Source organism: Coptis chinensis, chromosome 7 (genome assembly GCF_015680905.1).
Source record: "Coptis chinensis isolate HL-2020 chromosome 7, ASM1568090v1, whole genome shotgun sequence".
NCBI classification, from domain to species: Eukaryota; Viridiplantae; Streptophyta; class Magnoliopsida; order Ranunculales; family Ranunculaceae; genus Coptis; species Coptis chinensis.
The window spans coordinates 12,887,396-12,950,000 of NC_141462.1; the positions used below are offsets into that span (position 1 = coordinate 12,887,396).

At 37.3% G+C, this 62,605-nt stretch overlaps 6 protein-coding genes and 1 non-coding gene across 7 annotated transcripts; 3 read left to right on the forward strand and 4 right to left on the reverse strand.

The window, feature by feature from the left end:
* Positions 1-5,034: 5,034 nt before the first annotated feature.
* LOC147486097 (pentatricopeptide repeat-containing protein At5g43790-like) lies at positions 5,035-6,267 on the forward strand. The gene is made up of 3 exons (XM_086573646.1): positions 5,035-5,291; positions 5,491-5,633; positions 5,750-6,267. The coding sequence occupies exons 1-3, from the start codon at positions 5,035-5,037 to the stop codon at positions 6,265-6,267; spliced, it is 918 nt and encodes a 305-aa protein (XP_086429772.1).
* A 2,777-nt stretch (positions 6,268-9,044) lies between these two features.
* Positions 9,045-12,171, reverse strand: LOC147486098 (dnaJ protein homolog). Its single transcript, XM_086570392.1, has 5 exons — positions 11,768-12,171; positions 11,115-11,428; positions 10,733-11,009; positions 10,428-10,626; positions 9,045-9,652 (listed from the first exon to the last, which is right to left on the reverse strand). Exons 1-5 carry the CDS (start codon positions 11,918-11,920, stop codon positions 9,330-9,332), a joined length of 1,266 nt encoding a protein of 421 aa, XP_086426518.1. The 5' UTR covers positions 11,921-12,171; the 3' UTR covers positions 9,045-9,329.
* A 9,509-nt stretch (positions 12,172-21,680) lies between these two features.
* On the reverse strand, positions 21,681-24,287 carry LOC147486099 (dnaJ protein homolog). The gene is made up of 7 exons (XM_086575134.1): positions 24,048-24,287; positions 23,426-23,739; positions 23,082-23,325; positions 22,776-22,974; positions 22,443-22,674; positions 22,099-22,342; positions 21,681-21,992 (listed from the first exon to the last, which is right to left on the reverse strand). The coding sequence occupies exons 1-7, from the start codon at positions 24,198-24,200 to the stop codon at positions 21,942-21,944; spliced, it is 1,437 nt and encodes a 478-aa protein (XP_086431260.1). The 5' UTR covers positions 24,201-24,287; the 3' UTR covers positions 21,681-21,941.
* A 644-nt stretch (positions 24,288-24,931) lies between these two features.
* On the forward strand, positions 24,932-32,399 carry IQD5 (IQ-domain 5). Its single transcript, XM_086575135.1, has 7 exons — positions 24,932-25,105; positions 25,537-25,654; positions 26,929-27,177; positions 28,694-28,921; positions 29,805-29,918; positions 30,999-31,476; positions 31,966-32,399. Exons 2-7 carry the CDS (start codon positions 25,571-25,573, stop codon positions 32,115-32,117), a joined length of 1,305 nt encoding a protein of 434 aa, XP_086431261.1. The 5' UTR covers positions 24,932-25,105; positions 25,537-25,570; the 3' UTR covers positions 32,118-32,399.
* An 11,775-nt stretch (positions 32,400-44,174) lies between these two features.
* On the forward strand, positions 44,175-47,213 carry LOC147486101 (glycosyltransferase BC10-like). The gene is made up of 2 exons (XM_086571119.1): positions 44,175-45,407; positions 46,712-47,213. Exon 1 carries the CDS (start codon positions 44,303-44,305, stop codon positions 45,392-45,394), a length of 1,092 nt encoding a protein of 363 aa, XP_086427245.1. The 5' UTR covers positions 44,175-44,302; the 3' UTR covers positions 45,395-45,407; positions 46,712-47,213.
* Positions 47,214-57,253: 10,040 nt separating this feature from the next.
* LOC147486102 (carbamoyl phosphate synthase small chain, chloroplastic-like) lies at positions 57,254-60,319 on the reverse strand. The gene is made up of 8 exons (XM_086573647.1): positions 60,125-60,319; positions 59,495-59,510; positions 58,936-58,996; positions 58,781-58,848; positions 58,516-58,644; positions 58,253-58,362; positions 57,829-58,176; positions 57,254-57,358 (listed from the first exon to the last, which is right to left on the reverse strand). Exons 1-8 carry the CDS (start codon positions 60,317-60,319, stop codon positions 57,254-57,256), a joined length of 1,032 nt encoding a protein of 343 aa, XP_086429773.1.
* On the reverse strand, positions 57,438-57,553 carry LOC147486103 (U5 spliceosomal RNA). Its single transcript, XR_015203447.1, has one exon. It is a non-coding gene; the product is annotated as a U5 spliceosomal RNA (small nuclear RNA).
* Positions 60,320-62,605: the final 2,286 nt, after the last annotated feature.

Sequence of the window (62,605 nt, forward strand, 5' to 3'; positions counted from 1 at the left end):
AGGTTTTGGCACTTGAGAAGATCCAAAGGAGTGAGAATCCGACGGATATGTTGACCAAGACCGTGCCTACTGAGAAATTGAAGTTGAGTTCAACTTCGGTGGGTCTTGTTGCTTGAAGACCATAATGGATGAGCCGAGTGTTTCATTAGTAAATTAGATTTGGATTGAGTGGTTACAATTGAGATGTGATGTGTATGTAGAATCTCGAAGGTTCCAAGTGGGAGATTGTTGGGTTGTGGAACCGTCGAGCTTTGCTCCAGTGTCCGTATGTCGCGTTCACGATTTTTCTGCTTGGAGAGGGGAGCGCGACCCGCGCCCTGGTTGGCTTTGGAGGAGGCGACCGGTATACCGGGTTATCGAGCTGGCGACCGGCCTCCATGCATGCCTTCCGAAATTTTCACTGATTTTCAAAATTTCAGCCCAAAACCCATTTTCTCACCTTTTTCTATATGTACATATATAAAGGAAATAGAATAGGGTTTTGAGACAACTTTTGAGATATTCATTTTTGGGTATTGTGGGAGCTCTATTGAGCTAGGGTTTGAGTGAGACCTCTTGTTATTGATTATTGTTACCTCTTGTAAACTCTCCAATCTTTACTATAAAGGAAACTCGGCTCTTGTGTGGATGTAGGTAACATTTACCGAACCACCTAAATCTTTGTGTCTATTTGCATTATTTACTTCTTTATTTATTGTTTACTTGTTATGGGTGGTGATAAATTAGTGGTTTTGCTTGTTTGAGTTTGTTGTGATAATTACCAAAGTCTTGGGTGGGTGATTTCCTTGGTGTGATCTCCAAGTTAAAATCATTTGGGATAGAAAGTAGCTAGATTGAGGTGTGACTTTCTAGTGAAATTTCCCAACAATATTAGCTTCTAGTTTCATTTCTTCAGGCTGTAATGGACCAGATTTTGTTGCATACTAATCAAGAAGATTGTCCTCTACGTGGTTGTTTAGATGATAACTGTTGGATTTGTGTACAAAGTATAACTATCTGCACTGAATTGGCTGAGAAAGGTAATTCAGTGCAGTGTTCTTCAAACAAATATATCCTGTTCAGTGAATTATACAGATTTTCTTTTTTGTTGGTTAGTTTTTCATTAAGATTGCATCCACTATTTCACTCTTAAGTTTGTCAACATCTGACTAATTTTTCAAGAATATAAAATTAAAGGCGTGACGCATGGAGTACTGGCACTTGCCGAGTAGAGTATTCTCTCTTGGTAGATTTTGCAATTCCAAAACATCATGATCGATAACATTTCACTATACAGAGCTTGAAGACGAAAGCACTTTGGTCTCGCAAATTGATGGGAATGGTAATTTACGCATACAAACAATTAAACAAATTGATTGGTAGTTTTCTTAGTTTACATCTAAGAAACAATCCTGGTTCATCTGAGTTCCAATCCTCCTATAGCTAATCATTCAAATCAACTGGGGGTGCCAAGGGAACTACATCGGTCAAAGGGGATGACAGGGGGAGTTGGTATTGGAGATTTTCGACAGAGAGGACATGTTGGACGCAGTTGCAACCAAGGATCCACACACTTCTCGTGAAACAAATGTCCACAGTCAGGTAGCACGCGGAGCATGTCAGTGTTCTCGTAATCTGACAAGCATATCGAGCAATACGAAACAGTGTCTTTATTCTTAAGCTTGGCCAGGGAATAGAGAAGAGTGGGATAGCTCTGAATGGTGGTCTCATCCAGACCTATATCAACTGCTACGGAGATATTATTAGTTTGTGCCTCACTGGAGTTTTGTTGAGGCGGGGATGGTAGCGTCGGACCACGATTGCAGAAATATGAGACAATAGCTATAATAATGAGGAGAAAGACGATGCCAAATGTCACGCCAAAGATATAGGTTGCAACTCCATTCATCTTTTCTGTGAACACGGCACTGGAGTCAATGGTGTTGTTCATCTTATCAAGGGAAGGGTGATTTAATTAGTTTGGAGGAGAGTGCAGACTTTCAGGTGGATTTGTAATTTCAACTGCAATATATAGATCTATATATATAGATTTAGAGTTGGTAATTAAAATACGCACACAGACACACAGTTGACGAGGACATCGTCCAGACGCAATCTTTTAGTTTACAAACTATACAATGCGTAGTGACAGGTTCTGTCCTAATTAACCGAACTTAAAGTTCTTAGATCAAGTTCTTATTCCACCAAATAATAACATGGGAATTCAGTTCCCCACATATCGCTGTTGTTAATATTATTGGAGCTAATTAAGTATGTTATTTTCACTCAGCATTCCAATGCAATGCAGCAACAACTTGTTACCTCCACATAGGACTATTTTCCCTCATTCTTACTTTCTTGGTGAGCAGCTGTTAGGAGTTGAGAAATGCATATGTGACTTTAAACTTCAGGATGTTTCATTCCGTCCCTATCTGGAAAAAAAATCGAAAAAACACTCGAGACAAAATGAAACATCCCGTCGGACAAAAAAGCAAAACAAAAACTCGAGACTCAATAGCAAGTGCTACCCGCATTGTAACTTAATGAAAAGTTACCTTCATTGTCACGTACCCTTGCATTGCGCCATTGTTTTTTGCTCAAATAAAGATGACAAATTGTTATTTCCCCTCAAAGTGACTTGCATTGGAAATGCTCTCAATTCAAAAGACAAGTGTCTAGTATCATTGTTTGTATTAAGTTTAAAGTACATTGGAAATTTTTGATGAATACCACAAGTATATCTGTCGGTCTTCCATGATACCAAAACACCAAAAATTTGCAAAATATCACAAAAATCATATTTTACGGGATCTGTCAATTTTTTCAAAAATAGCGATATAGACCATCATTTTGTACTATGAATTAAGACTGATCTGCTTTCATGATCCAGACAAAATCAAATATAAAATTGACTCAAATTATGCATACATACCTGATGAGCTCACTTGAATCCTGCATGCGTACTTGATGAGATGGTTCAAGCGTATGGAAAGAGGTCAGAAGTTTCTGATCTTCCGAAGTAAATTCATGTTTTTTTTGTTTTATGTAGAAAAAGGTGGTTTAGGAAAATGGTGGTTTATGTAGAAACTGGCTGCTCTAGGAAATGGTTTTTTAGCAAAGTCAAATGTATATTAGCATTTGATTGATAAATAATCCAGGTTCTTCGGTTTGAATTCTTTTGACTTGGCGACCAAGTTTTATTTTATTTTACATTTTCTATAGAAATACTTGACAGGCAAGTATCTGTGATGCAATTAGATTAAATATTTAAACAGACATTTTACTAATGAATGAAGATTGTTATTTCAGGACGAAAGAGCACAGGTTTGTCTTAATAGAAATTGAAAAAACACAAAAGAAAGAGCATAAAAAGGGACTGAATGTAGTTCTTTAGGAATTGTTGTTTTACAGTAGGTGTAACCGTGTAAGTCATGCCCATGAGCTGGAGCATTATATATATATATGTAGCTCAATTTTAAGCAGTTCAATTTTGTGATGGATTTTGCATAATGTCGCATTTCACAAGACGCCAAAGCTAGTGGAGCCAAACATTCTTAGTCTGGTAAAATTTTATACTGGTTCAACATCTAAAATCATATGTAGTTCCTATGTGTAAGCTATCTGCTCGTAAGGTTACTTTATGTTTTTATGGTGTCTCTCTGCTGTAAGGTTTGAAAATGCATCGAGCATAGAGAAGAGGATTCTGAAGTTGATGCACACTGACCAGATCAACTGTTCAACAGTTCAAGCATTCCACTGGATACACTAAATCTCAGATCAGCGTGGGTGCCTAGCCTACAGGTAAAAAGAAGACATCACACGATCTGCTTGTTTTCAGTGGTCAAAACATTAGCGAAGCAAAAATCAAAATAAATTAGAACTGGCTGCTCTAATTGTATAAGTCAGTGTTGAAAACAACGGTCATTAAGAAGACAAATACTAATAGATGTCTGTGATGCTAAATCTTATCCATTTTGTGAAGCACACCAACAAACCTACTTCTATTATATATTCAAAGAACTTTTAGCAGCAGAAATATTCATAGAAGACGTATCCTTGCATATTCTGCAAGACTCGCATTCTCTTTTTCAGATGCTAAAACTCACCAGGCCCAAGGGAAGCTCTGTTATCAGAAAAGATCTTTAAACTGCAGAGCAGACTTCCTACTAATTTGGAAGTGAACTTCAACCAAATTTGCAGGGACACCACAAACAAAAGTATCAGGAACAGTGAAGGCTAACAAAATTCTTACAGGTGAAGCCTCCAAATTAGATATCCAAAGATATTAACAACCAATGCAACAAATCAAAAAATGAGGTATAGATGGTCTCTCTCCCTTGTCTTTCTCTTCTTCTTAAGCGCAAAACTCACTCTAATTACGCCTTCACATTTGATTAATTTTGGTGTTCTCGATTAATTTCAACTCAATCTGTGTAGTGGACGTATTCGTGAGATACAATGTTATAGGTGGCAAGGGGGTCGCATGCAGCATAAGAAAGAGGAGTCATGATGCAGCGGATCAGGTCCGCGGTAACCTAACTGCCTAACTGTCGAGAACTGCCAAACTGCCGAGACTGCCATATATAGAGGGAGAGAGGTGAGGAGAAAAAGAGGAGGAAGAAACCAGAGAAAGGAGAGAGGAGAACTACGGCACAGCTTGATCCTCCGTGAAGGGGGTACGTAGGCAACCCAATGGGTTCAGCTGATCCATGAAAGACATGTAAGGTGAGAAGGTATGAACAGGGTTCATACAATGGCGCCGTCTGTGGGGAACAGAGGAAAAAGTTGTTGTTCTCTACCACAAACAAGTGAACTAGATCCGCGGTCCGACCACCATTCCTCCACACAAACTAACAACTAGATCCGAAATTTCTTGTCAACAATCAGCCCGTCTAGCAACAAGTTGCGTGGACAGAGGCACGTCCAAAATGGCATCCAGTACGGGTTGGTTTCCACAATTATTTGGTATCTTCTTATGTGGTTTGGATGTCGTAAGTCTGGCGATTTTGTTGAAAATATTGTATTTTAGAGTTAAATAGAGAATTGATTGAGAGAATGCCTGTGAGAAGTTTGGTATCTTGGGGTGCTATGATTGATGGGTATGTAGTGAGTGGTGGGTTTTCTGAGGCGTTGAGTCTTTTTGCTGAGTGCAAGTCATTGCAAAGATTCAGAGTTAGTAAAAATCATTTTTCAGGGAAGATCTCGAGTGGTGTATGGGGACTACCTTTTGCTGTGGTAATTGATTTTGGAGATAATGACTTTACTGGAGAGGTGTCTTCTGAGATAGGGTTGTCTATCAGCTTGACTCAGTTGTATGTACAAAACAATCAGTTTTCAGTTGTCATCTTTGCATTTGGAAGGGAACTAATTGACGGGACCAATACCATCAGAAGTTTGGGAATGCACTAGACTGGCAGATTTGAATCTTGCACAAAATTTCCTTAGTGGTGATATTCCCAACAGCTTGTCCCTGTTGAGCAATTTGAACTCTTTGAATCTCTCGCAAAACAGGCTTTCTGGTATCATTCCACAGAATTTACAGAGATTGAAGTTAAGCTCCATAGATTTATCTGGTAACCAGTTAAGAGGAAGGATTCCTTCTAATCTAGCAATGACAGGTGGTGACCAGGCATTTTCCAACAATGATGGACTTTGTGTTGATAAGAACCTTCGGGACCATGTAAACTCAAGATTAACTGTTTGCAGCGGAAAACATAGTCACAAAAGCGCTTTTGATAATAAGCTGCTTTTGTTTGGTGTGATCATTCAGGGATGGTTGCAGAGGGAATGGAAATATTCAAAAACATGAAGGCCACCGGCATTGAGCCTGGGATTGAGCACTATGGAGGTCGTGCAGATATCTTTGGTCGAGCTGGGCGAGTACAAGAGGCTGAGGAGAATTTGTTTAACATGCCCATGGAACCTCAGGCTTCACAATTGGGTGCTTTGATGGCAGCATGTAGAAAACATAATAAGGTTGAATTAGGGGAACGTGTTGGGAAGCATCTTATTTCATTGGAACCACATGGTGGAGGTCGCTATGTCGTATTATCTAGTATTTATGCTGCTGTTGGTAGATGGGACGATGCTCGCAGTGTTAGGAGAGAGATGGATCACAAGGGACGGGCTGTAGTTCCATTGAGCAGGATGGAATCATGCATGATTTTATTGTTGGGGATACTTCCGACTCTCACAGCAGAGATGCGGCTGATATGGAGTAACACCTTCCGACAAATTATGTGGAAAATAAGGGGGCTACACGTTGTTATGCAGGTATTGTACGCTTGATATGCTGCCATTATACGGAAGCCAGCTTTGATGGTGGATACGAGGGGTGTGAACAACTGGTTCTCTATGAATTCGGATGCGGTCCATTGTTGCACACACGCATGAAAGCGGATGGGAGGAGCCATTCGCAAACCCACATGTAAATATAGAAGTTGGGGCAGTTGGATATGTTGTGCACTACTAAACAAAATGGAACACCACCGCTGTCAATAGTTCCATCCGCAGATCCGCGGCTACGAGCCCAGTGCCGGCATCTTATCATACAGTCAATCTTCAACCGGGGTACTTTTTAATCAATTTTAGAGCTTGAGCAAGAGTGTTTGACAACATCGGTGGCGAGGAAGTTTGAGGTAGAGAAAGGAAAATCAATAGGTTGGGACGGAGATCAACGGCTTCGAGCGTCCGAACACGGATGGTAAGATGATTACAAAAAAGGTGGAGAGACATATACCGCTGCAGGTAACTCGTTTCTTTTATCGTCATGTATATAATTGACGGATGAGTAGTGACTCGGTCATCAACCAGAGTTACACTGGGGGCAAGCAAGCCTTGTCCCCGTCCATGGCAGAGATGTATGTGGGGACAGGTTGGAGCATATGATCGCCATTATATGTGTTTGCAAAATACTTATGCTGAATAATGTTCTGCATTATAACTCACGTGTTATTTGTGCAACACTCAAGCATGAAAGTTTCAGTTCTGAAGAAAAGAAAAAGAATTGCGCATCGCGGGAACCGAAAGGAGTTTGAGTATTGGGAGATGGATCCATCTCACCTCATTTACTACTTTATTTGCATACACTATATTGTCATCAAAGAGTTTATTATGCGCATTAAATGTATATTGCATGATATAAAAGTCATGCCATAGAATGAGCCCTTCGCGGACTATATGTCAATCAACTTGGGGGCAACCCTAGCTAGCTTCAAAAATGATCTAAAAAAGGGGGATGAGCCCTTCTGCTCCTGTATGTCCGAATTAACTTGGGGCAACCCCACTAGCTTCACACCGATCAAGAAGAGCGGGGATGAGCCCTCCATCGGCTGTATGTCGAATCAATTTGGGGGCAACCCTAACTAGCTTCCACAAATGATCAAGGGAGCGGAGGGATGAGCCGCCGTGGACATGTCAAATCAAGCTTGGGGCTGAGTTGCCTCTAAGCCGAAGGCGGGGGATGAGCCGCCGTGGACCCATGATGTCCGAATCAAGCTTAGGGGCAAAATGAGTTGCCTCTAAGCCGGATGAGCCCTTCGTGGACCCTTGGATGTCCGAATCAAGCTTGGGGCAAATTGAGTTCTATGCGCAGAGGCGGGGGATGAGCCCACCCATGGGATGTATGTCCGACCAACTTGGGGCAACCCCAACTAAATTCCACAAATGATCAAGGAGAGCGGAAGGGATGAGCCCTTCGTGGACCGCGATGTCCGAATCAAGCTTGGGGCAAAATGAGTTGCCTCTCCGGAGGGGGGATGAGCCGCCGTGGACCGCAGATGTCCGAATCAAGCTTGGGGCAAATTGAATTGATGAGCCTTCGGCCAGATGTCCGAATCAAACTTGGGGCAACCCCACAAGCTTCCAAACATCAAAGAAACGGGGGGATGAGCCCTTCGCGGACTAGATGTCCAATCAAACTTGGGGGCAAGAACCCCAAGCTTCCGCGGTGATCAAAGACAAAAAGGGATGAGCCGCTTTCATCATCAGTGAGTTCTTTGGAAGAGAGTTGAGGCGGGGATGAGACACATCCGCGGACATAGTAGTGGGCCATGTGAAGAAGAGTTGAAAGCAGGATGAACACGCCACGGACATGGTGGCGAAGTTATGTGAGGAGAGTTGATGGTCGGTTGAGACACATTGCGGACATGCTAGGGAGTTCAATAAAGGAGAGCGGGGACAAGTAACTTTAACGCAAACCGAAATCATCATTGATGACACCGCCTTAAGGCTGTGGAAAAACAAAACTGGGGCAAGCTATCCTATATTCCTTGCTATATGAGTGGAGCAAGTGGGAGGAGCCATCCGTGGACCCTCTTGTCCAAAACAAGCATTGGTTGGACACACCCTTAAACTAGTAGGGGCAAAAACTTCAAGAGATGAGTGAAAAATATCAATATGAGCAAAGTGTATCGATATACTAGTTCTCCCATTGATCGTTTTCGACCATCAATGGGATCGAGAGGGTGCATCTGTAGTGGGCGACGTATTAAGTGAGATACAATGTTATAGGTGGCAAAAGGTGCATGCGGCAAAGAAAGAGGAGTCATGATGCAATCAGTCCGCATGGTAACCTAACTCACCCTAACCGCGAGAACTGCCAAACTGCCGAAGACTGCCATATATAGAGGGAGAGAGGTGAGGAGAAAAAGAGGAGGAAGAAACCAGAGAAAGGAGAGAGGAGAACTACTGCACAGCTTGATCCTCCGTGAAGGGGGTACGTAGGCAACCCAATGGGTTCAGCTGATCCATGAAAGACATGTAAGGTGAGAAGGTATGAACAGGGTTCATACAATCTGCTTGTCAGTATACAAATCAGATTAACAACACTTCTCCTGAGAACTATTGTGATTAGACGTGACAACTCGTCAATTTCTAGCCATCTCTGGGATAAATTTTGAAATCGTACCAGGTTCAAGTATATTTATGGCTCTACAGTGATGTAACGAGAAAGAGGCTAAGCTCTGGTGAGTAGTAGCACAGAGGTACAGAGGGCGTGGGTTAAAAGAATTTGCAAACACCGAAATAAACGTTCCAAATATACGTATACCAACTAGCATTTCAAATTTCATCAAAATAAATGCTTTCAATAAATGCATTCAATCGTAATAACAAAAATAAAAACATTCAATTGTAATAACAAGATTCCATGTCCGGAATACAAAACAAAGACAATTCCAACAAGACGTGAATGACTCTCGCAATCAGAATGAACACATTACCTCACAGACACCATCCTGCTCAACCTAAATAGCATCTATCTATAGGGTCATAACATCTAGAATGGTTGTTGACTCTGCTACTCTTTTCTCAAATAATTATTTAGCATTCTGCCTCTCCTTGAATCTCCTCTATTGTTGAGCGCATTGCACCCTTTGGCCTCCACCAGCCATCTCTTCATCCTCATCATAGGCTTCCTGGTGAGAATGGGTTTGTTTCCTCCTCATCTCCTCTTCAATGTTGACATCATGAAGAGTTGTTTCCTCACACTCATCCAGCTCCATATCAGTCATCTGTGTTTTACTACTTGGTGGCAACACTGCTTCCAATGCTTTGCACTGATCTGGGGTCAATGAATCAGGGAAATCCACTGTGAAGTGGATGTACAGCTTCCCTCTCATGAACGGCCTCTGGTACATTGGCATTCCTTCATCATTTATTGCCTTGAATTGATCTGTTCAACCAGTAACACACAAGTTCAGAAACTAAGAGCATCTTTAATAGTGAAACCTGAAAAATACCAAATTTTTTTACCAAACAAACACCAAACCAAATAAACACCAAACAACTTTAGCAAAAACATCAAAGAGTGAGCACCAAATCTCGCAAAAACATCAAAGAGTGAGCACCAAATCTCGCTGGGTTCCAAACACCCCATCCACAAGCCCACGCTGGGTTTTGAACACCGCGCCAAATTAAGTCCAACACAGTTGCTGCTTTCTGAAAACTGCGACAGAAAAGCCTACGAAAGCCCAACATCACCACCTGGTGTTCGAAACACCGCAGGGTCTATAAAACCACATGCTATCTCGTTAATGTTGCAAAACCGCACGCTGCTTCCAGTAATCCGTGCAGTCTTTATGAAAACCGCGTGGGACTTAACTTTAAGCCCGGGTTGCGTTGCGTTCTGAAAATCGCACCATAGAAGCCCATAATCCAGTCAAAGCACGGTGTTGGGAAAACCGCGTGGTGTTTGAAAAATCGCGACGTCCATTTGATACAACACCATAACAAACACCACATTGGAGCCAATTTGATGTTTGGGTTGGTGTTCTTTTTATGTTTTTTTTTTATTTAGTCTCTCCACTAAATATGGTTTTTACTAAATTTTCAAGAATTTGGTGTTTGGTATTCAAGAGGTCTCACCATTAAAGATGCTCTAAACAGACAAAAGCAACCCATTTATAAACTAATAGCACTAGAGAGACAATTAGGCGAAAGTGACTTACCAGGCTTGACAACTTCCCCAGGTTGGGATTTAACAAGGAGTTGCCTTCCATCCAAGTGTGTCAAAACAAATTGAAACCCACATAGAGCCTCAGTGAGGGACAGTGTGTGTTCAACAAAGAGGTCATCACCCTTTCTCTTGAATTTTGGATGCTCTTTCTGTTGGAGAATAAAAACTATGTCTCCTGTGACGGTGTCAGGCTGCAAAAATGAGATAACCACCAAATCAGTAAAACCAAATCATTCATACCATTCTCAAACTAGAAATGTCTAGACTCCACAGAATCATATAAAGAGATTAACTTACAGCTTCATCAGCTTCTCCAGGGAATGTTATCTTCTGTCCATTCTGCATACCCTTCTCAACATGAACTTCCAAAACCTTCTTCTCCTGCACAACCTTCTCACCCTTGCAAGAAGGGCATCGGTCTTTGTCATTAATGGTTTCTCCGGTTCCCTTACACTGATTGCAAGGATGCTGCATCTGCTGAATCATACCAGGGCCAAGTTGCCTCATTGAAACCTTCATACCAGAACCTTGACAACTAGAACACGTCATTGAAGCACCAGACTTGGACCCTTTGCTGCAATAAACAACAAGAAAACATGTTAACTAAAGAAGAATACATAAATACATATAAACCAGGACAAGCATTGATACAAGTATATAACTCAGAAAAAATACTCACCCGTTGCACTTAGAGCAGAGAACATTACGAGAAAGTGATAGCTTCTTAGATGTTCCATTATAAAGATCTTCGAGAGTAACCTTGAGGGGATGAACCACATCCTCTCCCCTCCTCTGCCTCCTCCCCCTGCTGCTACCACCGCCTCCAAAAGGACTGCTGCCGCCAAAGAAGGACGAGAAAATGTCAAACGGATCATGGCCTCCACCTCCACCAGGAAATCCTCCTTCCTTGAGTGCATCCTCACCATACTGATCATACAAGTCACGCTTCTCCGGATCACTCAAAACCTCATAAGCCTGAGCTATATCCTTAAACTGTAACCACAAACACAACACTCAATACTTGTTTCACTCAACCATCCTAGTTTCTTCCCAAGTCAATTACTCAATTCCAATGGCATTGGTGATATAGAACAACAACAAACTAACTAACCGAAAACGCAACAGTTCATATCTCTTTACTAGTTAGATGAAAACCTAACTACTCCTTTATCCCAATAACATGTTATACTCATTACCCATGCCTCAAAACATATAAAAACCAGCTAATTCCCATCCAAGCAGTACATAAAACTCAATTAAACACAAAAAGATGTAAACTTTACTATATAAAACGAGATTTAATCAACCATTGAAAAAAAAAAATTATTATACCTTCTCTGGATCTCCACCTTTATCGGGATGATTCTTAATAGCAGCTTTCCTATAAGCTTTCTTCAAATCATCTTGTGAAGCATTCTTTGAAACACCCAACACTTCATAATACTTTGTGTTGTCACTCTTCTTTGCTGCTCCTCTTCCAAACATCTTTCGGAATCAATGAGAATGAGCAGGGAATTTTTTTTCTTACTTTCTTATTTTGTTTCTGTGTTTATTATATATATAAGGAGGGTTTTTAGGAGAGAGAAAATTTTGATCTAACGGTTGGGATTTGGTTTTGGAAAAAAGAAGGATCTAGAATGTTTGTTTTTTTTTTTTTATTTCTAATTCGGAGATGAATTGGAAAATCTCTGTGTTTCTAGAGCCTTCTGTAAGCTAGACAACAAATTTGATGTTATGGGTCCGACTGTGGTATAACTGGGTTAAGAAGCGTGCAAACGAGTTACACGTAAAAATTCTATTTATCAAACTTTTATATTACAACAATCTATTTTTATTTCTAATATATAAATCACGAGTCTATACACTTATAACCAGGAGTACTCTATTACCGATTGGTTTTAAGGTTACTTTGAGCCGTGTATCAGATCTAAAATATATGCAAAGTCTTGTTACTCCCTATAAGGCTACAATATCTTACAAATATTTGAATATAAAATACATGTATAGGAAGGTATCCATCATCATAAAATCAGAAACATAACATCAACAATTTTAAGACTTTTAACCTTTTTACCATTCATTCGTCTTAAAAATTGGTAACGGGACAATTTACGAGACTTTATTGTTTTTGTTTTTTATTTTATTTAATTGGAGATTTTTGTGACTATGTTGTATGCCCATTATACCTTGGTTATGTTTTCTTGGAAAAAAAAAATAATTATGAATCATTTTTCTTTGTTGACACCAAAGAATCGCAAACCTACAAGTTGGTGGCGACGTTTGATGCTATTACTTCTTAATGTGGGTATGTGTATGGAACTATGGATTATAATCCAAAATATGAAGTTCTAGGGTCTATTAAAGTATAATTGTCAAAGCATATATAAATCAACAATTTGGTTACATCCACCTACTAAGAGAAAGTGGTTAGAATGTTGGAATTCGAATAGATTTCGAAAGTTGTTGTTCTGTAAAAATAAATGGAGTGATACAACAACTTCTATAGTTAATTTCAAATCATAAATGATGCATGGCTGAAGTTTGATATATTAGCTTCATCGAGGTTTGGTCAAATGTTGTTTTTAGGTGGAGGTGGCAGAATTATTTTTCATGCTATAGGCACTCTTCCAGATTTACGGAAATGTTTTACTGAAAAAAATTGTATGTTTTTTTATAATGGGTGGAAGGCAGACTTCGCTATGTATCATTATGAAAGTGGATACCTAGTGGTTGCAATGGAATGATCAAGCAATTAGAACTAGCATATCCAAATGTATGTTTATATTTTAGTTAATTGATTTGTCTCTTATCTATCAGATACCAAATTTATTCTGTTACAATTAAACATCGGGAAGGAGTTCAAGACCTCGAAGCACCTAACAAAATTTCTCAAAGATCTGAGAAACGGGACAACCTCGGTTATATCGTTTCTTCACCTGTTCGAAAGGGCATAAAACTATCGTGGCAGCAAAGAAAATGACGTCATAAAGGAAGTTAGAGTTAGTTCACTAGTTTGTTACCTTGTGAATTTAGGAAACGTGTTAATTGATATTACTTGTAGTAAATTCATATTTCTTCTCATGCCAAGAATCGTAAATTTTTTTTGGCACGTGGATCATGTCAATCTCCAAATTTAGAAATTTAGATGAAAGTAAATGGAGTACTAAAGCTAGCTAGACATGTCTCACTAGTTTGAGTTCACTATTCACATCACCAATGGATTCGATCTTTTCCATATACAATAGGAAGGAATATTATAAATTTGTATTTTTTTTTTGTTAGAATGCGATGTTGTTTCTTTTTAACTAAATTTTGAAATTGTTGACAAAATCGGTGCGTTGGCGAACATGTCTCACCAGTTGTGCTTAGTCTTTAGACAATTTATATCATCTAGAAAAAAGTTAGTTGACATGTTTTAGAAAATAGTATTCGGGAAAAAAAAACACTTAAAAAAATGTCATAGATACGTAAGAAAAGGGTATTGAAAAGTATTCGGTTTCAATAAAAATTATGGTTTTCCAGTTTGGGATTTTGTGAATTATAGGTTACTTTTTAATCCCTCATTAGCCCCTAATCATATTAGAACTCCTTACTCCATCTTATGCATAATTTACTATGCATCAAGTTGTGAGGCGGTGTCATCCTCTAACAATTGTGTGTTTTATTCTACAATTTTTTTTATGGGAGAAACAAGTTGTTTGATTCACTGATGCACACTACAATTTGTTTACAACCATTATCGACTATTCTGTTGAAGAATTTCAAATAATGCCTCCCCACTAAAAAAAAAAAAAAAAAAAACATATATGCTATTAGCTGTTGTGTTTGGCTTTTATAATTAATTTGCTCACCAAGCATTCCCAATATATGCAAAGATAACTTTTTGTTACCTCCACATTGAACAAATTAAAACAACAACTCAGTCTTAAATGTCTTTTAGAGTTACAAACAAAACTATTCCAATGCAGAGACGGCTAATAAAACCGAATGAAATCTCGTGGCCTCATGGAGTCATGGGTACATATATAGAAGTATATATAGGACAGTGCAAATGTACACACTTTTTTTTTCCCGAGGAATAAGTGCAAATGTACATACAATATTTGGGTGACAACACCTAACATGCTCTCATCAAATGTGGTCCAAATATCCAATGGTAAATTTACTTTGAGAGCTCATACATATCTCTAGTCAAGGTTTATCTCTCGAGAATGTGATATATGGGATCCATTTGTTTGCAATGCAAACTCAGACAAGTTTAAAAAGATTTTCATGGAATGTTTTGTTTGATAAATTTTTCCAAAAACAAAGTTTGTAATCAGATTTTCCAGTGCTTGTTTGAACTCAAGGAATTAGTTTGAAGGCAATCAAGAATAAGTAGGGTGGAAAAGAGAGAAAGAGGGGAGGGGTTTTCTGTTTTTGGAAAGTTTTGACATCAGTTTGGGAGGGCAAAATTTTATGTCAAAATTAAATCAATTTAGAAAAGTTTCTAGTGGTCCCCACCCAATCTCTACACAGCCAAACAACTGTAAATATGGAAAGAGTCCTGATAAGGAGAGATCATTCTCTCATGGAATTAGAGCGCTACTTTTCCCAAGTGTCAAAATAGAGAGTGTAGTATCTCGAGATTCCACGTAGCTTAAAAAACTAAAAGAGTTTGACGAGGCTTTTGAATGTTGGCTTTTGAGTTTTGAATACACATTGAGAAAACAACCGAAGTCTTCTCTTATCTCTATTCGCTCGTTTTGTGAACTCTTCTGAGTCCTCTCTCCTCTATCTATCTTTTCATGGCAAACTATAAATTGTTTTCATTGGTCGGAAATCTTGTCACTGTGTATCACTGTAAATTTCGAAGAAATCAAATGAAAAAAACATGACAAAATCCGCTTTGTCCTCAATTTGGCAAATTTAGATCAAATTTGAGAGTTAAAGTGGTATTGGTTGAGTGATGCTACACTGACACATAAAATTGACACATTTATCCGACATAGTGATGTGGCAGATAATACATGTCTTGTATCATCGTGTTACAAGTCATGTATTGTGATATATGTCATGTATCATTGTGAAAGAGGGTGATACATGTCATATATCATATATCATGGTAATATATGATTTGTATCATCCCCCACTACTATATCGGATAAATGTGTCAAGTTTCTGTGTCAGTGTAGAATTATTAGTGATTGGTTTGCCCACTCTATTTTGTTGGGTTTGCCTTGTCACAGATTATTTTAGTTCCAAATTCCATCTGAGTATGAGGTGTCCATTTGGACGGCAACTAATCTTTGCCCTGATTTCCGGCCAAACAAGCGGACCCATGGTATTGTGATTTGTTAAAGGACCTGACCAAAATCAGTTGAAGTGGTCAGTCGCGCGAGTACGTGAAAGCACAAGGTGAGTGTTGTCAGTTTTGGGGTCGGTGGTTATTATACCACTAATCAAAATTTACTAATAAGGGATAATTCTGTAAAAGCACAACTTCTAACTACTTAAAAGTTTGTCAGTTTTTCACCGTCAGTTTAACATAATTTCCCTCGATTTTGAGCTCAAAGGAAGGTTAATACTAAACGCCAAGAATGCCATGAAACTCACCCTAACAAATCCGGGCCCACTAGATCCAACCCGAAAAATTCTCGTGAACGTTCGTATTGCATGCAGTCATGCACCACAAAGACACGTTCTTGTCCCACTGAGTCAAAAACAAAAAGGCAACCAATGGGGACCAATATAGTACAAACAAACTGTATCACAATATCCCGAAATTTTGTCCATTCACCTGATTTTCCAGAGATTTGTATCGTGGGTTGATATTTTTATCCTTTGAAATTTCATACTCAACCAGCCTACAGTCTACGAGGCAAACCACCAATTTCAGATAAAATTTCATTGGTTATGAGACTTGCAACGTATTTATGTAAGCTAAAAAAATATTATGATTGCAACACGAAAATTTTCCAAGAGATCGCCCATCATAGTATTACTCTCACACTTAACTGTAGGATTTTGATGGGATCTGGTGCGATAAGTTATTGTTCGTTAACATATCTATTCAATTAGGTGTCGGCTTTTAAGTTATCAAGTATCAAAGAAATCGGTTTAGAAAGAAACAACACCACTGTTTTTTTTAGTCTTAATGAGAAGAGATCGCCAAGGAGCGTACATGTGTGTAGGCCGTTAGATAGAAAGCAAATCCCATCCCAAAACGAGAACACAACTGTCATTTTCTTTGGCTGTGACGTGGCTAACAATGACAAGAGATGAGAAACATTACAAACAAAATGACACTTTAGCCCACATTTTTTTCGCCTTCATCTCTTCTCCATAGTTTGGGATTTTGGAATTCCAATAAATCCAAAAACTGAAATTCATAATATTTCAACCCATATTATATTTGAAATTTTGACTAATTTCAAAATTATCAATATTTCAATTTTATACTGTTTTTTCCAATTTTTTGAAAAACCAAAATATTTGACAGAATTCAGATATTCCATTCGGAATAATGACCACTACTCTTCTCAAGTCTCAAACTTTATGCTTGTTACAGATTTAAGCAACAAATTAACACCCATGCAAGTGCGTTTTTTTTAGCCCTCGTTTCTTGTAGTTGTAGCAAACTAGATAATTTTATCATAAGAATTTTGCAATGTTGGAGAAGCAGCAAAATTACTACCTTTAATGTTGAACAGGAAACACTATATTTCTAGATGCATAAACTTGTAAAGCGTGAGATTTGTGGGAAAATGGCCGTTTGTTAAATTCATGACCACACAGGATTTAATCCTTGCTTGGAGCTTCAAGTAAATCAAAAGAAGTGAACAAAATTGATTAAATTCATTCATTGAATCTGTTAGTTCAATCTAGTTGATTAAAATGTCATTGTAATTACGCATAGCAGATTGTTGATCTAATTTTTTGTTCGGATGGAGAAGACATTGAGGGAACTAAATAGGGGAGGCAAATGGAAGAAGATAATCTAATTTCATATTTGTTTTGATTATATGCTGAATGAACTGCTAGTGGGATTTGTACGGTCTATTTAAGAGTTCTTAAAGGCCTTTCTAATAGGGGGTGTAAACTGTATAGAGTGGAAATTTTACACTCCAAATGTCAAAAAACTTTTTTCAATGGAGGTATTATACTGTATGTAATAGAGTATTAGTTGATAGAGAGGGTGAGGAATTCTCCCTCTCACTATCAGCTAATGAAAAGCTCGGGTGACACTCGAACAGACGTATGAGTAAAAAAAAATCAAACGTCACTTTAAGTAACATTCCTTTCTAATTCTAAAGTAATTTTTTAACTCGAACGTCCCAGTTTAAATTAAAGAGGGACGTCACTTTGACGTCCGAATTTAAAATCTAATTTTTTTTACACTTTTCCATTAGAGAGTATAGAATATGGATATTTATAAGCTATACAATAGTATACAATTAGAAGTGTAAAATCCTAATAGCACCTCCATTGAAGATGCCCTAACAAGTGTGTTCACTGTTGATAAATGAAGATTCTGTTAGTTTGAGTTTTAAAGATTCTTTTTTTAGCTTAGTACTTCATTTATGTTTATTGTGATCTATAGATCTATGTTTTAGTTAGTTTTTTTTGGTAACTTATGTTTAAGTTAGTTGAATTGAATAGTTTAATGCATGTTTATCTAAAGATTACATTTTTGTAAACTGTTTTAACTGTTATAATATAATTCAAGTTCAATTTTCAATATTTGTCATTATTATTATTATTTATTTGATAGTAAACTTTCATTCATACTTAAACTTTAAACATAGGAGTTACCGAATCATGCAACAATATTTGTCATTGTTGTTGTTGTAATGTTATTGGTTTCAGAATATAAAATTTTAGTGTTTGTAGAGTTCATAATGAGCTATGATAGAGTTGAATGAAACATGCAAAACAAGTGTTAGAATGTATTAGACCACAAATGGCATATTAAACCAAATCAAATATATTGGCAAAGGATCATAAGATCATTCATTGGCATGGCTCATAACTGAACAGTTGATTGGCACGGCTCATAACTACATTCCGACATTCATGAGAATCTAGTTTAATGTTCCCTGTGCCCAATCTCCACGGTGTGAATGTTACTATAGGTGAATTATTAGTATTTTTATACTGTTATCTTTATTTATTTATTATTATTATTAAGATCCAAAATACAAGATGTCAGAGTTTATAACTAACTGTGGAGGTGGCTTTGTATTTGAGTCATACATAGCCCATTGAGCCAGATCGTGGGCATTCCCATTGTCTGCTCTACTAATCCACTTACAATTGAAATTCAACATATATGAAGAAGTTTTCTAAAAGAAAGTAAAATAGGAAAACATTCCCAAGCTACAGTAGAGCCTTCAGAACTGATAGACCCCTGTTCTGTTATCACCAAGAACCTGCAAGTCTTAAATACCCAGTTCCTTAGCTAGCTTCATAGCCAGTTTAGCTGCCAGAAATTCTGTTTGTTCTGCACTGGTTACTCGAAATTTTGTGTAGCTGCAGCTTTCACAAATCCATATTCATCTCTACAGATAGCTCCTGCAGCACCCTTGGTAACTAACCTACCAAAGGCAGCATCATAGAAGATTTTTGCACCAGTTCCTGACTCAGTTTCTGACATATCTGACATTTGATCTACTAGTAATTTCTACTACTCTGTCAGTGCAAATATCATATGCTTGAAGGTTGTTCTGCCAGCTGTTCCAAGCATTGTTCCAAATCAGTCATTAAAAGTTTTTCACCATCTATTCTTACCCTATTTGATACTGTTATCTCTCTACCCAGTATGGAACATTGCGCATTTGCGCCTTTTTTTTTTCAACGTGTCTCATATATGTACTATTAACTGACTTGCCAAAGGTATTTTTGTGACAGGTGTTAGTTTGTTATAGAAACGTCGATTGGAATCACGGGCATATCTGGGAAGTGGTTGAGAATGTTAAAGATTAGGGTTTTTTTTTTATTCATTCACACTGAGAACAAATACATATATAATATAGTGTAGGATCCTTAGAGTAGATCCTACAATCAAACACTTCCTATAATTACAAGTCTCTAGAATAGGAAAGACTTGCAATCCAATATCGCAATACTCCCCTTCAAATTGGTGCATAGATGTCACACATGACCAATTTGCCCAAAAACTTGAAGAATACTTGACTTGAAACTGCTTTGGTGAGAATATCGGCCAACTGATCCTCTGATCGAATCTTAGGCAATTCCACAATGTCCTCATCCAACTTCTCCTTGATGAAGGATCTATTTACTTCCACATTCTTGGTACGATCATGTTGAACCGGATTATAAGCAATGTCACCTGCTGCTTTATTGTCACAATATAATCGAATCGGCTACCTAGGTGGATAGCCCAAATCCCTCAAGATAAGTCTTAGCCATAGAACTTCACAAACTCCAAGTGCCATACCTATATATTCAGCTTCTGCACTTGAACGTGCAACAACATTCAGTTTTTTACTTCTCCATGTAACGAGATTACCACCTACGAAGGTGAAGTAACCTGAAGTAGATCGCCTATCACCCGGTTGGTTAGGGTGTGTGGTGGGATATTGGTAATCAAACCCTAGCAACACTGATTCGAGAGTGTGGCTAGGAGTTTTAGAACCTGATTAGGGTTTTTTTATTCATTCATTAATTCTATATTACATTGAGAACACATACATATATAGTGTAGGATCCTTAGAATAGATTTTACAATCAAACACTTCCTATAATTACAAGTCTCTAGAATAGGAAAGACTTGCAGTCCAATATTGCAATAAGAAAGTCCGAAAAAGCAAAATCTGCGGAGAAAGAGGACAATGTGGGTATTATCAGCAATTTGGTACTCGTCCATTTGAACGTGCGTGGACTCAGATGATCTTTGATTGAAATTAGGGTTTCCTGATTAGTTTATCTTTTTTATTCACTGGAGAAATATTTTGGCTTGTCATTACATGTGTAAGCTTACTAAGCTATCTGCTTGTAAGGTTACACAATCTGCTGGTAAGGTTTGAAAATGCATCGAGCATATATAGATAAGAGGCTTCTGAAATTGATGCACACTGACCAGATCAACTGTTCAACAATACAGTTCAAGCATCCCACCAGATACGCAATATCTCAGACCAGCGTTGGCGCCTAGCCTCCAGGTTAAAAGACGGCATCACACGATCTGCATGTTTTAACTTCTTTTCAGTGGTCAAAACATTAGCGAGGCAAAAATCAAAATAAATGAGAACCTATGGCTGCTCTAATTGTAAAATTCAATATCAAAGACAACAGTAATTTAGATTTTAGAAGAGACATCCTAACAGCTATCCGTGCTGACTACTACTAAATCTATTATAGTGAAAGCACACCAACTTTTATTATAATATTCGAAGAACTTTTGGCAGCAGAAATATTCACAGAGTAGCTATCCTTGCATATTCTGCAAGACTCGCATTTTCTTTGTCAGATGATAAAACTCACCTGGCACAAGGGAAGCTCAGTTATCAGAAAAGATCTTTTAACTGCAGAGCAGACTTCCTACTAGTTTTAGAAGTGGACTTCAACCAAATTTGCAGGGACGCAACAACAAAAGTATCAGGAACAGTGAATGCTAACAAAAAAATTCTTGGTGAGACCTCCAAATTAGATATCCAATGATACTAAGAAAAGTAAGAACTAATGCAACAAATCAGAAAATGAGGTGTCTCTCTCCCTTGTCTTTCTCTTCTTCTTCTTAAGCGCAAAACTCACTCCAATTATGCTTTACATGCATTTGATTAATTCACTTTTGGTTATCTTGTTTAATTTCAACAACTCAATCTGCGTATACAAATCAAATTAACAACACTTTTCCTGAGGACTATTGTGAGTAGATGAGTTATTGAGTCATCTTAATTGTAGTCTCAAGCCATCTCTGGGATAAAGTTTGAAATCGTAACAGGTTCAAGTATATTTATGGCTCTACAGTGGTGTACAAAATGAGTAAGAGGCTAAGACCTGGTGAGTACCACAGAGGCACGGGACAGAACAAGGTAGTACAGGTTATTGGGGCGGGTGTCAGGTGGTGGCAAGGTGAGGGGAGGTGTAGGCAGTGAGTGAACTTAAATTTTAACATTTGGGAGATCATAGTACAAATTTACAACGCCAGGGTGGGTTAAAAGAATATACAGACACCACAATATATAGGCCAATAACTTAGCACACGCTGTTCCAGATATTGCTACCAACCAGAACTTCAAACTTCATCAAAATAAACGCATAAAAGCATTCGATTGCAATAACAAGACGGATTCCATGTCCGGAATACAAAACATAGACAATTCCAACAAGACACAAATGACTCACAATCAGAAAGCACACATTAACTCACAGACACCATCCTCCCCAACCTATATAGCATCTATCTACAAGGTTATAACATCCAGAAGGGTTGTTGACACTAGTATACTACTACTCTTTTTTCAAATATTTACTAAGCATTCTGCCTCTCCTCAAAATTCCTCTACTCTTTCTGTTTGAGAACAAAAACTATGTCTCCTGTGACGGTGTCAGGCTGCAAAACAGAGATACACCAAGTCAGCAAAACCAAATCATTCATGACAATCTCAAACTAGAAATGACTATACACTTCACAGAACCACATAAAGAGATTAACATACAGCTTCATCAGCTTCTCCAGGGAATGTTATCTTCTGTCCAATCTGCATACCCTTTTCAACATGAACTTCCAAAACCTTCTTCTCCAGCACAACCTTCTCACCCTTGCAAGAAGGGCATCGGTCTTTGTCATTGATGGTTTCTCCGGTTCCTTTACACTGATTGCAAGGATGTTGCATCTGCTGAATCATACCAGAACCTTGACAACTAAAACACGTCATTGAAGCACCAGACTTAGACCCTTTGCTGCAATAAACAAAAACAAAAAAGTATGTTAAGTAAGAAGAATACATAAATACATATAAACCAGGACAAGCATTAGATATAACTAACAAAATATACTCACCCATTGCACTTGGAGCAGAGGATGTTACGAGAAAGTGATAGCCTCTTAGATTTTCCATTATACAGATCCTCGAGAGTAACCTTGAGGGGATAAATGACATCCTCTCCCCTCCTCTGCCCCCTTCCCCTGCTGCTACCACTGCCTGCCCCACCAACATGAATGTACAACTTCCCTTTCATAAATGGCCTCTGGTACATTGGCATTCCTTCATCATTAATTTCCTTGAATTGATCTATTCAACCAGTAACACACAAGTTCAGAAACTAAACAGATGAAAACAACCAATATAAAAACTAATAGCACTAGAGAGACAGTTAGGCAAAAGTGTCTTACCAGGCTTGACAACTTCCCCAGGTTGGAATTTGATGAGAAGTTGCCTTGCATCCAAGTGTGTCAAAACAAATTGGGACCCACATAGAGCCTCAGTGAGGGACAGTGTGTGTTCAACAAAGAGGTCATCACCCTTTCTCTTGAATTTTGGATGCTCTTTCTGTTCGAGAACAATAACTATGTCTCCTGTGACGGTGTCAGGCTGCAAAAAAGAGATACACCAAGTCAGCAAAACCAAATTGTTCCATGACGTTCTCAAACTAGAAATGACTATACACTTCACAGAACCATATAAAGAGATTAACATACAGCCTCATCAGCTTCTCCAGGGAATGTTATCTTCTGTCCATTCTGCATACCCTTCTCAACATGAACTTCCAAAACCTTCTTCTCCTGCACAACTTTCTCACCCTTGCAAGAAGGGCATCGGTCTTTGTCATTGATGGTTTCTCCGGTTCCTTTACACTGATTGCAAGGATACTGCATCTGCTGAATCATACCAAAACCTTGACAACTAAAACACATCATTGAAACACCAGATTTAGACCCATTGCTGCAATACACAAAAGCAAAAAAATATGTTAAGTAAGAAGAATACATAAATACATATAAACCAGGACAAGCATTAGATATAACTAACAAAAAATACTCACCCATTGCACTTGGAGCAGAGGATGTTACGAGAAAGTGATAGATTCTTACATTTTCCGTTATACAGATCCTCGAGAGTAACCTTGAGGGGATAGATGACATCCTCTCCCCTCCTCTGCCTCCTCCCTCTGCTGCTACCACTGCCTCCAAAAGGACTGCTGTCGCTGAAGAAGGACGAAAAATTATCAAACGGATCATGGCCTCCCCCACCACCAGAAAATCCTCCTTCCTTAAGTGTATCCTCACCATACTGATCATACAGTTCACGCTTCTCCGGATCACTCAAAACCTCATAAGCCTGGCTTATATTCTTAAACTATAACCACAAACACAACATTCAATATCTGTTTCACTAAAACATAACTAGAAAATATATGCTAGGTATAACACTAAAACAATCCAATAAGTAAAACTCATCTATCCTAACTTCAGCTCACCAAGGCTTGACGAGTCAATTACTCAATTCCTATGGCATTGGCAATGTGGAAGAACAACCGCACATACATTAACAACAGCAAACTCTTTGTTTCTATAAAATTCAGACACACAATTTATACAAAACATTGTGAATTATACCATATGTTTACTAGAACATTGAGTGATTGAGAGACAGAAATATTATACCTTCTCTGGGTCTCCACCATTATCAGGATGATTCTTAATAGCAGCTTTCCTATAAGCATTCTCCAAATCATCTTGTAAAGCATACTTTGAAACGCCCAGTAGTTTATAATACTTTGTGTTATCACTCTTCTTTGCTGCTCCTCTTCCAAACATCTTCCTTCAAATCTAAACAACCCCAACTTCTCAAAGTCTTCGGAGTCAATGAGAATGCATGAATCCAAGGAATAATGGTCAGTCACTAATCCAAATTATTATTTATTAATCAGGGGTATTTCTGTAAGACCACTTACTATTTTTCACAAAGACACATTCATGTCGCAGAGTCAGAAACAAAAACCAACAGTGGGGACCATATAGAATAAACAAACTGGATCAAAATATCTTGAAATTTTGTCCTGATTTGTATCGCGGGTCCTGTTTGATTTTACTGAAATTTCACCGTAATTCTTGACATTCTCAGACTTTCAACATAATTCTGTGAGCACATATCATAAGCTGCGCCCAACCCAAATAATAACAAATCAGAAAGCTGGACTGAAAATGACTAGGATTATCAATGGGTTTCGATAATCTGATAATTTATCTAAACCAAACTGATAAAAAATAATTTGAGTTTTGATAATTTGATTTGTGCTCTACTAAACCGATATGATATTAGTTTGGTTTCGGATTTGTCTTTCATCATCAGACCGATAAAATAATATTTTAATAATATTTATAATTAATTTTGTATATATTTTATCAATTGTGTGGCTAAAATTAAGATTTAACTAAAATTATCTTATAGTTTTCGTTGAGATTTCGATAAAGGTGCGGTTCGTTAACTGTCGGCATTGTTGAAATGTTGTTAATCATTTAACACCTGGTCTATTTGAGTGAAAACCGGCTGAAAAGAAAAAAGGCATTTTTTTAATACTAAACAAATAAGTGAAGAGAGAGAAACACAGAATTGATTGATTGGATTTTGAAATAAAGAAAACTTCTTCTTCTTCTTCTTCTTCTTCTTCTTGTCCTTCTTTTTCTTCACTGTTGATAAATGAAGATTCTGTTTGTTTCAGGTCAGCTTTTAAGATTCTTTTGTTTAACTATTTACTTCATTTTATGTTTAATTGTGATCTATAGATCTATGTTTAAGTTAGTTTAACTCAACTGTTTAGTGCATGTTCATGTTCATGTAAAGATTATATCTTTGTAACTTGTTTTCAGTTCTAACAGTATAATTCAAGTTCAATTGTTACTGTTATTGTCATGGGAATTTATGGTGTTTTAGTGTTAGAATGTATTAGACTTATTTGAACACAAATAAAATATATTCATGCTCATAACTACATTCCCACATTCATCAAAGTCTAATTTAATGTTCCCTGTGCCCAATCTCCACGGTGTAAATGTTACTCTACCCAGTATGGAACATTGCGCAATCTCCTTTTTTTCAACGTGTCTCATATATGTACTATTCACTGACTTGCCAAAGGTATTTTTGTGACAGGTGTTAATTTGTTATAGAAACATCGATTGGAATCATGGGCGTATCTGGGAAGTGGTTGAGAACATTGGTTGGCTTAAAGAAGTCGGAAAAGGCAAAATCTGCGGAGAAAGAGGACAATGTGGGTATTACCAGCAATTTGGTATTCGTCCATAGTAATGTGTGTTTGTTAATGCCTGCAATTGTCTTATTATATATCATTAAAAACTCAGATGATCTTTTGATTGAAATTAGGGATTCTAGATTATTTTTTCTTTTTTATTCCCTGGAGAAATGTAGCCTCAAAGTTACTGTCCTGTTCCACCTTCCAACCACCTTCCAATGAGGTATGGAAAATGAGGTACAGAAACTATGTAAGGTTCCGATTTATTTGCGGAATAACTGTTTTACTAGTCGATAGAGTCTGCCCGTTTACACTAAATATTTATTTTCCATTTCTCCTCTTTATATTTCTCGGTGTGTTGTGCAGTTCAATGATGTATATTCTGTCTTGCCGTATATAGCGTGCCAAGTTCATTGCATGCTGTACAAAGTTATATGCTCTGTTTGGTTCGGTGCACCGAGTTGCAAATGACAAATAGCTGCAAATGGCATGTGATTGCATTGCATCCAACTTACTTGTGCTTGGTAAACCCAAGGCAAAAGGATGTAAAGTTGATTACATTATACCACTTCTTTTTTTCACATCTTATATAAGAGAAACCACCTCTCTTGTGTTTGCATCTATTTACACAACTTTTTTGGCTGCAAGTGGATGTCATGGAAACTACTTATATAGTGCATATAATTGCAACATGTTGCATCAACCGCCTATTTGCGTTTTGCTACCAAACACTGTTTTGTGGGTGGTTACATGGAAATAGGTGCAATTGCATGTAAATACATCGAACCAAACAGAGCATATATAATCTGGGACGGCATGAATCTCTACTTAATGGTTTTAGCATGCACATTTAGAGATTCAAGCTATTGTTTCCCACCCCTTTGTAGTATAGTCTAGGTTGCGTTTAAACACTGGATTTTGGAGCCTTTGATGGAAAACCCTGGTTTTTGGCTTGACATATAGAAGAGAAGTGTTTAATCTATTGGTAATTTGACTAGACTTATTACGACATCAGTATCTTAGTCATGCACTCATGCAGATTGAGAATGTATAATGAAGATAAATATACTAGTAGCATGGATTAGGTTTTGTTAGTTAGAAGTGTTACGGCGAATATCTGTATTTCAATTGTGCTTTATCTTATTGGAATTACTCCTTTCGATTCTATTTTACATGATCAACTTGCTCCGTCTGTAAATTGTTTGCAATTTATGATAAACTTTTCTGTATATTATCTTCTCAATCTCCCCTTTCTCTCTCTATCTGACTTATTTCGTTTTCCTAAAATACAGAAGTCAGCAGGTGGTGGTCGGTTTTGGCACCGGAGAAAGGCCTCTGTCGATTTTGATGCAAATATTTATAAAGAAGATTTTGCTCATAACTCAGCTCCAGAAATAGGCGATGCCAATATCCAATCCAGCACAGACACTGCAAGCTCCCCTACTAGCTCACTCCAAGTGCAGAATGTAGCTCAAACTCAACAATTTGTAAAAGAGGAATGGGCTGCCACACATATCCAGAGAGCTTTTCGAGGATTTCTGGTGTGAAGCTATTCTTTTGTTTTACTTGTTGTCAATGTCATTTCATAGTTAACGCCTTATTTCCAGTTAATTCTAAAAGATAATTTGTTTTATGGCATGCCCTAATTGTAAGAAATGCATCCTCTATGAATGTGAGAATTAGATAGCCAGTGTCAACTAACATAATGCAGGAATTTTCAAATAAATCTGAAATGTGCAAAGGCTACATCCCGACCGGCTTTAAATTTTCACTTTTAATTGTTTATTTATTAATTTATTTTTTCATTTAGTCAGTCATTTTTTGGTGATAAGATAAATTCGGTAAAAGATTCAATGTTAGTTTGGAAAAACATTAAAAATTTTATACACGATCAAAATCAGGGTATCGATTATTGAAAATGACGAATTATTATGTGGAGGCCAGAGCCTGGAGCCTGGAGGGTTGATAAAAATGGTTTGCTAGTCAAAATTAATATTAATAGAATGAAGGAGATGAGGACAATGTGATGAAGATGTTGTAAGATTAGGAAAGCCAATTCAGAAGCACATTTGATATTAACAGGACTGAAAGGCTGCCGAGCAATGCACACTACGAAAGCCATTTTCAGTTTTGTAGATTGAGTTGTGTGAATTGATCATGTGACTTACTGTCACCTAGACTTTCAAATCCAGCACCTCCTTGGTCCAACGGACCGTGTGATTAGCTGGATTTGCTTTGATCCACAGTAATGACCTTTAAAGTATTGTGAAGCTATTACTCACAAGATTCTGCTGGGGTATTTAAGCACCTTGAAAAGGATATAGACAAGGTAGTGGATGGGATAAAAGAGGAACTATACGATTGGGCATGTGCAATATACTTCCTTCAAAGGGGTAACGTATTGAGACTTATGCGTAATCAGGAAGAGTGGTATCTCTTGTAGGACATGTAGTTTCTTGGCCTACTTCTTGTAACATGACTACTTTGATCTATCAATTAATTGAGATTTATTATTTTAGTGGTCTAAGATTTTTAAAGAGTTTAGGAGCATTCCTTTTGATTATTTTGTGGTGATGTGGAATAGGCTTTTGTATCTAGATGTAGGGTGATTTGTGGTTCTCGAGTTAGCCTCCTATTGCTATGTTTTTTCTTTTGTTTCATTGTAATAGTAGGCTTCCTTGGCCTACTTTTATTTTTGCTTTTAATGAGAATCAACTTTACTGAGCCAAAAAATATAAAATAAATAAATAATTGGTTTTTATTGATATGAAAAAAAAGTAATGTGAAGATAATGATGAGGATGTTGAATTATGACCAGGACATGATTAAGTTACCATAAATTGCAGATGCACAGCTAGATATGGTTCAAATTTATTAAATCGCATAAGTGTAGAAATTTCACAGCTATTTCATACAGCATTTCTTTGGGTAAACCAAATTTATCGCCTTATTATAACTTTTATTAAGAATAGAAGCAGAAGTACAACTTTTGTTTTAATCTTCCATGCATTGCCATTCTTTTCTGATTGAACCGTGACCTTAGCTCATATCTATTAGGCTAGACGAGCATTGAAAGCTTTGAAAGGTTTGGTGAGGCTTCAGGCCCTTGTCAGGGGTCATGCTGTGAGAAAGCAAGCTGCTGTTACACTTCGCTGCATGCAAGCTTTGGTGAGAGTTCAGGCACGTGTCCGTGCAAGACGTGTTCGAATGGCCTTGGAAGGTCAGATGTCGACACAGAAGTTTCAGCAACAAATTGTACAAGAGGCTCATGTACGAGAGATTGAGGTAAACATCATTTAGTCCTTCAATTTACCATGTTCAAACAAATATATATACACCTTTCACGTTTCGATTTTACTCACTCCCTTGCTCTTTGGAAACATGTGAATTCTGAATTAGATGCTGTTTACAGTTTACTCCCTTTCCTAGGAAAGTTGAATTATCCTATGGAGTTCACCTTGACTTCTTAGCTTGTACCTACGGTCATCCAAGAAAGTATTGCAAAATATTTTGGTATTTCAGAGTTCTAGCACGAGACACATGAGATATTGTTGTTGGTTTATTTATTTATTTTTCCAAATAGTTATGACTTTATTTCTTAATCCCTTAAATTCCCCTTTTTCCAGATGAAGGTGGGAAGTTAACCTAAGACCTTGGGCCCAACCTCCCAAGTCTTGACAAGTAGGCTATTTCAACACTGGTATACTGATATACCACTTTTTTCAAATTTTCGGCAATCTGTCAGACGACACATCGTTTACTCAACCCCTAAAAAATTTAAGCCAATTTGAAACTTTGAACCATGCCTGTAATAATGCAAGTTGCATTATTTTGCGTGAAATTAAGGTAATACAGTTATATGGAAATTAATGGTATGTTTATTTGCCTTCTTGGTACAAAGGAACCTGGAAAATTTATTGTTGATATAATAGTAATATATAGCAGGCAAATTTAAGAAATGTGGTTTTGTGGTTACATGCTGGCATTGAATTGAGTGTGAGCCTGTGAGGGAATTAGAAGAGTATGCCAGTCATAGGAGAACATTGTTCAGGAAGTATAAGTAGTAGTTTTGTTAATGTTGCTTACTTCCTTCTTCTCTTTTATCCACTTTTACTTCATCTTGTTTGGCTTCTATAGATAATTATACCTTTGTGTTTGTTGTTGGCAGGAAGGGTGGTGTGACAGTGTTGGTTCTGTGGAAGACATTCAAACCAAGTTGTTAAAGAGACAAGAAGCTGCCGCAAAGCGTGAGAGAGCCATGGCATATGCCATGACTCATCAGGTAAATATCGGAAAGTAGGCTCTGCTGGGATAGAAATATTTTATTTTCAATTTGGAAACATTGTTTTACAATTTGGAGTAACTTTGAACCGTCAAGTACTTAAAAGAAGCGTGGCAGAATTTATAAAGGGGTTTTTTCTGAATTAGAATGCCAGTGACTAGGTTGGAATCTTGTAATTTTCTAAAAAGGTCATTGTACAATGGAGAGTAAGAAACAAAAGAAGTATCTTATCCCTTAAGCCACTTTTGCTGTTTATTTATTTTTACTCCATTTAATGTTGCAAACAAAGAAGGGTGTGTCTTTATATATGACATGGATGCACTTTCTCAAAACTTGTCTAGTTCCCTAGCTCCCAATCCTTCTAAAAGGAATGTGTAGGAAAGCTTCTGTGGATGGTATAGTATCAGTGTAATGCCCGATAAATGGATTTTGGTGTAGTACGTAGAACAGCCAGGTTGCAACCAAGCTTAAGTACTATATCTCTTGTGTCAATCTATATATATGAACGGACAGTATTTTTCAGTTTGGATGATTCTCAGGTTAGAATTATCTAGGTGTTTCAGAGCATTACACGGAGTCTAATATAGGTTTACGTTTGATATCACGAGTGCAGAAGTGAAAATGAAAGAGGAAAAAGAATTCTAGATATCCAAAATATATCACCTAGTTAATAGTTCCTTCTCCAGGGTTCTGCAGAGATACTTTGTACTTGTATTAGAAGCTGACACCAGTAGCTGTCCTGTAACACAATTAACTCTTATTTCTGGTGTAATTTCTTTGTTCATTTCTTTTCTGATTGGTACCATAGGTAACTCTTGAACCAAAACCAAATGCCTTCCAGTGGTACAGGTTTCTGACTCATCAAAAGAGAAAAAAACTACTTATTCTGAAATGTCCAAAATATGGTGCCTTAGTGCCTACTTCACAGATCCTTTTCCTGTGTTCTGCAGAAACACTTTGTATTAAAATCTGATACTTTTCGCTTTCGTTGCGACATAGTTGACTATTTTTCTGTTCTTTTTCTTTGTTCATTTCTTTCTGGTTGGTACCATAGCGCATAATAAAACATTCTCCCTCCAGTGGCAGGCAGGATCAAAGCAGCAAATAACCCCTCCTGGGTTCGAACCAGATAAAAGCAACTGGGGATGGAACTGGTTGGAGAGATGGATGGCTGTTCGTCCATGGGAGAACCGTTTCCTTGACATTAATCAAAAGGATGGAGTTCCCAATCAGGAAAATGGACCGGTAGAGGAAAAAATTGATACCAAGACTCCGCTTGGATCTGGTAGCAAGAAACCCATTTCGAAACTTCATTCCAATCTCCCTAGTAAAAAGAATGCTGCATCTCCTTCTGATGGAAGTGGATCATCCAGCAAGTCAACTAGGGTGTTGGCAACATTGAACACGCCGTCAAAACCTAAGCAATCTCCTGAGAAGCCAGTGGAAGAGACCAATTTAAAATCCTCTAAGACTGGTTCCAGATCCTACAGCAGTTCAAATGAGAAACCCATACAACTTGACTTATTGGCAAAGAAGCGGTTGTCCCTTCCAAACAACGGTGCGTGCTTTTTTCACATGCTAAGGCCTGTAACTGTGCATGCCTTCTTTTTTACCTTTCTAATTAAACTATTGCTTGGAAGTTGCGACTACTGTCTTTCTGATAGTTTTAAGTGCTAAAGTTTTGGGTGAAAAAATCAAGCAGATTTGGAATGAAATCTAGTTTATATCTGAAACATGAATTAAGAAATTGGCATCACACAAAAATTGGTCACTCGGTTCCGTATTGTCTAAGAACACTTCTGTTTGAAGAAATTAGTAGCAATGGGGCATGGTAACTAGAATTAATCCATGATTGTGTTGCTGAATGCAAACGTTGGGAGTTAAAAGAGGTAAGTTAGGCCTGTCCTTATATAAAAAGTTCAGTGGTGTCAAGTCTTAAAGTTCTTAACATGAAACAATTGGTCTCAACTATGAAAGTCGATTTCTTAATTGTTGAGTAAGACTTTTATATCGTCTATTGACTGACCAGTTTGATCACAATGAGTAGGTACTGCGAACCAAACCACGAGACGTCCTAGTAGAACTGTTTCCAAGAAGACACCAGATGCAAACAATACCAAGGATAAATATAGCTTTGACGGAAGGCGTCATTCAGCTCCATCAAATTCTACTCCACATGAAGTCAAGCTGCAGATCTAATAAGACCTTTGAAGAGTTTACATCAAGGCCCACTGGAGGATTGGTGCTGCTGGTTCGGATTGTACATAAGGTCTGCTTTAGATTGGAGGTGCAACCATGTTTTATTTGTTACATGCATTCTGTTCGGCAGAGTCACAATGGCAGAATTAAGGGGGCGACCTTTGGTGTTGTTTCTCTTAGTATCTATAGGAGCCGATTTCCACTGTTGTAATTATAAGTTATGACTGTTTAGAATGTTACTTCATCTGGTATTTATGTATTTGATGTTGAGCTGTTTCATTACTATTTATCTCATTTTTATCTTATTTCCAACTGGTGTTGGCAGTTGTCACCAGCTATGGCTGACACTCTTTTTAACTGCTTAAAATTGACAAATATCGCGAACCAAGGTCTTACCCCGAGGCCCATGAAATTATTTGTATCAATAATTTTTTATCTGATCTCAGTCAAAACTCAAAACAGATACTGTAAGCAAATAACTGGGATTTGCAGAGACTTTCCTGCAGACAAATGCCGAGGTGTTGGCAATGAAATATACAGCGTGCACTGCACGCTCAAATTTCTGCTAGTACACAGTAGGAATCCCGACACCATGTTCCTTCGAAAAATACTACCAGATAATGGCAGAAGCTCCCCTCTGCAGATGTATGGGATGAAATCGAAAAAAATTAATTATGTTCTATAATGTATGAGATGTACCCTCTGAAATTTACTTCTAACCTGCATTTAGCTCAAGCTAAAAGGAAGCATCTTCACTAGACATTAAAGACTATTGCTCATTTGCTTGGTTAAAGCATGCCTAAATTACGGAGTCCTGATAGCTATCATCAGTAATCAGTAGTTCAGTAGTTCAGTACATAAGAATCTATTGCTTTGGATCCTTGAGCAAATCAGGTTTTTCTTCTAAGTAGGCCTGGGTTACAGTACACGTCATATACTCACAAACACGTCTTGGTATCTCAAATTCTCAATTGAGGATCAACAAAAAACTTGTAGTTTGAAGGTGGGACACAATGGCCTCAAATTGTAAATTTTAGTTATATGACATTTTATATCCGAAATTGGTTGTGCGCAAGGCTTTGCTGAAAATGGCATCACGTAAAAAAATATTCTTATAGCAACTTGGACATTAATCTTTGAGTTTAATCTCTAGCACAATACAACAGCTAAGATGTTATAATGGTATCCGTCCCTAGTCTTTTTGAGGCTGATATGTTTTATCGTGTGCCACTGATATGTTTTATCGTGTGCCACGTTGAGTAAGTAAGATTTGGTAAGAATTGAAAAAGGGTGTCCACACCCCCGTAAAAACACTCCCGTACCTAATTTAAAGTTTTTGTCATAACTCAATAACCTCGTCAATCCAATAATATCTTCCAAATTAATTTGAGATATTTACAATAAAAACAAAAAAAAAAATAATAATAATAATAATAACAACAACAACACATTTTTTGAATACCTATTATTTTTGAAAAAGAAATCAATATCACTTTTTTCTTTTGAAAGAAGAAAAATAACACGTTCTTTTTCAATTACAAGTGAATAACATAAAATATTTAGGATTTAGTATGACCTCCCACGGATAAATGTATATTAAATAAATGATTTGTTTTGTCTTTGATACACCTAATAAAAAAAATAGTTTAGAAATCTAAATATATTTAAAATAATTTTATTTATTTATTTTTAAATTGGAGTAAGAGAGTGTTTTTATGGGTGTGTCTAAAATCACTTCTGAAAAAACTGAAAAAAAAAAAAAATATATATATATATATATATATATATATATATATATATATTTAAAAATGGTCAAACCATTGTGTAAGTATAAATGTGTAACTAATCTTGGATTAGCGAAAAAAAATAAACTGTGTAACTGACCTTCACCAATTCAGGTGCGAATAAGTACATCCCGACAACACCAAACGTCACATCGACATAGAGTAGACCCTGAAATTATGGAGTGGGAAGAAGACAGCATTCACAGGGTATTACCAGTGGTACGCCTTGCCTTATTTCAAATTTTCAACCAGATTCTGCTACACATATAAGCTAACTTTTGACTGTCCTATTTTTCACACACAACATTACAGCATTTACAACCATAATACAAAATATCTCGATATATTATAATATTTGGAGATATTTATTTAGATTTCAGAAAAAAAAATATATAAATATTACGATATGTTTAGAGATATATATAACTGTAAATATCAGTGATATTTTAACAATATTTATGATATTTGTGATATTTTGAGATATTTAATAATATTTTATGTATATAATAATTTTATTTAATATTTACCATTATATTTTAAATAAATATAAATAATATATCATAATATATCAAGAAATATCTATAATATCTATGATATTTATCGATATTTTAGATATATTTACAATATTTACATGTGAAACAATATCAAATATTTTAAAGAAAGAGATATATCTATAATATATATCTAAAATTAAATATCAATAAATATCTATATTCTGATATTTTATACTATGTTTATAACTATGCAAAATATACAACACAACTAGTATTAGCCGAGCTAGAGATTTGATGCCTTGCTGGCAAGATGAGGTTTAACATTTTTGACCAGTAGCTGGTTTTTGTGATTGAGTCCATTCGTTGTTGACACACTTTATTAGCTAAAAAATGCCTAAATTTCATAAGGCAACGCAGTGCAAGTGAAAAAACAACAAAATGCAGCTGGAACTTTGGAATAAATCCAAGATCTAAAAATTAGATCACTAAACCTGAAGACTTTAACAAAAGATGATTGCACGCGCATGATAAAACAGAATCCTATGTAGGTAAGTACAAAAGTACAGTGCAGTAGTCGAGACTCGAGAAGAAGTGTATTAAATTTGGTTCTTGTTGGGTGTTAAATCTTGATTCTTGGCCATCAATGCTAACGTGCAAATAATGTGCAAGCTAATAATTTGCCCATTGCTGAAAAAAGTGCTAAAAACTGATGGTGCAAAACTGCAAATGCGCAATAGATCCTTCTTCACAAGTTCACATGCATCTTCTTTTATTCAATGCTGAATGGCAGAATGGGTGCAATAGTCATGAGCATGTAAAAAGATTCCCACACGGATCCGATCTGAGGTGGGCCCAACTATACAAAATGCCAACAAATATTGTGTGAAAACTCCCATTTCGAATAGCTGAATATGTCGTGGGTTGATATTTTTACCTGTTGAAAACTTAAAATATTATCGACATCAATTTCTGATCAGTGATAAAGTTTGCACCAAATTGTGTGGTCAGAATTTGAATTAATGTGGTCATTTTTGCTACGGGTTGGACCCTGTAATCGAAATTGCATCAATATTAGCTTAGATGGAATTACAGAACATAGCTGCTTGCCTGCTTTCTTCTCCTTTTCCTCTTCCGTTTTCTTTTTGTTGCAAAAGGTTGTTGAGAACTTGAGATAGAAACGGTAATAAAACCATGGCAACATTTTAATTTTTTGTTCAAGGTAACAACGAATATGACACTTAATTGACTAGGTTGTTTTTGTAGTGTTTTGTTTAGAAGTACTCCTAGTCGGCTCTTCCTAGGGAAAATCATACTGTAGCCCATAACTTAAGTAGATGGGCATGGCTTCATGGACCGATGGCCTTCACTATTCTTTCTGGATCTTTTGTTACTCCTGCTGCTTATGGCTGAATAAATATTTGCTCATTATGGCACTATGGCACTATGTGTACTTAGAGCATCATCAAAGCATTGTTGTAATCCATTTATAATCCATTTTCAATGTGACAGTTGACAATTTATTTAGCAATTTTTGTCATCAATGCGCTGTCAAAACATCATTTTTATTTTAACAATTGTCAAATCTGAAACCAAATTCATTAAGAATATAGAAATGACTCGCACGGGACAAGTTGTCTCATCCAAGAGTGGGACGGGACTAATTTTGCCGTCCAGATTTTTTTTTTTTTTTTTAATAAAAAATTCAAACGGCTCGATTTTGTACCGTTAGAATTAACAGCTATATTAACGACTATATTTAGTTCCGTTGGACTGGGCTTATATATATTGCATATTTATTTAACTCATTTTTCACCCATTCACTTCATCTTCCTTTTTCTTCTTTTATTCTTCACCAAAATCACAAAATATCTTCACAAAGGTCTAGAAGTAGAGGAAATAGAGGTGGTAGAAATAGTGAAAACCAAAGCCAAGAAAATAGCCAACAAACCTATATTCAAGGTTGTTCAAAAAATTTCACAGCTATAGAAGATGAAATTTTATATCATAGTTGGATTTTTATTTCAGAAGATGCAGTTGTTGGAATGGGCCAAAATAGACATGTTTTTTTTTTGAGAAAATTGCTGATGAAATGAACAAGCGTATGAGCCAGCTTGGTCATGTAAGGCAACCACGAACTGGTGGATCGGTTCAAGCGCATTTTCACATCATCCAACATGCAGTAAGTTTATTTCAAGGTTATTATGATCAACAATTGAGAGTGAATGCTAGTGGTACTAATGCGGATGATACAATGTCACGAGCTCGTACTATTTTTTTAACTGTTCAAAAGGAACAATTTAAATTTTAGCATTGTTATTGGATTTTAATTTTAAGTCCAAAATAGAATCATTTCTATCAAGCTAGAAGTGATAGTAGTTTAAAAAAAACAGATAACCACTTCTAGTAGTGATGTTAGTGGTGGCATCAGTTGTGGATCAGCTGCTAACAACAATATTGAAATAACCAATATTTTGTTAGATGAAGAAAGTCAACCATCGAAGGAAGTGCCCGGATCAGAAAAATGGCCAAAGGAAAGAAAGTTTAAGAAAATAGATGTTGATGAAGTTATGCACCAAATGACACAAACTCTGAAAGAGGTCAGAGACAATCAACTTACAACTACAAAATATCTGCAAGAACAAACAGAACTAAAACGATAAATGTTCCTCTCAATGAAAAAAAAAACAAAAAACAAAATATTGAGGCTTGAAGCACAGAAAGAACAAAAAGCAAGTTTAGCGGTATTCAACTGACATTTTAGGAAGCTAAGCAAACAGCTATCTATCGTAAGTGGGTTGAATAAGAACAAAGTATTCCTGTTGCTCCTTCTATTCCTAATTATCCAACATTTTCTACTACATACATTCCAACCCCTCATAGTCCATACATTCCAACCCATCATTCTCAATAGTTTGGCTCTTTTTATTCTTTTGGATAAACAAAGAGTGCTAGTCAGTCTCGTGGTAGGCAAGCACGCTCTCCCAATCCATTTATGAGGGATGAAAATGAAGAATATGAAGATGATGATTTTTAGTTATAACATTTTTAATTTCAAGTATGTTGTAACGTTTTTAATTTCAAGTATGTGCAAAATCTTATTTAACAAATCATAATCTTATTTAAACAAAACAAACTTGATGAAAGTACACTTCACATAAAATACATAAAGCACACTTATTAAAAAATACATTTAACAGAAAATTCAACTAAGACAAATCAAACTTAAACAAACTTATTAGTTGTTCCTTTGGTTGTGGCGTGCACCATAACGTGCCCAATAATGTTCAACCAGATCATTCTTCAATTGTCGATTAGTAGCTCCTCAACGAATACTTAATGTCCTGGCTACCATATTTTGCACAAACAGATGGTCATTACTCTGCATCTCAACTTCATGCCGCAACCGTTCATCTGAAGGTGGTTTCCACTTTGGAAGTTCTACATTACGTTCATTCTCAACAATCACGTTGTGAAGTATAATACATGTCTTCATTATACGGGATAAAGCTCCTCTGTCCCATTGACGAGCAGACCTGCTAACAATGTAAAACACCAAAACCACGTTCCACATCTTTACGAGCTATTTTTTACGCTTTTGCAAAGTTAGTATCCATGGGAGTAGCAGGAGATGAGATTGTTTGAATCAGTGTAGCCCATGGTCGATATATTCCATTAGCAAGGTAGTAGCCCATGTTGTAAAGATTGTTATTAACTTGATAAATACAAGCTAGATTTGTTTTATGACTAAATTATCAAATAAATGAGAATTATCTAACACATTAAGATCATTACACGATCCATCCATTCCAAAGTATGTGTGCCAAAACCATAGCTCCTGGTCTACAACTGCTTCCAAAATCACAGTCGCTTTTCTAGCATGGCCTAAATGAGTTCCATGCCACGCAGTTGAATAATTTGTCCATACCTAATGCATACAGTCTAAACTACCCAACATACCTGGCCAACCGCGTTCTTCACCTATTACAAACAAACGTGTTACATCTTCTTCCATTGGGCTTCTCAGGTACTGTTCTTCAAAACAGTTGATAGCTGCATTGCAGAAATGATGAAGTGATTCTCGGGCCATACTCTCAGCAAGTTTTATCTAGCGATCCATTGAATCAGCTGGACAACCATAAGCAAGCATCTGTATTGCAACTGTTATTTTTACCAAACTCGAAACCCCATGCAAAACAAGCGCATCACAAGAAGGTTTAAAATACGGATCAAAATTAGTGACAACTTCCAATATATTGTTAAAAAATGGTCTTCTCATATGAAACCTATGACGAAACTTACCTGCTTTATAAGTTGGTCTAGCAGCAAAATAATCAGCCACCAACCGTTCATGCGCACCAACATAATCACAATTAGGGTATTCTCTACCATCAACAGATCCACCCCATTTTGGTACAGATAAAGCGTTGAAAGTCATAATCATTGACGCCACTACAACTACATCACTTTGCATTTGTTGAACGATTGCGGTATTTTTATCATCGTCGTCAAAAATTAGTTAACTTACTCTTTCGCACCAATTGCTATTATGACTACTATAACCCATGAGACAAAATATAAAAAGTTTATAACTGATGAGAGGAGATGAAGAAATAAAAAAAATGCGTTAATGCTTCACATGTGATTCATCTGATATATAGAGTAGAAAATGGAGGGAAATGATGGGCGCGAAAAATGGTTTGGTGCCATAGAAATGGAGGGAAATGATGGACGGAACAACTTTTGCCGTTTATAAAAAAGAAATGTCTGGATGGGACAACTTGTGCCGTGCGAAATCGAAACAATAATTTTTTGGATTTCGAGTTGGTACTTGACTCGTTTTTAACCATTTTCGTCTACTAAAAACGCTGACGTGTCACAACAAAAAATAGAAACGCGTTGATGATGCTCTTATAAATGTAGTATTCAAGTATTCAACAAGCATTTTGCCGCACTATATAAATGAGATTCCAATAAAAACTATAGAAATGTGTCTTTTTGTAGTGGTGTATAATCTGTGAGGCTTCGACTCACACTATCTTTCATTGACATAGAGAGTCAATACCAAATTGTAACACAACCCTGTTTTATCTTATATATAATATAACACTTTTTACTGATAAAAAAAAAAAAAAACTATAGAAATTGTGTCAAAGTGCAACATATATCGAGTTATGAAGCAATTGTATTTTAAGCAATTCCAATCAGAAATATAGTCTAACATTCATTTACTGGTTGAGTCGGATTCGAGTCGGATACGAATCTAAATTTTTTTATAGTATCTGAACCCAAATTCAAACCAAAAATTTTTTGCAAAATTTCACCGGAATCTGAATTCCAAACCGAATTGGGTAACACTAAAAATATAAAAAATTACACAAAAATGTATTCGAATATGAACCCAAACCCAAATTATCCCTATCCGACCCGAATTTAAATAGGATTAGAGAAATATATCCGAATCGGAAATATTCGGGTTGGGTTGGGTTGGATCGGGTCGAGTCGGATTCAATTCCCCTGCCCCTTATGTGCAGATCCTAAAAGTTGAAATGTTCAATTTCATGTGCACCTCTGTAAGTTACTTGACCTAAGCAGAGCAAAAAAAGAGTAAAAATGAACGACTAAAGTGATTGGTGATATGTAGCTATCATACCATGCGTTTGATTTAGTGGTTATCATATATATACTATAATTTCAAGATCTATTTGCACATAATTAACTGGCTCTAAATCACCATATCTTAACTTTCTTGTTCGTGGCTAAACATCCATATTAGTGGATACTTTCTATACATATATAACAGTATTTGGTGAGGAATTTGATGCTTGGCTCAACGCCTTGGGTGAGGTAGGTATTTTTCTTTTGCTAATGGAATAAACGTTGTGAAAGTGAATAGTTTTTGTCACTTTGGATAGAACATAAAGACATTTTCCATTAGTACTAATTTGATTTAAATATACTTCATTTTGAAAACATCCAAATAATGTATTCGAAGATGTGAGTTTAAAGGTTTTGATAACTAAAAGAAGCTTTTCTTATTGAATCAATATTGTCTGACTAAGCTAACCAACTTCGACATCTATACTTTTTGGGATTTCAATCCAAATGAAGAGTGACAAGGATTAGCTTAGCTTGACCAACATATTCCTTGAGGAATAAGCTAGGCTGAGATATAATCATAGTTTGAGATTTCAAAATTCTCATAATTCCAAAAATCTGAAAATTCGAAATTAACTATATTTCGACCCTACGTTGGATTTCCATTCCAACTATTTTCAAAATATACAATATTTTCGATCCTATGTTTTATTTGTTGATTTTCTAAAAACAAAATATTCAATAGAATTTTGATATTCCATTCGAAATCATGAACACTTGGTATAATATATACCTCTAAAAAAGCATACTTAGATAAGGGTGGAATTTGAGCCGAGGGCTCGGAGCTCAAATAAAAGCTCATGTAACAAATGAGCCGAGCTCGAGCTCAAATAAAAGCTCATGTAACAAATGAGCTTGATGAAGCTCGGCTCGTTTAGTTCAAATAACATATTTATAGTGTAAAATAACCGGTTTTGCTCGAAAAGAAGCTTTTCTTATTGAATCAATACACTCGTTTAACTATATGAACCGAGCTCGAGCATCAATTTAAAGCTTCGTGTAATTAAGAGTGAAAAGAGCTTGAGCATGGTAAAACTCGGCTTGTTTAGCTCGAATTCCACCCTTAGACTTAGAGCATCTCTATATGGTAGTATAATCTGTCAAAATCTTCAAATTTGAAGAAATACTTCGAAATCTTTCGGAATTCCATCTCTAAGTGGCCTCAAATTCGGTCGCATCACCTGCTTGTTCGCATTTTTGTTCGGAAATTTGGCAATTTGGATGCAAATGCGGAGCGACATTGGTAATGTCGCGCGCCATTGCAAATGTCGCTCAATTTTTTTTTTGACTTTGACAAGCACCACGCGCCAGTGGTATTGTCGCGTGCCACTATTACTGTCACGTGGGTTTTTTTTTCGCTTTTGAAATGGTTGTGCGCCACTCGTAATGTCGCGTGGGTTGTTTTGGAAGTGTACATGCGACACTCCAAGTGTCGTGCAACAGTGGTAATGTCGCGTGGGTTGTTTTTTGATAATGGAATTTGCAACCACCTAGAATTAGTCGAAATTTGCGACCAGATTTTTCGAAAAATTTCTTCAAATTTGAAGAGTATAATACCACCACCTAGAGATGCTCTTATCTCTAAAGGTAAGAGCATCTCTAGGTGGTGGTAGCATACTCTTCATATTTGAAGAATGCGAATGAAGAAGTTGGTCGCAAATTTCGACCAACTCTAGGTGGTCGCAAATTCGATTACCAAAAAACAACCCACGCGACATTAGCATTGTCGCGCAACAGTTGTAATGTTGCCCATATATAATTTGAAAACAACCCATGCGACATTAGGAGTAACACGCAAGTGAAAAAAAAAAAAACCCTACGACATTAGAGTGGCGCATGCACTGAAACCGGCGTGTTGTTGGTTCAAAGTCAAAAAGTTGTGGGCGACATTTGAATGGCGCCATCAAAATTTTAATGTCGGCGCATCCGCATCCAAATTGCCAAATTTGCGCAACAAGAATGCGAACAAGCGGTGATGTCGCGAACGCATAATGCGTCCACCTAGAGTTGGAATTCCGAGAAATTCCGACGCATTTCTTCAAATTTGAAGAATGCAACCACGAATCGTCCACCTAGAGATGCTCTTATCATGTATATATTTCTAAGGGCATCTCCAATGGGGGTGTAAAATTACACTTCCACATAAGCTCCACCAATATGCTATTAGGATTTTAGAACTTCAATTGTAAATTATTATATAGTCCATAAATATCCACTCTCTATTGTTTCCAACGGAGAAGTGTAAAAAAAATTGATTTTAAACTCGGATGATACTTAAAGTGACGTTCCTCTCTAATATAAACTGGGACGTTACTTAAATTGTTGTATGAGTTTAAAATTTTCAAATTGTGTGAACATTTTTTTTGTTCAGACATGTATTCAAGTGTCGCCCAACTTTTTTATTAATTAATAGCGAGATGGGGAATTCCTTACCTCCTCTGTCAACTAATTGTTCGAGATTTCGGAATTTTTGGAATTCTGACAAATCCAAAAATTGAAATTCATCAAATTTCGACCCCTATTATATTCGAATTTCAATTAATTTCAAAATAATCAATATTTCGACTCTATATTTGGAATTCCGATTTTTAAAAAAACCAAAATATTGGGCGGAATTCCGAGGTTTCGTTTAGAATCACAAACACATTCTAACACTTGGGTATAAACAGTGGCGGAGCCAGAAATTTATTCTAGGGTGAGCCGATTAGCACTACAAATTTGCAGCGCAATTCAATTAGAGTGTACACATATTTCTTACTTTTCTCTTTACTTTAATATTTGTCAATCTATCGCATTTTTTTTATGCAAACATACAATTGTTAATTTAGTCTATAAATTTTTCAAAATCAAAACATATTAAAGTTTACGTAATGAATTTTTTTTATTTGAAAGAACAATCATAACTCACATCTATTATATTAGGAGGAAACGAGATTATTAATTGTGTAGGTTAGTTCATTAAATTGTTTGTTTTCTTAATTGATAATTTCTATAGATAAAAGCCATTTAAAAGTGTATACTCTTTCACTTTTTTTTTTGTTCTCATTTTTTGTTTTTCTTTGTTCAAACTATAATGCCATATGGCTTATGACACTTAGAGGAGCATACAAACATTCATGTGACAAACTTACTACGCACTACCATCTTTTCAGTTGAAGTGTACGTGGAAGCTATGTGCACTTGTTGTTTCAAATGCGTCCGTGTTCAAGTCAAAACAACTAATAAATTCCAAAATTACTTTCAAAACCTTAGCAGATCTAACTGGACACACTTACTCTATTTTAGGTTTTATAGGCATAATTGACAATTCAAAACATAATGGGTTTGATAAAGCCCTTAAGGAAAAAATTTACAAACCAAGACTAAATGTTTTTCTACCCAAAAATTCCGGGTTTCGGTTTTGAATCACAAACACTTGGTATAAACTGTATTGAATGTAAAGTTTATACCCTCCATTATAGATGCTCTAAAAAAAAACAATATATACAAAATATTTTTCACAGGTAGAAACAATAATGATCAGAGTTTGAATTAAACTGATTGATTCTTTGCATCATAGTATGAACTTGGAAAATAAAATGTGACTTTTTTTTTTTCCTTCGATAATTAAAAAAGAGACTGATAATAGACTAATATTACAAGTATATGGAAAGCACTCGATCTCGACATTCCATTTATAATTTATCGAGTGTAGAATTAAGAGATGCTCGAGCTCAACTTTGACACTACGTAACAAAAAAGATGTGGTTCAAAAGTTCCAAGGAAACGCTTTCAGTATATTTCACCATTTTTCGACAGTCAATATCGACAAATGCAAAATCTCAGCAAAATTCCAATTAATTCGACCAGTGCCTTGTCTTGTAGATATACTGAACAAATAAATTTAAAAAGTTTGACTAATAAAATGATTGAAAAGAAAAAAGTTAAATATAGATCTGGATCTATTGATGGGTCAAAACCAAAAACATATCCAGCCCATAGTTGTCTAAATGTAGACACATACTCCAAAACTAAACAATTTCCAACTAGCCAAACCGACAATCTCACAATCCCAACCCTTTTCTCCTTCCCTTGTACAGTTGTACCCCAAAAAAACCCTAAACATTTCCTTAAACAAATTAATCCCAGATTAAAATAAAATATTTCCTTATCCTATTTTTTTTTTTTTAAACCACTTTCCTCTCTACAAAAAACCTCACTTTCTTCCTCAAACCACTCTTCCATCTTCATTCATTCATTCATTGATTCGAGAATGTTTTCAACACCCTTTGTTCTATCATTTGCTCTTCTTCTCTCCCTTCCTTTACTTTTCCTCTTGGCACCAAGAATCCTTCCACCTAGACCGCTCCCCATTTCATTACCAGATGAACTAGATGATCTCTCCTTATTCCACAAAGCTACAATATCATCTCTCCCTTCAAAATCATCCACATCCTCAATATCTCATCTTGGTAAAACCAACCCATCTCCAAAAATTGCCTTCTTATTCTTAACCAACTCTGATCTTGTATTCTTACCTCTATGGGAAAAATTCTTCACGGGCCATGAAAATAATCACAATTTGTACAACATTTATATTCATGCTGACCCATCTGTTAAAATGATCAAGCCTCAAAGTGGTGTTTTCAAAGACCGTTTCATCACTGCTAAGAAAACACGACGTGCTTCACCAACTCTTATATCAGCAGCACGTAGACTTCTTGCTACTGCTTTATTAGATGATCCTCAAAACTCTTTCTTTGCACTTGTTTCACAACACTGTATACCTCTTCATTCGTTTCATTATGTTTACACATCTCTTTTCTCTACAAAACCAATCAAAACTGAGTCAACTTCTCTTTTTTCATTCAATTCTGTGAAAAAGTTACCTTCTTTTATTGAAATTCTAGCCGAAGAACCAAATTTACATGATAGGTATACTGCTAGAGGTGAAGCTGTAATGTTACCAGAGGTAACTTTTGATCAATTTCGAGTTGGGTCTCAGTTTTTTGTTCTGACGCGTAGACATGCATTGCTTGTTATTAAAGATCGGAAACTATGGAGGAAATTTAGATTGCCATGTATAAACACCGAATCTTGTTACCCAGAAGAACATTATTTCCCAACATTGTTATCTATGGAAGATCCGAAGGGGTGTACTAAATTTACATTAACAAGAGTTAATTGGACAGATAGTGTTGATGGGCATCCTCATACTTATAAACCTTTTGAAGTGTCAGCTGAGTTGATTTATAGGCTAAGGGAATCCAATTCAACTTATTCATACTTGTTTGCAAGGAAATTTTCACCTGATTGCTTGGATCCTTTGATGGACATCTCTGACAGTGTTATTCTAAGAGACTGAAGATTGAAATCTGGTGAGTCCCCTTTGTTAATTAAGATCTAGCTGATTATATTTTTTTTTTCATTGCCCAGTTTTTAGATCTTGATTTTTTTTTCTTCTTGTGTTTGTGTTTGTGTTTGTGTTTGGTGACTTAGTGAGTTGACTCATTTGACTGAGTCGGTCTGGTCTTGGGGTTTGTTTAATTGTTTTCTTTTTGTTAACAAATTATTGAACTGTAGCTGAAATGTTGGGTCTAGAATTATTTGGGTCAAACCTGTAACTGATTTGAGTTATATTTAGTACTGCATCGGTCACTCTTAGCTTTGGATTCTGGTTTTCCAAGGCTTATCTGATATAGAGCAACTCAACGTGTCGAGTGGGTAGGATACTAGGATCACAGGATAATGTTGTTGATAGAATTCAATGTGCGTTAAGGGTTGTGATAGCTGGCGGTGTTGGGTGAGTTGTGGGGCATTGCATCTAAAAAAAGTATTGTCTGCAATGAGCTATTATTGCTTGTGCGGCAATATACTCGTTTTTAGCGTCTTTATTTGTAGTATGTGAGCTAGTGGAGAATCATTTTTTTCTTTTGGATTATGTTTATGTTGTTTTATGTAGAGAATTCATCATTTCAAGGAAAGTAATTTTCATTATTTCTTGTTTTTGAGTATGTACTTTGTTCATAGAGCTAGTGATAAAAACAAAAACAAAGCTTAGTTAGAACTGATATGTTCATCTTGGAAATTTGATGGAATGCAACCTTGCTTGTTCTGTTTTAACAACTCGAGAGAAAAATTATTGACTTCCATATATTTTTCCCTGGATTGTATTTGTAGTGCATTGTATTGCTGATTCTCCAATGTTTATTTACAAATTGTAGTGCTAGTTGCTTATTATTCTTTTTAGTCTGTCTTGCTCCTTGTTACACACATGTAAAGAGTCATTGTTTCAGTGTATGATTTTCCTATATGGCCCTGCTTGTTAAGATGCATATTAAAGTGTGAAATTTAGAGGATCACAATGTTCAATACAATACTTTGAGAGGGGTATGACTGCATTAGCACAAGGGTTCAGTTATGGAATTGTGGTTTGCTGTTGGCAGTAAAACCATGGAACCAAAAGCTGTGTATCCAAGTCAAGTGTAGTCTGCAATATTTAAGTAGTTGGAATGAAAGCAGATGTGGCAAAAGTTTGCGAGGGGAATTCAAGTTATTGTGTCTTCACCAAGCTCATTGAAATCTTTACTGCAAAGGAGGAAATTGAAGTTTTATTTTAATGCATTTTATTTTTATTAATAGTAATTATTTTCAGACTCTGACCTGCCTGAGTTGTTTTCAGGCACAAGTGAAAGATGCAATTTCAGCATTCGGATTTATGAAGTTGTGGGGTGTGAATTAAGAAGCAAAGAATCAATATTACTCCCTTATGGAAGAAGACAGGACAGGGAGGTATTTAGTACTCGAAATCAATGGTCCAAACTCGGGTCCAAACCAAAAGGGTAGGCCTAGGGGTAGGAAGTGCACAACTGAAAGGCCAACAAGACTTGTTGGCCGAGTTGTGCTGCTTGTATTTTTGTATATATGCTAATAGGATATCCAGGATTCCCGGCTAATACCTTCTTCTAAGAAGAAGTGAAGCTGAAGAAAAGGCAATGAAAGGCGTAATCTGGAGCGCGGGAAAAGCAGTACCAAGGCCCATTGCTTTTCCTTTTTGTCGCTCGTTTATTTTGCTGCCCTCTTTTTTGTTAAATCAGTGAAGTTGTAATTTATGTTACTCAAGAAAAGCAAAAAAGCAAAAAAGTTTGCCACTAAGGAGTATGAAATTAGACTTCTTGTTTAAATTTAAGTATGTCTTTATTGACTGAAGAAGCACTTTTGGTGTTTTGCACACTTGCCCGGGATGCCATCAATCTTAAGGCTTTATCCTAAAGAATGTCAACAATGTAATGTTAGAATGAACGGGATAATAATGTCCTGAAGTCTTTTCTAAATTCAGTGACATTAACTCTTTTTTCCCCCTGTTGGCATGTTAACGAAGCAGCCTGATCCGTTGTAAATCTGCAGTTTCAGGCGAACTTGTCAATATCACTATAGATTTGGAGTTGGCAGAATCAATTGCTTAAAAGTAAACTTGGGAAGTGCATACAACAAATAAACTTGATTAGGTGATGAGATAGTGAGTGAGCTTTCGGCCCTGCCCATAAAGTAGGCCATTCAGGCATCTGGTCAGGGTCAGTAGTAGGGCAGAGATCGGGTTGGATATGGCTATAACCGAATCTTCCAAATCGGAACCAACTGAATAACACTAAAAATTCTAAAAAAAACCCAAAAATTATATCCGAACCCAATATATCCGAACCCAAATAAATAATCAGACATAAAAATACACTCTACACTCGGTAATCAGATTGGGTCGGATTCGGGTCTATCCGACCCGATTCCCTGCCCTAGTCAGTAGTCACACTAGTCAGTTCTGTGAATGAATTCTCGAAGGACACAGTGCCTTGAATCTACAACTACTTGGTTAGCCAAAAAGAGTGAGTCAGTGCTATCCAATTGATTGCTGATGGTGTGTCATGTGTCATGAAAGTGATGTTCCTTCCGTAGACTAATCCAATGGCTAAGAATCACCTATCTGGTGATAATCTTTGTACAAATAATTCATTTGAATAATGGACTAAATGTTAGTTGGTGTGTCCCAAACTCCCAAGTGTGGACATTATCTTTACTGTATTATATAAAATGTCATGCCTCAGTTCATCCAAAAAAATCGTGAAAATAAATTAGTTAGATTGATGCTGAGAACTTAGAAGTCGGTGGGTTGGTGGCCCCTGTTTTTCCCATATTTCAAAGGCTATTTCAAATGTATCCGTGCATTCACATGGAATGAAATGAGATCTCATTCATCTAGAAAGAAATAATCTTCGAACCATTAAAAAGAATGTTAAAATTACGATCAGTGCTCAGTAGATTTCTTTTATAAAACAATACAAATTCAAGAAAAATTCACTTTATAGCGTGCTTGTAAGAGCATTGAGGTAACTTTGATTGGACTATGAGAATCTCAATTCACTTGTGCTTGGAGAAATTGTGGGATAAAGGGAAGAATGGAGATTTAAAACCATCTCCTTAAGCAACTAGAATAAAGGGCATGCTACAATATTTAACCTCTTAAAATTGTTTCTAACTTCATCAACGCTAAAACTTGTCATTCGCATTGTGTCTCTTATACCAACTAAACAAATTAGTCTCTTTCGTATTTTGCATTTCTGCATCATCCTAGGGTCTACATGCCTATACTAATATACTATCTACATGACTATATCTAGTTTCTCTAAATTTATCACAGGTAAATGTCACTCCAAATCTCAGAATAACAAATAAAATGTCAAAATGTTGTCTCCATCATAAAACAACCCTTCTACCTTATTGAATCCAATATGTATTCATTCAAAAAAATGAAAAGAAGGAAATAATGCATGACCGCAATGATAAATTGTGCTTTTACTTTTTCGTCTCTTCAAATTGAAGGCATATCTTGTTCTAGATGTACGTTTTCCACACTTGAGTTTTCAATGCATATACCACTACGTTATGAGGTAGACATGTCGTATATTTGTATGTCGAGAAAAGAAGTAAATTAAACAGCAAAAATTATAAAAATTGATGGTAACACGTTTACATTGCACTATATTACAAAATGACTGAATTAAACTATGTAGATCTCTGAAACAACTGATCCCAGTTCTTAACTTCTTATATACAAGATAGAATAGGCATAAACTTAAAATAACTCAGTAGTCTTAGTATAATGTCCTTCGCCATGACACCTCTACTAATAATGTAATAATGTTTGGGTTGAATATTTGATACCACCAATCTTGGGTCCTGCATTTCGTGATTTATTTATTTGTTTGTTTCTCCATCTATCTCACGTTGTTCCTTTTATTTTTTTTCGAGTCGAGTGATCCTTTAATCCACAAACATGTAAATGTTATGCTTGTTAGTAGATCTGGTTGGTCTGTCTAACCCCAACCTTCAAACTTAAAATAAAGCCCAACAAAAATAAAATTAAACTGCGGAGGCGAGAACATCATGATGCCATTAACTTAACTAATCTCTCGCACTCTTAGTCAAATGCAAAAGTGCTAAACAAAAATATTATTAAACTGTGTGGTGATGATAACGCTGATGCTAAATTGGATCTCAAAATTTTCAGAAATGGCACACAATATTATTATAATTCCCGAGCTATTGGATGCATGCTATGGAAATGCGTATAGCATATAGACCCTTTCTGAACTTTCTTGTCTAAACTCTAAACCAAAGTAATTTAATGCAAAAAAGATATTTGAGATGGTACAACTACACTATCAAGCCAGTTACCAAAAAAAAACCACACTATCAAGTTGATGCTGTAGTTGTGACGTTGATTAATATTTTACTATAAATTAACATAGTATTTTCCATATTAATTGTTGAGGTCTCTTAGTTGTTCTGAAAGTTAAAGGAATATTTTAATTTTAGTTAGAGTACGTGTGTTGCTCATAATCCATAACTTGTAGAAGTGTCCCACATTTGGTTGTAATAAAATATTTTTCAGTTGAGGTATATTGCTTCAATTTGACATTATAAAATCTATCCTATTAACATTATAATCAGATAAGCTGTTAAGTACTTGACCGGAATATTTAACTACTTTTAAAAGTTTTAGCATTAGAAACAAAACGATCGTATAACAGAGAACCACATCATTTCTTGTATGCAAAGTTCGTTACAATTTTTATACAGAGTCTACCACTCGTAAGTTTGCTTCTTCAGTTTATTTGTAGATCATGAACGACGAGATGATTGACATCAATGTGGGACTTGAATGTTGGGCTCCTTTTGAATTATTAAAATGTAGGAATGTGCCGGACAAGTGTGATGGGTTTTAGACCGTGTATTCCATCAGAAACTTACACTGCTGCGCTGTCTATCTCAAGTAGTTTGAACTTTGAACTTCGCTTGATTGCAAGGTTAAATTAAGATCCAAGATCTTACAAAATGCATGGATTAGTCTGAATAATGTAAGCGAGTATACAAAATAGAGAGGAAGAGCTGCAGAAATTGCAAGCTTGGAACCATAGTAATAGGATACTGCGGCCGATTGCAGTATTACCAAAAGGGGTTTAACAATAATGTAAAATCGTTGTACGGGATCCCAAAGTAATCATGGACAACAAACTAAACAAACTAGTCAATAGCATATCAGCAACAATGGCAAAATGGATTTAACAACAGAAAACATGCTCATGGAACTAAAGCAGTTAAAAGGTAAATAAATATTTCATTACTGGTGCTACAACAACCATTTTTTTTTATAATTGAAATTTTATTAAGTAACAGTAAACATTACATGTATCAAGTGTGATGGAGAAGATCACAACTTGGCTGTTACAGAAGAAACAAAGACAACACCACCACCACCTGATTATATAAGCCTGGTTGGGCTTAGAACCTGAATAGGGAGTCCCAATGTGTAATAACCTGCTGAAACCGGTATCCTCAATTTATGGTTAAACCACCAATCCAATACCACGCAATAGCCTTTATGTCGATAGCGGCTTTGCTTTAGTCGTACTGCTAGCTATTGAAAATCAGATTATTACGCGCATTCCATAAAAACCAAATAACAGCGTAGGGAAGGACCTTCCATAGCTTCATTCCAACATCGCCACACCAAGTGGAAGGCCACTGCTGTAGAAAATGCTCCATTGAAGTGAAGACTGAAAGTACTTCAACAACCATGGTAAACGTTTTGTGGATAAATGTCATGACTCTCTTGCTCACTATCTTACATCTGTCCATCCGATTTTGCAGAACAACCTGTCCCACACATTTTCCAAAGCATAAAACTTGAGATGTCTTCGTCTAATTGATTTGGCGTTGGCTTGCTTCATCAGGTCTGTGAATTCTGTAAAAACTGTAGCAAGGATATCATGTTAAGCTTAAGGTTCAAGAGAATACATGTATTTATTCAAGGATATTGACAAAGGAAAGGCACAAAATCATATATGTCTGTGATATACAGTAGCATTGTAGAACACCCCCCAAATCCTCCTCCTTTCCTTTTTAAAATCTACAGTGGCTTTGCAGATCTAACAGTCTGCACAAGTCAAAAGAAAGACATATCCCACTTACCAGAATCAGAATCATGAGGTCCAGGAGAAGCTTCAGGGTGGTACTGAAGAGACTGTTGGGGATTATACCAATACCAATTGATTCCCCACTACACAGATAACTTGTATATGAACTCAATTCATCTCCGGACAAAATCTAAATATCAACTACAACCTATACTAACATGCCCAACTCGACTAAATTTAACTATTAACAATGATAATAATGTAAAAGCGGTAAAAGCAAACCACAACACAAAGATTTACCGTGGTTCGCCAATGATGCCTACTTCCACAAGAGCGAGTTCTTTATAAAGTGGGAAGAAAGATTACAATCTCTCATTTTCAGGTCTCACCTTACTAGATCACTCTTATCTCTTTCTGGGGTTATATCTCGTAAAGGTTATCTCTCAATCTTGATAGCTTTCAAGATTGGGTTTCTCTTTTGTTTTAGTCACGGATCCCAATCCTTCCGACTTGGTTAGGTTAGGTTTTCCAAAACCTTGATTTTGGTTTTATCTCCAAAACCAAATTTCGCGAATCTTGTAGCAAGCCCGCCAAGCCCACGAAATTAGACCTTGGCGCCGTAGCTCGCGGCGCCTTCAACGTCTTGGAGTCCGAGTGGTGGGTCGCCCCATGTGGCCTGGTCGCGCTAGCATCTTGGAACCCGAAGCCTGCGAGTCGCCTATCGAAGCCTTGGCGACTTTCGACATCGTGATGCGAATTAAGCCTGTTTCTCTCCAACTCTGTTTTCTCTCCTCGTGGGGATAACTCCAACAATCTCCCCTCCCAAAAATGGGGGGGATACCTCCATGCAATTGCCAAATCAACGGGAGGAGTCTGCTACCATTCGCAGAAGTAGCCAACAAATATCAAACTTACCTTCGGTAAGACTTTGGTCATCATATTCCGACCCGTTATTGTCGGTATGGATCTTCTCGATACCGCGAATGCTTGTCTTCGAAAGTACTTCTCAATCGATGATAACGCGTGTATGTGCTTGGATCTAGAATGAAAACTTCGGATTCTTGCTCAAGTGAATGGCGCCTCGATCCGCGTAGAACTAACTACAAACCGCTTTTTAGTTTTAGTCCTAATTAGTCGAAGAACCTCTTCATCCAAGCATCTCTTTACAACACTTTCGGTGGGTCGCAATATACTTTCGAACTTCTATAGTGGAGGAGGCAACACACTTTTGCAACTTAGATTGCCAAGAAACCGCCCCCGCAAAGTAACCCGGATAATCGGAGGACTTCATCGAATTCAACATCACCGCCATGTCCGCGTCGATGTAGCCTTCAAGTAAGGGCTTACTTCCACCAAAGCACAAACCGCGATTTGGAAGTGCCGCTTGAGATATCTCAATATCCACTTAACACCTTCCCAATGTTCTTTTACCCGATTTAACAAATCGCTACGACCCCAACGGCGAAAAGCAATATCCGGTCTTGTACACACCATGGCATACATCAAACCGCCCATCTGCGGATGCATAAGGAATCTTTTCCATCGACTCTGCTTTCATGCTCACCCCAGGACACATCTCTTTGGTCATGCGAATCGACCACCGCGGGAACTAATCGGGCCCGGCGATCCATGTTGAATCTCTTGAACACCTTTCGATGTAGCTTTCTTGAAAGCCACAACTTCCCACTCTTTTCGTCACGAAAGTGATCCGCGATCCCAAGTATCGCTTTGCTTGACCCAAATCCTTCATCTCAAAGGACTTACTCAAGTCTTTCTTTAGCTTGGATATCTTGTTGATGTTTGGGCCAACTATCGACATATCATCCACATACAACAATAAGACTATGAAATCCCCATCCGAAATCTCTCGAACAAACGCCTGATGATCGGAAATGGACTTCTTGTATCCTTGCTTCACCATAAAGGAGTCAAACTTTATGTATCAATCGTCACCGGTGCTTGCTTCAACCCATACAAGCTCTTTTATCGGCTTGCATACTAGGTGCTCCTTGCGCTTTGACCTCAAACCCTCCTACGGGTCGGTCCATGTAGACATCTTCTTCAAGGTCTCCATGAAGAAAAAGCTGCCTTAACATCTAGTCTGCTTTCAACCTCTAGGTTCATACTTGCGGCCATACCCAATACCACTTTGGGATAAAGTCATTTTCACTTCAGAGAGAAAAATCTCATCAAAGTCAATCCCTTTCCTTTGACCGAATCCTTTCACAACAAGGCGAGCTTTGTGCCTTGGGTGAGGATTGTTTTCCCTCATGCTTGACTTTGTATATCCACTTATTCTTGAGAACTTTTTCTCCCTCGTGGGTTTCTCAACTAACTTCATAAGTGTGATTCTTATGCAAAGAATCCATCTCGTCATCGCATGACCTTCAACCACTTTTCTTTGTGCGTACGCTTCAAGTGCCTCTTGATAGTACATAGGTTCTCCACCATCCGATAGTAGACGCGTCGCATGTGGTGGATACCAGTTGAAGCTAGTCTCCTCTGTCGGACCTCCTTGCCCCATCATCTGGCGGTGCCTCGGGGAGGATACATTTCTCCGCTTGCTCTCGGTGGTGGTTCATGCATCTCATCGCATCTTCTATACCAATATGTTCTATCCCATCATGAACAATAGGATTCTCATCATGAGCTTCAAACTCATGGTTCTCTGCATTCTCAATGCATACGCAGACGTTCCACGGTAGGAACTTCGGTTCAATCAACAAGATCATTGGTGAAAGCACAGCGTAGCTTCTCACCCCTCCTCAAAGTCTCCGCTATGGTTTGGTCTTCTAAGAACACAACATCCCGACTTTGGATTACCTTTTGTTAATCGGATCATAGAGTTTGTAACCAAACTTTTCATCTCCATAACCCGGAAAAATGCACCGCTTGGGCTTTGTCATCAAGCTTGGATCTCTCATCCTTCGGAATATGCACAAATGCCCCCGCACCCAAATATCCTCAAGTATCCATAATCAACATCTCGCCGACCATACTCTCGGATAATCACTATTTAGAGGCTTTCTTTGGTAACGACAGTTGATCACATGCATGCGCATTGCTTCCTACCCAAGAGTTCTAGGTAGCTTAGAGTGAGATAGCATACATCTTATCCTCTCTACAATAGTACGGTTCATTCTCTGCTATTCCATTCTCGTTGCGGTGTCTTGGGAACGGTGCGCTCATGACCAATCCCATAACTCGGGCAATACTCTTCAAATGGCCCATGTGTACTCGCCCCCATTATCCGAAATAAATACACTTCAACAACTTCCCGGTCTCTCTTTCCACCATCTTTGTGGAATTTCTCAAACACGCCAAGTATTTCATCCTTGGTCTTCGGACTATAGGCCCATATTTTCTTGACGATCATCAATGAATGTCAAAAGTCACGAAACTCCCGGTGGGACTTCTCTCATAGGACCACATAAGTCGTATTGCACTAGTTCGAGGGCGATTAATCCTTTCGTGAGACGGAATCTTTGGAAAGACACCATGTGTTGCTTTCTACCAAACAAATGAGTACATGTATCTAAATGTGTACCTTTAATGTGCGGCATGGCCTTTTGCTTAGCAAGAACTTCCATCCTTTTATGCCCGTGTGACCGCGATCTCTCACGCCCGCGATTCGGATATTCTTCTTCTTCTTACGCGATTAAACTTCGCTTTACACAAACTAGCTTGTGTTTTGTAAAGAGAGCAAGTTTTCTTTCCTCACTCGGCTTCTACAATGGAACCTCTGCTTTCGGTTCCATACCCCGCTACCAAACGAGTTTACAAAGCCGTCGCCATCTAATTTCCCAAAATTAAATTAGGTTTAACCGTATGTCGGGGACATATCTTACATCCTGAGTGTCAAGGTGTAGCCGACATTGGTTTCTATATGAACATCTCCAATGCCTATAATCTTGAGACTCCATCGTTACCCATCCTTTCTTCACCATATTCACCACGGTTTGTAGGTAGTGAAGAATCTCACGTCGCGGTGGACGTGATAGGATGCTCTATATCTATCACTCACTCAGATCCCTCGACACATGAGGGTAAGGCGGACAAAGACACACCACACCGACACAATTCCCACTGGGTCGCCGACTAGTCGCGGTAGTATCTCTGCCTCTGTGTTTCCGTTCCTCCGCACCATGTCTTCATGTACACGCGGTTGTTCTTCTCATCCCTCTTCGATTGTTACGCGACTCATATCCGAAGTGGCCTTTGGTGGCACAATAGTAACATTGCCTCTGCGCCTTAGGAGTTCTAGCTTCACCCCTAGATTTATTCGCCATCACCCTCAGAGCGAGATGGTTTTCGTTTTCGACCTCTCCCCGTTTCTCGTGAAAAGGATCTCCGAGTGAGAAGAGTCGCTTTGCACTCCTTCTAGTCTCCTCATTCAACAAAGACGTGGTAATCATCTCCATGGTAACAATTCCATCCTTCGCCTGCCCGTGTAGAAACCGCTAATGTCTCCCAACTTTCGGTTAGAGAGCCTAATAGAAACAAAGCCTCAACTTCGCCTCCCAAATTGATCTTCATCAAATGCATCGATTGATGATATTCTCGTACTTCATTAAGATGCTCGGATATTGAAGAACCTTCTTGGTACTTCGTAATGCGCAAACTTCTTAACGACTAGCACTTTGTTTCCACCCAACTTCCTCTCATACAGTCTTCGAGTTTCTTCCACGGTGAAGGGTCGTAGTCTCTTAGGACACATGGTGAAAGACACCGTCGTCCAATCCATTGTCGAATGTATCCAATCGCTTTTCGTCAAGCTTTCCCACTTCCGCCTTCATCGCCTTTTTCTCGGTTTTACTCCCTCATTCTCAATGGAAAGTGTCAAGTCCTTGCGGTATAGCAAGTCTTCCATCTTGGCTTTCCGGATGGTGTAGTTCTTCCTATTCGGACTCATCATGCAAGTGTTCAATTGAATGGTCCATCTCTACAAGTTATTTAACCTCAAATCTTCTCTCGAGAATTTAAACCAAAAACCTTCCCTCACCAAAATTCGGATAACACCCTAGGCTATTCTAACAAAGGCTCTGATACCACTTGTTGGGGATTATACTAATACCAATCGATTCCCCACTACACAGATAACTTGTATATGAACTCAATTCATCTCCGGACAAAATCTAAATATCAACTACAACCTATACTAACATGTCCAACTCGCTAAACAACTATTAACAACAGATAATAATGTAAAGCAGTAAAAGCAAACCACAACACAAAGATTTACCGTGGTTCGGCCAATGATGCCTACTTCCACAAGAGCCGGTTTTATAAAATGGGAAGGAATATTACAATCTCTCCTTTTCAGTCTCTCACCTTACTAGATCACTCTTATCTCTTTACAGGGTTGTATCTCTGTAAAGGTTATCTCTCAATCTTGATAGCTTTCAAGATTGGGTTTCTCTCTTTGTTTTAGTCTGGATCCCAATCCTTCTGACTTGGTTAGGTTAGGTTTTCCAAAACCTTGATTTTGGTTTTTATCTCCAAAAACCAAATTTCGCGGGTACTGTAGCAAAAGCCCACGAAATTAGACACTGCTGGCGCCAAACGATTGAGTCCGAAGCGCTGTCAGCGCTTCTATGAGTGAGCCTGGTCGCTTCTAGCATCTTGGAACTCCGAAGCGAGTCGCCTATCCGCCTTGAAGCCCTCGACATGTCGCGATGCCGAATTCACCCCGTTTCTCTCCAGCTCTATTTTCTCTCCTCATGTGAGGGATAACTCCAACAGAGACATGATGTTTAACGCAAGGAATGCAAGGCAGCACAACTCCCATCATTTAAATTAACATGAGTTACTTCAACACCCTCTGGAAGAGATACAGGATCTACTGCATAATTGTGATTCTGCACTTCGAAAGAACATGAATGAGTAACCGAAAAAGAAAAACATCAGTATATAGTTCTTTCTTTGGGGAACTTCCTTTATTTCCTTGCAGAGTATCCTACCAAAAACAGGTGCATCCCACAATAAGTGGTAAACACACGATATTCTTTAGTAAAAGTCGATAGAATAGTTCGCTCTGTGTTCACGACATGGTATTGTCTAGTGAAAACAGGACATACACCCGTTCAACAAAACAAACAAGTCAGAAGCTGTTTACTAACAATTGCGACGATATAATAAAAACACAAACACGCGCTACCAAGCACACACACTTTAAGTTATCAATGGAGTTTTTATGGATACAAATATAACTAAAAAAGTGTTAAGTTTATAAGAGGACAATGAATAACAAAAGAACCTCAAGTTTACAAATTTGATAAAATGAATCCAAAGTGAGCAACTGAGTATTTTGTTAGTTTGCTTAGCATACCTGAGCACTGATCTCGACACGACTATTCCGGACGTTACGGACTGGATGGTTTCCTCCATGATGACCGAACTTCATTTTAAAGGTTTTACCACCCAATGCCTGGCCACACAATTGATGTCCCATGCAAATGCCAAAAACAGGAACCTTTCCAAGCATTTCCTTCACTACTTCAACAGCATAAGGCACTGCTGAAGGATCCCCAAGTCCATTGCTAAAAACAACTCCATCAGGTTTCATTTTGAGAGTCTCAGAAGCTGGCCATGTACAAGGTACAACAGTGATTTTACAGCCACATGATGCTATACGCCGTAGAATGTTATGCTTGATCCCAAAATCATAGGCAACAACCTTCATTACACAAAAAGAAAAACAGAGAACTATCGACATCAAAACAAGTCTATTGCACTAACAGTAGACCACTAACATGAAAATTTCCGTCTTCACTTCCTTTGTTGAGGAACTCCCAGTCAGAACCAGTTTTGTCTACCCATTCATAAGGGGCAGTGCAAGAGACACCACTTATTAAATCAACACCTACACATTTGCATCAAGAAGGGAATACTATTCTCATGTTGCAGGTCAGCTTTCATAAACTATGTGAGACGACAAAAGTTGTAACAAAATAGTACAATACAAGCTGAACTTGTTCAGCTTCCTTTATTAACGCAATATGTAATCTAAACTTACCAACAATATTCCAGGTACGGGACATTTCCAAGAGTTCCTCATCAGTTTTAAATTTTTCTGTGTTCAATACACCTATTAGACTTCCATCTTGTCTTAATCTCCTTGTTATTGCACATGTGTCCACATCATCTGATATGAAAAAGAAATAATAAATTGGTGAACATAGTCTAGAAGAGGGACAGAGTTTTTCTGAAACATGTAAAAAAACCTCTTCTTTCATTTTAGCAAGGTTTCCACCGTTCTAGTTTCTAGACGTATCACTTACATATGCCCATGATGTTCCTTTTTTCCAAGTAATCACCAAGTGACTCTGTGCACCTCCAGTTTGAAGTACTGTATACCAACAGTTCAAAAGAATAAATTAGCACGAAAGCCCACAGGAAAAACAAGAATAGTCTTAGAGCAGCACGGATAACCCACCTAATACTTAAACTCCTCGCTACCAGACCTGCTAGAAAGCATTTATTGGATTCTTCATTGTCTGTAAGGAAAACCATTGCCAATCAGGTCCATAATTTAAGTTAAACCAAAGGGTTTGCAGGGAAAAATAATAATGATAATTGACAGTTGTACCCAAAATTCACAAAATATTCATCACCAAACTGGCATAACTAGTCTGTTTTTCCTATATGAGGATATGTCATCAAAAAGACAAACTTTTGGTCCTTCCATGAATGCATAACTAGGATCTGTTGCTACATGGATTTCCTGGTACCTTTCAGAAACGGTCACATTCTAAAATATCAAATTCCAGGCAATAAAAATGTGCGGACCTTTTCAAAAGCAATAATTCTGAAAGATTTTGGTCCTTCCATGAATGTCCTAGCACGTGATTGAACGAGGCCCACAGGCAAAGTATCATATTGCTACATAGGAAGTTTTCAGAAACTTTGATCTAGGAATATAAATTTCAGAATAGTCTTCTGTATGGTATTCTGACTAGAACTAGAGCACTGCCTAGTCTTTCAGCATAAAGTACCTGAATCACGGCTTATCTGGAAATTACCAAAATTTATTAAATGTTTTGAAAACAATCAAACATGATTCATCATACTTTGATCACTATACAAAAGTTAATATTTTCCATCCTTCCTATAAATTTCTAGTGGATCGATACTGCAAGAAGTATACTCAATCTTGAGGTGAGGATCAACACTACGAAGGAAAACAGAGAAAGCAATGACACAAACAGCAAGTCCTCACCGCCTACATAGCAGTGATACTTGCAGAGCACCACTTTCACTCCTTTAGCTGCCAAATTGGCCATAGGACTAAACATTCTTCCAAGAAAAAACAGGATGTTAATAAACATATTTTTTTAAGTAGAACTCAACTAACCTAGCAAAAACAAAAATGCCCAGTTCAACCAGCACATATATTATTTATTCGATTAGTTATTTTCCATTAATATCTTATATTAGAAATGGTATATAACCATATGCTTAATTTTTCTTTTGCATATACCTATCAGGCTATCAAAATGGTGAATACTAGCGCAACCTATTATCGAAAGGGACAATTTTGAGTACCATCGAGTAATCAACAAAAAAAAAAAACACTTACAATTTAAAGTTGACAATAGGAGCATAGAGAAGCAAAGTCTGCTTACCCCGTTAAAGACAACTTCACCGACTTGGGTACCCCGAAGCACCAAATGACTTAGCTTTCCATATAAACCCATCTTCAAGAACAAGTCTTGCATCAGCCCACTTTCCACCGGAACAAGTACCGAGCACTTAATAATAGCAAACTGCTCACTTCTTCTATTTTGTGACGTGTTTTGAGTACCCAGCTTAAGTGCCATCTCTCACTCTCCTCTTGCAGCAAAATCTATCTTAACAAACATGCAGTTTACAGTACAAACAAAATACCTTTTGTAGATGTGTTCTGTAAAAGTGAACTGATGAGTTCAGTTGCTTGGGGCTTTGAGGCTGCTGCTGTTCATAGTGTTGTCAACTTTTGAAGATATACTTTTTTTGCACGCAAGTAAGGGTTGCTCATAGTGTTGTCAACTTTTGAAGATAAACGAAAACGTTGCCCTGTGACAAATTTGAGTACTCTTTTGCATAGGGTGCACGTGTTTTTTCTTCTCTGTAATTTTATTTGGCTTAATATATCCACCATTATAGCCTTCCCAATACAAGTTACTTTTTTCACCTCCACGTAGGACTATTTCTCCTATTTACTATCTTTGTGGTGAAAAATAATAAAATGTTGCCCAATACAGAAGTAAATTTAAACAACCTCTGATGGAATGTTTGACTCTATCTAAATGTAAAAATCGAAAAAACTGGAGGATGGAATGAAACATCCCGTCCGGAAAAAAAAAAAAATATATATATATATATATATATAATATATATAAAAAAACACACGAGACGGAATAAAAAGTTTCGTCCGAAGCTCACAACTCAGTGAAAATCTCGATAGCAATTGTTATCCTCATTGTGACTTAGTTACAAGTCACCGTCATTGTCACCCTTGCATTGGGCAAATGTTTTCTGTCCGCAAAGGTAAAAACTCAATGCAAGTCACTATGAGGGGAATTAGAGACTTGTGACTGAGATGGAGGTAAAAACCCTTGCCCAATGCAAGAGTGACAAAGTTGGTAGTTTGTAACTCAGTTATACTGAGGGTAGCACTTGCTACGGAGATAGCTGCTGAGTTATGAACTTCGAACGGGACATTTTATTTCGTTTCGCGTCTATTTTTTGATCTTTTTCATTTCGTCTCGTGCGAGTTTTTTTTTTTTTTTCATACGGGATGTTTCATTATGTCCAACTTTTTTTTTTGATATTTTTTTCATTCAGTTTGACGTTTTAAAGTCACTTGTGCATTGCACAACCTCATAGCTTTTCACCATAAAGATAGCAAAGAGAGAAATTTGTCCTACGTGGAGGTGGAAACATGTTGCTTGCATTGGGGAATGCTCTTAGATGTATGTATAGAGATTTGAAGAAGATTGGTTTTCCACAATTCTTACCATAATAAGTGTACCCTCATGTTGACAAATGGTTAAAAAAAATTTATTTGTTCATGTGGATAATTAAGAATAAGATATAAACGATGACAGTTACTAAACTTTTATTATTTGCGTCAAGACAAGATTGTCTAAAATGACAGACATTCTGTAAAGGTTATGATTTGTTAACCTTATAAATGTAGGCAGTTTTTGGGAGAAAGGGTTCGTAGATTGGAATTGACCGAGTTCGTGTAGACAAATTGCCTATGTATCAAGATCTCTCTCAGGGGGGGGAGACTTGAATCAGGTCAAACGTAGTTCTTCCTCCTCTTTATATAGGGAAAATACCCGCGCTTCATCTTTTTTCGTGTCAGGTCAGGTTTAAGTCTTTAGGTAATTTGCAAGCCATGATGGCGAGGTAGGGAGATTTAATGAGGTGCGTGACTGAAGTTGCAATCATGAAGTCAACAGTAATGATGTACATTACGAGTCGTTGTGGAACTGGGTGGCGTGAGTGTTGGAGAGGTCGCTTTTGGACGAGGTCGTCACTCGGTCTAAGTCACTTTGAAGCGAGCTCGTGGAACGAGCACCTGAGGTCGGCTGGTGGTGACGTCGCTTTGGAAGTGAGTCGCGTAGATCACTTGTTTGAGTTGAGTCACTATGAAGCGAGCTCGTAGGGCGAGTATCTGAGGTCGGTTGATAGTTTTGTTTGTGTTGGACACGGACACGTGTGTGGTATTCATTGGATGTGAATACTACTCCCTCACACATTCTATCATTTTTGTCTTTACAAGTAATAAAATTTTCATTGCCCTTAATTGTTAAGGGTGTTCATGGGTTGGTTCCAGTTCGGTTTTTACCGGTTCCGGTTATATTTTTAACGGTTTCTACTGGGTCAAGGTCTTTCGCGTGTTATTTTTTTAGAAAACTAGGATCCATAAGTAAGTTCCTTATCAGTTTCGGTTCTTTATTGGGTTATACATTATTATTGTTAAAAATTAAAATTACTCTTTTACTTATGTAATCGATATTAAAGTTGGTTTTTAGTGTGATAATAATATTTGCCACCGATATTTGTGTCCTCTCAAAAGAAGTAATAGTCTTAAATTTAATAGTTTTTCAAAGTTT

What these genes read in the sequence shown, in the direction of transcription:
- LOC147486097 (XM_086573646.1), top strand. Translation starts at nt 5,035, where the DNA reads ATGCCTGTGAGAAGTTTGGTATCTTGGGGTGCTATGATTGATGGGTAT. An exon ending in TCTATCAGCTTGACTCAGTT is followed by an intron (nt 5,292 to 5,490) that starts GTATGTACAAAA and finishes CTCGCAAAACAG; the next exon opens with GCTTTCTGGTATCATTCCAC. An exon ending in TTCCAACAATGATGGACTTT is followed by an intron (nt 5,634 to 5,749) that starts GTGTTGATAAGA and finishes GTGATCATTCAG; the next exon opens with GGATGGTTGCAGAGGGAATG.
- LOC147486098 (XM_086570392.1), bottom strand. Translation starts at nt 11,920, where the DNA reads ATGTTTGGAAGAGGAGCAGCAAAGAAGAGTGACAACACAAAGTATTAT. An exon ending in AAGGTGGAGATCCAGAGAAG is followed by an intron (nt 11,429 to 11,767) that starts GTATAATAATTT and finishes TTGTGGTTACAG; the next exon opens with TTTAAGGATATAGCTCAGGC. An exon ending in TGGGGAAGTTGTCAAGCCTG is followed by an intron (nt 9,653 to 10,427) that starts GTAAGTCACTTT and finishes CTGGTTGAACAG; the next exon opens with ATCAATTCAAGGCAATAAAT.
- LOC147486099 (XM_086575134.1), bottom strand. Translation starts at nt 24,200, where the DNA reads ATGTTTGGAAGAGGAGCAGCAAAGAAGAGTGATAACACAAAGTATTAT. An exon ending in CTCTGCTCCAAGTGCAATGG is followed by an intron (nt 23,326 to 23,425) that starts GTGAGTATTTTT and finishes TGTGTATTGCAG; the next exon opens with CAATGGGTCTAAATCTGGTG. An exon ending in CTGGAGAAGCTGATGAAGCT is followed by an intron (nt 21,993 to 22,098) that starts GTATGTTAATCT and finishes TCTGTTTTGCAG; the next exon opens with CCTGACACCGTCACAGGAGA.
- IQD5 (XM_086575135.1), top strand. Translation starts at nt 25,571, where the DNA reads ATGGGCGTATCTGGGAAGTGGTTGAGAACATTGGTTGGCTTAAAGAAG. An exon ending in CTCATGTACGAGAGATTGAG is followed by an intron (nt 28,922 to 29,804) that starts GTAAACATCATT and finishes TGTTGTTGGCAG; the next exon opens with GAAGGGTGGTGTGACAGTGT. An exon ending in GTTGTCCCTTCCAAACAACG is followed by an intron (nt 31,477 to 31,965) that starts GTGCGTGCTTTT and finishes CACAATGAGTAG; the next exon opens with GTACTGCGAACCAAACCACG.
- LOC147486101 (XM_086571119.1), top strand. Translation starts at nt 44,303, where the DNA reads ATGTTTTCAACACCCTTTGTTCTATCATTTGCTCTTCTTCTCTCCCTT.
- LOC147486102 (XM_086573647.1), bottom strand. Translation starts at nt 60,319, where the DNA reads ATGGCACTTAAGCTGGGTACTCAAAACACGTCACAAAATAGAAGAAGT. An exon ending in GCGAGGAGTTTAAGTATTAG is followed by an intron (nt 58,849 to 58,935) that starts GTGGGTTATCCG and finishes GTTGGTATACAG; the next exon opens with TACTTCAAACTGGAGGTGCA. An exon ending in GTGAAGACGGAAATTTTCAT is followed by an intron (nt 58,177 to 58,252) that starts GTTAGTGGTCTA and finishes TGTGTAATGAAG; the next exon opens with GTTGTTGCCTATGATTTTGG.